Source organism: Amblyomma maculatum, chromosome 7 (genome assembly GCF_055883805.1).
Source record: "Amblyomma maculatum isolate TAMU_Amacu chromosome 7, ASM5588380v1, whole genome shotgun sequence".
Lineage (NCBI taxonomy): Eukaryota > Metazoa > Arthropoda > Arachnida > Ixodida > Ixodidae > Amblyomma > Amblyomma maculatum.
The window spans coordinates 14170332-14242420 of NC_139350.1; the positions used below are offsets into that span (position 1 = coordinate 14170332).

General features: G+C 46.9%; 1 protein-coding gene across 1 annotated transcript; it reads right to left on the minus strand.

Annotated features, from left to right (window-relative positions):
- Positions 1–13721: 13721 nt before the first annotated feature.
- Positions 13722–43701, minus strand: Gasp (Chitin binding Peritrophin-A domain-containing protein Gasp). Its single transcript, XM_084608910.1, has 4 exons — positions 43516–43701; positions 21519–21728; positions 20346–20733; positions 13722–14778 (listed from the first exon to the last, which is right to left on the minus strand). Exons 1-4 carry the CDS (start codon positions 43568–43570, stop codon positions 14664–14666), a joined length of 768 nt encoding a protein of 255 aa, XP_084465036.1. The 5' UTR covers positions 43571–43701; the 3' UTR covers positions 13722–14663.
- Positions 43702–72089: the final 28388 nt, after the last annotated feature.

Here is a 72089-nt window from a genome sequence, read left to right on the forward strand (position 1 = left end):
TTACTGGATGCTACAGGCTCCTCGTTCCTCATCTATTCGCCACGCGTTCTAAGAACCTTCCATGGGGACCCATTTGAAGATGTTGAAGTCTGGCTCGACCACTACGATCGTGTCGCCGCCTATAACGGCTGCAACGACCATCGTAAGTTGTGGAACGTCTACTTTGCTCTTGAGGACTCCGCCAAGACCTCGTTCGAGAATCATGAGTCGACCCGCACGACTTGGAACAAGTTTCGTAGTCAGCTTCTTCGTAACTTTGGAAGCTACGAACGGAAAGAAAGGGCTGAACAAATTCTACAGTGTGGAATCCAAAGGACGAACAAAAGCGTCATGATGTTCGTTGAAGACCTGATCCGACTTTTCGGCGTGCTGAACCGAACATGGGCGAATCCAAATAGGTGAGTTTATTATTGCACGGTGTAAAGCAGCAGCTGTTTGGTGGTATAGCTCGTAGCGCCCCGACAGCCGTGGATGACTTTATCCGCGAAGCTACCAGCATAGAACGAGCACTGCAGCAACGTGCCGTCCACTATGACCGCGCTCTCTAATTGACCAAAGATGCCAACTCGGGCTTCAATTTTCAAATGACTGGTGAGATGTTCACCTTTGGGCGATAAGCAAGACACGCAAGTCTTCAGCCATGCCAGCATATACGCATGCCTTTGTTAAAGCGGACCTCCATAAATGCCTATATCTTTCACAGAATGAAGTAGCTTACGACTGCAACATAAGAAATAATATATATATACCGGGTGTCCCAACTAACTTGAACCAAGGGATACAAAATAATTCATTTGAGGTAGGTCAGTGAAACCAATTGCATTCAACTGCCAGCCTCCTTGCGCACTACAGGCGATTTTTTGTTTCGCAATTACTTAATTAGCTAATTATGTTAATTTCTCTAATTTATTAAATATCGGCTTTAGACCAAACATGTGAATTGGAAACTTGTAGAGCACCTTCAGAAACCCCGTTCCATTAATTGCGATAACGAAAGTCTCACGTCTATCTTTTTTTCTGAGCTCAAAAGAAAGCCCGCGAAATACAAATAATACCACGTGACTAGTGAATTTGTGCGCCGCTATTGTGGTGCTCTCAGTCGTGGTTTGAGCGAACGAAATTAGCTGCGGCCGTGTCTCCTTTGCCCCGTTAAAGCGGCAGGCCGATATGCCTGCGATGGCTTCTTCGCCCGCGTCCGACAGCCGGCCCACGTGATGGTGCAAGTAGCACCGAGAGCGGCGAGCCGACACCACCGATATTCTAACAAGGCCTCCTTCTCTCCCATCAGCGAACGTCACGACAAACGGATGAGCGATAAGGTATCAGCCACTGAATCTGCGCATACATGCTTGGGTAAAGGGGCGAGATGACATCATGTGACTCAACTGAAATTAGTGCTGCCCCTTCATTTGCCGGTTCTTTATCGTCATCCGGCTGTCGGGATGTAGGCTGCTGCGGTGCACAGGCCTGGCCAATATCGCGGTGACGACGGGCGAGCTCGAGCTCGCTCCAGCCATCGCCAACATTTCTGCCTGCCGCTGCAACGGGACCATCGGGTCACGGCCTCAGCTGATTTCGTTCGCTCAAACCACGACTGAGAGCACCACGATCGCTGCGCTCAAAAGCGCTAGTCACGTGGTATTATTTGTATTTCGCGGGCTTTCTTTTGAGCCCAGAAGAAAAGATACACGTGAGACTTTCTTTATCGCAATTAATGGAATGGGGGTTTCTGAAGGTGCTCTACAACTTTCCAATTCACATTTTTGTTCTAAGGTGAATATTTATTAAATTAGAAAAATTAACATAATTAGCCAATTAACTAATTGCAAAACAAAAAATTGCCTGTAGTGCGCAAGGAGGCTGGCAGTTGAATGCAATTGGTTTCACTGACCTACCTCAAATGTATTATTTTGTATCCCTTGGTTCAAGTTAGTTGGGACACCCGGTATATATATATATATATATATATTTTTTTTTTTTCTTATGTTGCAGTCGTAAGCTACTTCATATATATATATATATATATATATATATATATATATATATATATATATATATATATATATATATATATATATGGCCATGGCATAAGATCCCGTGACGTGCCGCAATCGGCTGTTATGTTTCGTACAGTCGTGTGGGATTGCTGCCGGGCTGCAGTGGCCACGGGGTCGCGCAGAGCGGCAGATATACATATATATATATATATATATATATATATATATATATATATATATATATATATATATATATATATATATATATATATGAAATAATAGAGGCACAAATTAAAAGATTAAAGATTAGCAGCGCAGCAAAGTTGATATACGAGAGTGAGGACACACAAGAGGAGCGAAGAAGGAAGCCATTAACGATATCGCACGCCATACGCTGAAAGGATGAGATCAGGTTTCCCTGCATATTTTACTTATACTTTGTTCTTGATTTTAGCCTCTAATCAGATAATCGGATTTGGTAATTAATACGAAAGCATGCCTAACCCTGTTATGTGACAATCCGTCTGACCTTGTTGCTATTATCAACACTTGACAGTGCCCATAATTATGGCGGGGAGTGAAACGGTTGGTTGGTTGTTTCACAGGAAGGGAAAGGCGCAGTATCTGTCACACTTGCTCTTTGGACACCTGAACCGCGCCGTAAGGGAAGGGAGGAAGGTGGGAGTGAAAGTGGAAAGAGAGAAAGGGGAGCCGTAGTGGAGGGCTTCGGAGTAATTTCGACCACCTGGGGATCTTTAACGTGCGCTGACATCGCACAGCACAAGGACGCCACTTCGTTCCGCCTCCATCGAAACGCAGCCGCCGAGGTCGGGTTCGAACCCGGGAGCTCCGGCACAGTAGTCGGGCGTCTTACCACTGCGCCACCCCGGCGGGGCGAAGGAGTGAAACGGCAAGAAGGTAGATTTCCATAAATTAACTTCTTCATTTTAGGGATTCAAGCCCTGACCCTCTACGAGCCAGGCAGGCGCGCAGCACCGAGGGCACGAATGGCACCTCGTTCAAGCGTCTCAGAGGGGCACCTACAGAACGCATCGTGCTGCGCATAACTTCTTAACGTTTCTTTGGGATGCGTACTAAAATTACGCTACTGATAATCGTACAATGCAACCGGGGAGTGCGGTGGCTGCACCTACGTGGCGATTGATGATGACAGATCTCCTCCTATTGTTTCCTTCTTCTCTGCTTTATCTCTTACCAACATTGCGCAATATCCCATCTTAAAGTTGTCGCTTTGGATCGTGTTGACAATCTGCCGCTTTTTCTCTTTCCCTTTGTGAAGCCCTAATTTCTGACATATCGAGATTAGGTCTGTTATTTCAAGCTTTTGCCAGTCGATGGCTGCCCTATTTGCCAGCGCAGGTTTCTCAGGAGTACGCCGGTGCAAAGCAAGACACGGGATGAGGTTATCCGAATGCTCTCATCGTGTCCTGTGGTGAAAGGATGTCTAAAACGGTGAAGGCATCCGGGTCCTCCTCAGAACTCTGTTCTGGTCCAAAAGAAAGAAGGTTGGTGGTCATGCTGTACCTTCATGCCTTGGGGCTCGATACGGAGCAAGCTTGATTTTATCGGCTCCCAATAAACTGGGAAAATTAGGGGCTGCAGTACAGAGAAAACGCGTGGGGAAGGTCAGTAAAAAGCTTTGCAATATTGAGCATAGGGACAAGTATGCTACATCGGAGAAGAACGTGGTCTATCTTATCCCCTTGTCTTGCGGTCGTGTGTACATCGACCAGACCGACCGGTGCATCAATGTTCGCCTCATAGAACAAGCCAAGTTCATAAGGAGCAAGGAAAATAGAAATGTAGCACAAGACTGCCTTACGTGCGAGTGTTCACCGGTTTTTGTTGACACAGCAGTGGTGTTTGCGCATGATGGCCAGCGCACAAGAGAGATTGCTGAATCATTCCACATTATCAGAAAGGGATTGGGCTGTGTGAGCAAAGCCTCGAATAGCTTGTAGAGTAGGAAAATGAGTATGCTTCACCGTGGGTAGCGATATTGGAATAACAGCACATGTGCCGTGGGAAGGTGTTTAAACTTCTTTCTGTCTATCTTCTTTTTTTTTGTACAGCAAGTGAGTGGTTGCAGTGTATCCGTATTTGACACGCTGTCTTCTCGCTCGTGTTTGTATGTGTATGAATTGACTGCTTACTTTCGTATAAAATTCAGCTGTAAGTTAAGCGCCTTCTGTTTGGCCTAGTCCTCTGTCTGTGTCGCAAGCGCTGGTTTTTGAACTATGAATCACCACCAACTCGCCCAATCTCCAGTTCTTTCATAGTGCAAAGCAACGTTCAAATTCGACCAGACTTCTACAACCATTTTTTTACCAAGAATAACACCTTAGGTTAAGACTGGCTAAAGTGGAGGATAGGAGGTGACGCAATCACCAAACCGGAGCGAAAATATTACGCAGAAAGGTCCAGTGCCGCCAACCAGCTGTCGCGGTTCGAGTACGGGTGCAAAGGCTCCATGTCCACGAGACAATCCGAACAAAAGGCGACGTACCGTACATATTGCCGCAATGTTATCGTACTGGCGCCGCCATGTGGCGAGCTCGGGAGACTGGCACGCGCTCGTCTTCTAGTGCGAAATAAACATTCTGCAATTTTCGCTCCTCGTCCCACGCATTAAACACAGCGACCCGGTCGTAGCTGGTCAGCCAGTCCTCAACGTCTTCGAACTTGTCGCCATGAAACGGCGTGGGCATACGTGGAGTATGGCAGATCCGCTGCTGGGCACTCACGGGAAACTGAGTGGTGGTCTGAATTGCCGCTGTAGTCATCGTGGTTCGCGGTGGGGAAACAAGAGGACCACACTCGGGTGCTAAGCCTCTCAAGCGACGGCTCGCCTTGTGCACAGGTGTCGTGTCCACGGTGTGTAGATGGGCGTAGGGGGCAGCCAGAGGCTCTTCGTACATGGGATCTACCCAGAAGCTCCACCAAAAATGTCACAGAAGCCAGTGAAACTGGTTCAGCAGGTTTACTTAGGATTAAGTAAAGGTACCGGCAAGATCAGGCACGGAACCGATTGGCGGGCGAGCACCGAGAGCGAAGAAGACGAGCGCGTGCCAGTCTCCCGAGCTCGCCACATGGCGGCGCCAGTACGATAACATTGCGGCAATATTATTTACAGTCATGGCACAAAACACAACAATATCGGCACAGGGGCCGAAAGCTGCTGGCCACACGCGACTTCCTTCTCACAGCGAAGGTTGGGGGGATTCCGTTACGTCTCCTTTGAGCAAGCAACACTCCACAAGACGGACGCTCACGATGGTTTCTCTCTCTAAGCGGCAGCGCTCCTTTTTTGTAGGCTAGGCAATTATTGGCACTCAAACTGTCCAATCCGCAGACAGCATTTGTTGGCGGCCCGAGAGGTCCAAGCAGCGATCGCACTGGTCACCTTCTTCGAATTAGCCGCGGCGCGAGGGGGGAGGAGGACGCTCCGTCGCCGGTGCACAGGCGCCTAAAGTCTAGGTCACGTCCTAACTTGGTCGCCGAGGCTTCCTTTCAGTGCTCCGCTATCATGCGGTGCAACACCGGGACTTGTAATGGGGCGATAGCCGGAAGTGGCGTCCGGCGCTCACCGCCACCCGCTCAGCTCCTGTCGTCGACCGCGGGAGGAGTCGTGCGAACCCCGGCTGTAACCCTCATCATAGCACCAGGGCTGACCTAGACGAGGTTTCATAGGCCAGCCCGTGGTGGCTGGATATTGCCCGACCACTGGAGCAGCGCATGCGTGGACGTCTTCCTAGTCCTTTAGTCGGCCAAGATAGTGTGAGCCTGCTCTGTCTTGCTGACCAAGCGGCGCACGCGCTGTCTAGGAATGTGCGAACTATATATATATATATATATATATATATATATATATATATATATATATATATATATATATCTTGATGTAGGGTTTTTTTAGCGCAAACAAAGACAAGGACAAGAAAGGCGAGACGTACACACGCAAGCGCTTCTTGTCCTTGTCTTAGCGCTAAAAAAAAACCTACATCAAGATGAACTACCAACTCGCCCAGCAGGAAGTTTCAATGAAGTGTATATATATATATATATATATATATATATATATATATATATAATATATTGGTACAATATGGAACACATAATTACTAGTCGAGCTGACAACCAGCATGTGTGAGAGATTCGCACTGGCAACCTTAGATCCCCGAACCGTATTTGGGGGCTAACTTCGGAGAGCCGTGGCGGCCGAACCAGTGGTTGCAAATGGACGCCCTTCATCGCTTCGGGCTGAACACGCTGGCACCCAAATTTGGAACCTATAAGAATGAAATTCTGATATAACGAATTAAGCCCACCATATATTACGCAGACGGTATTGCCAAAATAAGCTTATAACACTCGCGAGAGGTGGCGTTAAAGGGATAGCCGAGGCGTAAAACAGTTCTCCGGATCGAGCGCGCTCAAATACACGGCGATGGACGAGGAAGGGAGACCCAACCCGCGTAGGGCGACGGTGTACCACCGCCGCCGGGCAGCTTGCGACAATCTGGAGCAGCGGGGGGCCCGCGAATATGCTTTGCTCGTGGACTGAGAAGCCAAGCACACCGAACCATTGCTAACAGTCCTCAGTAGAACTAGAGTCTTCAATTGGGCTTGTTCTTGAGAATACATACTAATAGGTGCTAGCGCGAATAGACACTGACGTTCACACAACAAAAACACTCAGCGCCAGCCCTGTTGTTGTGTGTTCGTCTGTGTCTATTCGCACTGCCACTTTTCAGTAGAACACCTGCAAAGGTGGTGGTGGCATTTTTTTTCTCATAGCAGAAACCCTTGTAATGTTTATACATTATTATTCGACTGGGCAAATGAAGTCCAGCTTTCTAGGACCGACTTTAATTGTGAGGCGATTTGGTGATGTTAAGGATATTGTAATACACACGATAATGCCAGTGGTCTAACAATCCGACCCGCGGGAAAAAATATCCTTTAAAGTTTTTCTCCTGTTCGGATCGAGTAGTTAAATTTTCTTGGAAATCACTGAGAGGGTTTTTTTCTTTAATTGTTTTGAGGAATCTGTGCAATATTGCAAGATACTTTTTGAACGTGCAAATGGTCTTTTTCCAATGCCTAATAAAATTTTGGTTTTGAATTTTGTCCTGTGCTCACAGCGATTAACTATGCTGCCATAAAAAACCAATAGGTGCTATTCCGAAAATAAAGAGGAATAAAGTACCATGCTGCCGAGGGAGGGTCTGCGCGTATGTTGATTGTTATGGTAGATTTTGTTTTTATCATCCGTACAATTTACGTTCAAGAAATTACAAGAAATTATAGAATTGGTCATAACTTCCAGTGTAGTTACCTATTACTCTGATGCAGATTGCCGAAAAAAAAAAGATTATTTGGCGAATTCTCATCGCACAATTGATGCGCTTCTTTCGGAAATAAAAGGTTTTGATCTCGTGGGTGCATTCAGGAGTGAACCAAACTATTTTATTCTAGACCACTAAAAGTATATTCGTAGACTGATATAATCTATTTGAAGAATTCGACGAAATGCGTGAGCTGCGGGCGAGATATTCGAGGAAACAAGAGCAGGCTCAGCGGGGAGGTGGCGAGACTCTCACGTACTGCTGCGCCGGTTTCTCGAATCACTTGATACCGCGCAGTACATAACAATGCTCACTTAAACATAGCCCACCGAAAGCACCGGTGCTAGTACGATCGGCGTGTGTAAGCATGAACGGCGGAATGCGTGAGTATACGAAATATAAAAAGTTTGAATAATATGTCTCAGTTGGGGTGTGCTGGGAAGTAGAAGTACGGCACAAAGAGCGTCCAACACTTAATCTGTAATGAAAAAAAAAAAACACTCACAAAAATATTGCTGCGAAAAATTAAGGTCCTGGTACATATGAATTGTGCAGCATATTGTATTGCTTCTTGAATTCCCTCAGCATGCAACACAGTGCGCGAAAAATTATTTTTCCTAGATATCTTGTCTTAACATTATCCTGTTCCGCTTCACTTCGCAGGCACTTCGACTAAATAGTAGATCTTTCTTCGCTTGTGGATATATATGCCTAGTGATGATGTTCCTGCATTATTGAGGAAGTGTTTAGCAAAAAAACTTTAATTTGTTCGTTGCCTTTTTTATATATGGCAAAATAGCAGCGCTCCCTGGGCGCTGCCATATTTTCACTCGACAGTCTTGTTCACCGCCCGCAAGCTCTGTGGAAGCTGCACCAAAACCGATTTCCGACTGCCCAGAGAGAAGGAATTTCGACAACTCCCTCGCCTGATACAAAGGTCCATATGCTAACGAGCAATCAAATTTTCGAAATAAATACAGAAGGATCGAGCGCAAGCTGTGATCCGTTTGAAATGGAGTGGTCGCATTGACAACGTTGATTCAGATTTTTTTTTTTTGCGCAGACACTTTTGGAAAACCATTCTTGACACACATGGCCGCCGTTCGGCGGCATGTTGTTTTTCTGATTGGTTGTCAGAAAAGTCACGTGTTTCAAATTTGTGGCGCAAAATTGCGGTCTTTCGAAACGGCATTTTGCGGTGACGTAAAAATTACGTGAACGTAAAAACTGATTTTTAGTGCGGTATTCATGATGTCTGGATGGTAGTTATAAGTAATTTTGCAACAAAAACCGAGGTATATATGATAGAAAGGGAAGCACTTACGCTTGTATTACGAATGGGCTGAAGTGAACTGCCCACTGTCAAGAGCCGGCTCCTGAAATCTGATTGGGTGACGTTGTGTAGTGCGAAATACGCCATACATAAACATTTATTGATGACGTCAAAATAACGTTTCATTACACAAAGGATGTTCTGTCATTGCTGTAAATGACAAAAATTAGGCGCCGCATTTCGAACCACTTGAGGCGGCCGCATAAAAAACATCGCCAAATCGACGTGCAGTGTAGGTGGCCGTTAGCTCACCGCAGATTGGTAGACAGTTTGGTGGCTGGTGAAGTAAGCTGACACATCTTTTTGTAATTGTAGAAAGCACTGAAATGACGTCATAAGGAAACTTTTCAGCGGCGTCATCTTTTAGAGGATTAATAATGAAGACGCAGATTCACAGCCACACGAGGGTCGTAGCTAACCTCCGTTGCAAATGCTTTGCTCTCATAGAGAAACCATCGATTCGCGCCGTCGTTGCCAAGCGCAGAAATGCGGCCCGCTAATTGAAGCGGTTGATCTGCACGAGACGAGGCATTTCAGAGAGCAACAGAAGGGGAAGTTGTGCGAGTTGGTAGATTGTTCGTGATGGATTCGTGGGTGCTCTTTAACAGAGAGACAAAGAAGAGAAATAAAGGCGCCAGTCCTTTGTTTTCTTCTCTTTCTGTCTGTGGTAAACAGCGCCCATCAAACAATCATGAATTTCAGAGAGCACCGCGATGCTTTCTAAATATCTGTCTGATGGGTTCGTGAGTACAACTAGAAGGGTAATATGATTCGATGGCTGTGCAAAACCTTCGCCCGACAGGCATCGAGGGATCACCAAACACTTTCTTAAACGTCAGTCCTATAAACACTGCCTTTTATATCTTGCATTATGCACTCACTGCAAGGTTAATGAATTGAACAGCCTTTGCAATGCGAAAAAAGCAATCAGATATACTCACTGCTTCTATTTTAATAAAGGAGTGTGTTCAATGTACATGGCACAGGTTTGCATGCCACATGGGATGTGTTTCATATATAAAGTTTTATTTAATTATGCATGCGGGCTTACCATTTGCTTATTTTTTAGAAAAAATATGTACTCCAAAGCACGTTATGACGGTGCACTATAATCATGATGTAGTTGAGTGACATTTTGTGTTGATTGCTTTTTTAATACAGCCGGGCAATAATTTGCCTTTATTGATTTGTATTTTACAGTTTCGACAGTAAGTAATATGCGCGCGCGTTACCGCCTTAGCTTCATACCACGATTTTCTCAGTCATCTTTCGCTCTCTTTCCTTATTCTTCGTTTATTGCCCTCTGCACGTGTACGGTAGCCTGAGAATCGCCTAATTAACCTTCCCTCTATTCTGTTCTTCTGTTTCTTTCTCTTTCTCGGACATCTTTTGCGTTTCGCAAGAACTTTTCGCCCGCCAGCGCATGAAAATTTAACCGACTAGGTGTAAGGCTCAGCGTATGCCTTCCACTTCGCGCGCGCGCGTGTGTGTGTGTGTGTGTGTGTGTGTGTGTGTGTGTGTGTGTGTGTGTGTGTGTGTGTGTGTGTGTGTGTGTGTGTGTGTGTGTGTGCGTGTGTGTGTGTGTGTGTGTGTGTGTGTGTGTGTGTGTGTGTGTGTGTGTGTGTGTGTGTGTGTGTGTGTGTGTGTGTGTGTGTGTGTGTGTGTGTGTGTGTGTGTGTGTGTGTGTGTGTGTGTGTGTGTGTGAGAGAGAGACTCTCTCCCTCCCTCCATCTCACTCTCTGCACTGCTTTCCGCGCTCTACACAACTCAAGCCGACACAATATGTTAGAAACTTAAGCAGACTTGGTGACTTGATGGTAGATAGTCATAACGTGGCTTTTCAAAAAAGGTGTGTAACACAGCCAGTACCTAACAGTTTTTGATACTTTGAGACTGCGACCGTTGTCCTCAGACATTCAATTAGGCTGAATTTACACTACCTTACATGCCATACGTGACTTCATACGCAAAATAAAATAAAAGGACATTCCGTGCTGCACTCCAGACAAAGTTAGCAAGCTTTTTTTATTTATTTTGCATTGAAACTGTACGCTAGCAGTGCTGTCGCCTATACAAATAAATGAGAAAGAGAACACTATCCGATCGCGTTCAACCAGCTCAGACTGGTATAGAGAATGATCGAGGCCTAAAGAGACAAACCCGTAGAGCGAGCTGTTGATTCTCTTTACGAATGGGCGACATAATTGAAATCGGAATTCCAGTCACGTCCGCTTAACATTTAGCGCGCCAGCAGCAGTATGCCGAAGTTTAATGGCTCCAACATCATCCACTACCGAACGTTTAGTGCCTTTATTATATCGAACGTGACACAACCAGAAGACCTCGTCGGGAAGCGCGTATAGAGTGCAAATTTCGTGCGACGGTAAAAGTTGGACTTGGTGGCTATTTTAACGCTGATCACATTGGCGAGGCTTCCGATGGGAAGGCGTATACGCTGCCGATGCAACTTGTGAAGCCAGTTCCGAATTGCGCAAGGTGAAGGTTTCATCGGAGTCCTGCACTTGGTATCCCTTTAGAGTGGTCAGCATCGTTCTCTTTTTTGCAAAGTTGCATGTGCACTCTTTCCTAAAGGGGGCGTGAAATACGACCACCCGGCAGGCAAAACGAGACGGCCAGGGTGTTCTTATTTGCTTAGCTCTAGGGTGCTGGTATCCACAGGCGACAGCCGTGCGGATAGCGAGCACGCCGCATTGATTTATACTCTTGGCAGCCTTGACTGTGCACACGAGTTTATTGGTTCTGTGGTTGCCTAGGGGCCGATATCGACATTTTAGGTGCTTTACCACCATGGGCAAGACCGATTTGCGATAGGGTAGGGGTTAAGATTGCATTAGCGTGACAGTAGACGTAACAAAATTATGTCAGCGTGCCGAAAACTTGCCCCAGAGTTCAATTGCAGCGTTCCAAAAACGTTAAAGACGATCCAATTTACACGGGGGTGACATGTCTTCAACATTATAGCTGTCGCAGCTGCTGCGGCAGATATCATGCATCAGAGCCTGTTACAACCTTGTTATAGATTACATAGTAACAATTATTTCGAAGAGTGAATTGCCGGAGTAATACGTCAAGGATTAAAGGTACATGCTATATATAAGTGACTTGTACCGCCTAATTATACCGCAACGCTTATTATCATGGTAAAAAAGCTTGAGGAATACTAAGGGTTTAACATCCAAAAGCGACTCATGCTATGAGAGACGCCGTAGTGGTGGGCTCCGACAATTTGGACCACCTGGGGTTCTTTAACGTGCACTGACAGCGCACAGCACACGGACGCCACTCCGTTTCGCCTTAATCGAAATGCAGCCACCGGCGGTCGGAATCGAACCCGGGAGCTCCGAAACAGTAGTCGGGAATCTGAACCACTGTACCACCGCGTGGCGGGATGCGTCAGCAATTAAATATACGCCGCGTAAAATGCGTGAACACTGCGCCACTCCCTGGGTAACGAAATGGTTAGTACACAAACCATTTGATATGGTCTACTTTTGCACTACACTACGCGCACTCGAAATAATATTTGGAATTTATGAAAGGTTATTGCGTTAACTTACCGAATTGTAAAAGCATGGCGACAAACCTTCGCAGCGGTGTGAGCAGTTGCAAACGTTTGCAGCGCGATTGGAGGCCGTATTTGGCCTGGGCGTTCCAAAATATCTGATACGCACGAAGAACGATTCCAAGTTAGTGCTGGCATTTTGTTGCTGAAGCAAGAACAGTCTTAGCAAAAGGGAACGACTTGTAATTGAGAGAGTGAGAGGTTCTTGTTCTGAAGTACGTAGCTATGTTTTGTCGCCAAGTTCGCAAAATGCCGAAAACCAAACTTCCCAAAGCTTCGTGGAGACGCTAACGCTATCTGCTTCTCAGCGTCCTTCGTATGCGCATTCTAGGTCCAACCTTCCGCCTAACACACAATCAAGTAAGGCCTGTGGTACTAAAGCTCTCCAGCATCGCTCCCTATCAAGAACAAGGCAGCACCGCAACGCAATCTGCACGTACAAAACGCCAAATTGAAATAAAATATGTGTCATTACCTCCCAGACTGGTTGTTCACAGAGAGGTGTAGACCGGTATGTCGCACCCTACCTGAAACCGGCTGCTTCTTGAAGAAATCTTGCAATTGAAACTCTCTGCACTCGCAGTTGATCAAACGCTTGATAAAGCTAGATGTCTTGAACAAATCAGCCGAACAATGTCAGAGAATTACGAGCATGCAGATGCTTAATTTCTCAAATGGAACTGCAAATGGTGTAGTTACATTTAGCCCAAAACTAATCGCCTACGAAATCACAGCCCGCGTGCTTGCTCATTCCTCGCCGCACCAACCGCTCGCAAACTTTATCGATGCTAACAGGCGTCATCAAGAAAAGTCCTTTTTTTTTACGTAAAGAGCACTATCCCCTATCGTAAGATGGGGAAGGAGGGGGGGGGGGGTGCTGGGGAGCGGACGATGCGACATGCACCACAGCATCCGATCTCTTTTTCTTTCCAAAGTTGGTCATAATAAAGCCACTCAAAGCCAACCTTGGCCGCACAAACTCCTTAGTTGCTACCGAAGAACAAACGTTACTCACGGCTCTGCTTCGCGAATATCATTTCATGGCTCTAATTTTTGTGCGTATAATGATAGCTGAAAGCGTGCAAAAAGCAATCGCCGGTTTGCGCCTGCTTTTAAATTGATCTGTATGCATGCACCGTGGGAATGCATACCCACAGTGCTACTGTGGTGACCTACCTGACCTTACCAGCTCGTATTTGATAGAACTCGCGCTCATGTACAAGCCCACCGTTTGTTGCCCTGCCACGGTTCAGCCACTTATTAGACAGGCATTACAGACCTCACCTGCTTGGCGATGGGAGACTGCCGATGGTAGTGTCTTTTACGATCGCTACTCTGGGTTTAAGAGTGACGCTCGCAATTTATGTTGTGGTACTGCAGGAGCAGCTCTCACCATTCATGTGAATCGCAAAAGCAGAACAATAAAAACACTCAGGCGCTTGTGTGAATGTGTTTTTTTTTTATTTTGGAAAGAAGAAAGGTAGCGAAATGTAGCCGAAAGTGAGCGACATTTTGCGCTCAGTATTGCGATGTTTCGGCTAGTTAACGTGATGCCCCGACGGCGCGTTTGCTTTATTATTTTTTTTTTATTTTCAATAGGGCATGGCCTGTGAATGCAGTCCGGGACAGAGGGCATGCTAGAAGCTCCTCTCCCACAGGTCTCAAGGCTTAACAACGGATGCGTGACACCCCGACAACGCATAGATGACTCGTCGCGTAATGTTTTGTTCCCGAGTCCAAAAGCAATTAAACTTGGCGTGCGATGCCGCCCAGGAAAAGAATACAAATGCTGGCGTTGCTGAGAGGTTTCCCGCGTTCATGAACACTTGGCACGCAATCTCGAAGCCTTAAAGTGAGGTTTTAGACGCGAGTTACTGCTGTCTTTTTCTCGGTCTGCACTTAAATGGAGCAAAGTTGATTCCTTGAAGGTAGTGGGCGTCCAAATAAATCTCAATGCGCCTTCAATGGCGGCACAAGGGCGGCATAAAACACGTCTCCTTGGTCCCAAATGCTTATTCTGATGGCGTGGTATCCAGGCTGCCATTCAGCTGTGAATGACAGCGCGCGTCTTCTCTTTGTGTTCACTGGCCAATATGACAAGACCGAAAAACCTCAAGACAACGAAGCACCTGCCCTGTAGGAACACATGCATGAGTGTGAGTGGTGCTCGGGTGTCCTGTGGACGTTCCTATGCGGCCGCACAAGCTTTGTTGCGCCTATCTAGGATATGTTTGGGCCCTTTTAAAATCCAGCCGCAACTGCCCATGGGAGCCGGTGGGAGCAGGAGCACGCCTTCTATCCCAGAATGCGGACGGGGTGGGCGCATTGTATACACGGAGGAGGAGGAGGCAACAGCAGCACACTTGACGTGATGTGGTTCACTACGAAGAGGAGGTCGCCTCGTCAGACGACGACGACGACGACTGCCGGCCGCCCTTCTTGTGCGTCTGGGCCTTCTTGAGAGTCTTCACGTCCAGGTCGCCGTAGTAGTTTTCACTGCACAAGCAAAGGAAGCGCATCGTTGGCAGCGCCACCGCAATAGCGGCTCAAAAATCAAGCAAGGTCAAAACAGAATAGTAGCACGTACTCAAGGTATCATCGCGTTTTAGGGAAAACTGCACCGGATTTAGTTTTCAATCAGTTTCGAGAGGTCGAATGATTATAGCTTGCGGTTTAAGCATGTGCAATATTGTGGCGCTAGCATTTGAAACTGAGGCGGATATAGCAACTAAACTCGCAGCGATTATCAGGCTTCTCTGCAGTGCGCAGTGACGCGTGGCGGGCGCATAATGACGTCAATGACAGTACCAGCATATTTCTCACATAGAAACGCTTGGTTTGCAGAACCTAAAACAACGCTACTAGAAACGGAGCCTTAAAATATTGTTTCGCGGCATCAGAAAAGGCACCGCAGGGTGCGGGCAAAGGCACCGAAAACAAGAAATATTACCGCTCGTGATGTTATCACCGAGCTTCTCCGTATTCCTTCAATGCTGTGAGGAGAAGCTCGAGTTTTAATAGTTGATTACGTTATGGATTTGAATGCTAACGTACATACGCTTTGCTTGAATTATAACTACAGCCTATATAGATCTGAATTTCTGAACAACACAAATCTCTCAAAAAGTAATGCAGTTACCTTTTCAATAGCATATCACAAGGAAAGCAGAGGTCATCAAATGCATCACGTAATAAATTCGGTTTCAAAAAGGGACCAGTTTTAATGGGTATGTTTTTTTTATACTCGCCGCTGGTATCGCCATTTGGATTCGGCCAATAGCAGCATTGTCTAGCTTCTTTATTATCTCCTGAAAAGCGCTTTCCTTCTCCTTTTTCATTATCTTTCAAGCTATTGATACCGCAGATGCAGCATATATCAGCTCTTGACACTGCATCTTCTAAACTGATGTTTTTGCCAGGTGACCGCTCCTTTGTCACCAGTTTCAAAGTTTGCTACTTTTGCACAGTTTGATGACTGAAGCTGTCGCCACTTTCCATTAACATAAAATTTTAGTAAACTTAGGCTATAGTATTTTTATATGTGGGCTCTAGGGGAAGTTTTACGACTGATAATGTCGCAGAGCTCTTACTGCAAGCAGCCTGTATGTATTCCTTTGCTTGTCCCTACCGAGAGATTTTCATAGCCGTGAGCTGGCGATGTTTATAATGCGGCTAACTGTCGACGTTGCATCTCACAGCTTGTTCATCCGTCGCTCCTTTACGCCTGGCAGAATCCCTTTTGGTTTCTTCTATTATGCATTTTTTTTTCTTTTTTTAAGTGTGTGTGCGTCCGCTTTGTCAGTACCAAATATATTTTTATGGTCGAAGTTTTCTCTACTAAAATCTTCTGTATTCTACCTCTGCTGCTCAGAAGATAACTGTTCCACAGCATATAATAATTACAATGAATAAATAAAACTTAGGCCTCAAATTGTTAGAAAAAATTAAAAGCTGATATTGTACTCCTCGGACCCTTGAAACTGAAATCTGGACTAAATGGGAAGCTTCATTTAACGGCTGATCCCTGAGTCTAGACTGCGCGGACGTTGCCTTTCGAAACATTGATCGCAGAGTCGATCAGTGCTTCTGGCGTCAATATTTTGAAGAAATGAGAAAGGTCCAAACAAATTTCAGTTTTTATTTTAAGCCCGACTTTCGCGTCCCAAGAGCGTGATGTGGGGACAGAAAGCCAAAAACTGTAAGGAATAAAAATTAGATTGAGTGGCCCTTAATGACTCCACTCCCGACCCCATGAAACTAGGGCAGCTCCATTGCACTGCATGGGCAGTTACGGCCTTTTCCTTCCCGAAATAGGCCTACCTCGTAAAAAGAGGTGTAAAAAAGAGCGAAACAAATATGAATCCCTCCACGATATTGCCCAAGATTGATTCGAAGCGCCATGCCTTCATCAGACAATAAAGTAGTACAAATGCGTTACTCCGTTGCCAATCTGCCGTATAATATGCTATGCCGCCAAAGTGCTGCAATTGCCAGAGAGACGGCCACGTTTAGAGCGAAATCACTACTTCATGGAGGGAAGTATGTCAGAAGCCTCCACCTTTCATCTTCCCAGATAGAAAAACTCGTCGGAGCTCATTCAAACCCCGGAAGATAGTATGGAACCTCAGTGCTACTGCTGCAGTTGGTCGCCAAGAGAGTTTAACTGCCATTCTCTGGCGCTGGGTGTTGCATGTCGTGGTCTGCATTAACTTCGATCCGTGATCAATAAATCCAAACGCTATCGCGCTGGCCTCTTTAGGTGCGTTAAGCGATCCGAAAACTATGCATTTTAAAAGAACATAATGGACGCGGAAAAGGACGCAAGTGGATATACACGGCTCCGTGTGCGTCCTCTTGTGCCTTTGTCTGCTTCATTTGAGCTGTTTTACAGAGCCGTCGTGAACAAATTATGGTGTAATGCTTGATAAACGATGGCTTATTCCACATTAAGTACTATCAACTTACAGCATGAAATAGGCTCATAATAGAGAGAGGTCAGGGAGATGGGTTTCTGGCACGGCACAATGCAAAATGAACAAGAGTTGAGGCAGCCTCAGTGTACTGATGAACGTTTCTACAAGAGCACTTGTCTTTGTCAAGGCCAGACAAAGCCAAGTCCTTACGTCGAAACGTTGGCTAACGCGCTGAGGGTTCCCTGAACCCTTGTTCACTATGTAATAGACGCAATTGCAGATCTTTCACTGACTAATTCGCGCTCAAGCATATCGCATCCCGACAGGTACCGAGCAGGGTGCGTTACAGAACTTGCAGTCATTCACACAAGCTAAGAAATCCAAGACAAAACCAAGAGGACAACGCCGCGATGGAAAAGTATTTTAGCATAAAGAGCTCCAGGCTGTGAGCATACGCGGCAGTTCTGCGACTCGCTTTTTTGTGGAATATCTTGATATTTAAAGCTCTGTAATTGTGAGAATAAATGCGGCTGGTTCACTTTTTTAGTCTGTAATTTCGGTCTAGGTGTACCTATTTGCAAGCTAAGTTTACTCATTGCGACGTATAACAATTCGTTTGTTAATCTGCTTCATTCTTATTTCGGCAGTTATGCAGACTAATGTGCATACGAAGAGCCAGGGCAAACACAACTGCGAGCAGAAGGCGCTCTATTTCTAGCAAAAATGTAGCCATCAATCATTTAACTTTCACCATCCACTGAATTACCGGCCCCAGTTGTTTCTTGAGTCGGAGAAGTCAAGTTGCATTAGTACTTAGGCTGCGGAGTACGAACCGCTTCAACTTCTCCAGCCATGAACTGAGGCGGGCGCAAAAATGAGGGCACACATCTGCAAAGCGACCCTCCTGGAAGGAGACCTGACCGGCATCGCAAATGAGAGCCGGCTCCCACTTTCGCGTCTCTTACGGAATCGACATGGCCGAGAAAAATGAAAGTAAAAGAGGGGCGGAGGAAAACAAGAAAAACTGGCCGGCGACAACCCGCCAGGCAAGTGCCGTTTGTTCCTCGTATACCGTGCGGTGTCTATCGTGTGACGTAACGGCGTAACGGGTTCGAAGAAGGTCTCCCGTTGTCGCCGCCGGCTCTTGGCACGGGACCAGGCAGACAGGGCAAGAGAAGCCTGGAACACGCCCAAGAAATGTCTTCGCCTTGTTGCAGCGCGTGCCACAGATTACGCGTCCGATCAGAGTGCGCCCTGCCTTCCGCCAAGACTTGGTCCCCCTCATTGCTGCTCCTCAAGTCGGCTCAGCGACCGTTGCGCAACCGATGGGCTCTATCGACAAGGCCGCGCCGACATCGTCATCATCCTCCTCGGCGATATCGCGGAATGCAGATGTCTCGGGACAAGCACCGCACGCCAAACGGCTCTCATCCGACTCGTCTTGGAACGCGAAGGTGAAATCCCGGCTGCCGAAGGCTTCAAGGAACGCGTTCGGCTGCTAAACTGGTTGGTCACGTCCGATTCCCGGACCGAAAGAATTCGGCTCATGTTGAGGACGATGCAATACCGCGACTTGAGCTGCTCGCGTTTTGGCAGCCAGACGCACATTCTCCACGTTCATTGACTCACTTCGATCACCCAGACGTTTAGGCCAAGGTCCGCATGGAAGCATTGCAGTGACTGCGAAATCAACGCTGCCTCTCTTTCGGGATATGCTTTCTTCACGAGGCATGGCAAAAAAGGCAGGTTACAGCTGCACATCTTACAGAGACAGACGGCGAATAGAGACAGTATCTGCATTTTCTGGATTCGGTATGCTTTTCTGTTTGCCTGCCTTCACAGTGGGATAGACATTTGGCGACTGGAAACAATCAAGTGGAAACAATCAAGCAATCAATCAATCAATGAACGTTACTTCATCAGCGGAGTAAAATTAGTGAAAAAGAGTGGAGCGAAAAGGCTGCTTCTATATAGTTCGACAAGAGACCCGTCCACTCGTTGAGAATTGAGTAGGCTATGTGACTTAAATATGTGGCGAAAGAAGAAACTGCAAGCTTATAAATGAGCAAAGGTGTCATCGACAAGCACAGTGCTTCAAAAAGAAAGATACCACTCCAAAATTTCATTTATGGTTGGAGAAAATACGGACAGAAAAGACTGTCTGCTAGAAGTTAAAATAATGAGGGAGGGTAACTTTTTTGTGGTGCATAGAAAACGTTTCTTACACAAAGTTGATATGGCATTCGCGGACTCACGAATCACTGGATTTCTTTCTAGTAAATTTATACCTACGCTAGTAACCCACTCAGGTGTCAATCACGTCACATCAGTACATCGATACATTTTTGGTCAAAGTTGCTCATTTTGCCGCCGCTGCTGACCGTACTCAACGCGTGGAAATGTAATTTGACACGGGGATGGTGTTGATATGGATACAGCTTTTGAGCTTTCGTTAGAGATGCCATTTAAAAAAAAAAGATTTGTTTGCCGCGTATTACGTTTTTAAACAATCTAAATAAGTCTTGGTTATATGCGTCTTCAAGTTTATGTATTTAATGTGTAAGTTTTCAAAATTGATTTCGCGTATCGTTCACACTCCTTTCTTTCGAAAAACCTGAAAACGTTTGCGTCGAAGCGATCACAGTGTGGCTAGGTGGTCGGGTTTCATGTCCCACATCTTCATCATAGCGTAGAGCAGCTTTGCAGGATGACTCTGACTAAGGTTTTTCCTCTTCTCAAAAAAGGCGCCCTGAGTAAGCTGACAGCCCGTAGGGTAGCTCGCCATAAACCAAATGTGTATCTTACACCTGGAAGTGAGAATTTGTGTCCCCAAACGAATTTGCATGAATCTGCTACCATCGTTTTTCTCGTTCTTCCAGCTGTGAGAAGCTCTTCACAAATGGGGAAAGCTCGACACAGTGAAACCTGCCAACAGTTCAGATAAATTGTCCCGCTGAAAGGCATTCGCGAGCATGCGCGACTGTCGGTTTTCCCCTCAGACAATGACAGGGCAGGGCGTTAAAAGAGCGAGAGAAAGGTAGACCAGATAACGCAGACGATGAAGCCGGCGCATCTTGCTTTTTTTTTTTTTTTGCTCAAAAATTAGCGTAAGCATCCCTTCGAAAGGCGAAAACGCGGACTTATACTCACCATCCCTGGACATTTTCGGGCTCGTCGCATTGGAGCGAGTCGACGTTGAAGACGGTGCCCAGGCTGCATCCGTACGGCCTGGCCTGCCCCTCGATACACACGTAGAACTTGCGGCAGTCGGTGGGGTGGGCGTGGCGCGTGAACACTCCTGGCTGATCCACTTCGGCGGGATCAGGGCAGACGAATCCCTCCGCGACCTCACGCTGGTCACAGCGGTCCACCATGTCGGCCCACACGCACACCCGCTGGTCGTTGTCGTAGGCCAGGCCCGGTGGGCACTCGTACCGCGAGCTCTCGCCGTTCCAGCACGAGAAAAACACGCGGCAGTTGTGGTTGTCGGGGAAAATTCCGTACAGCCGAGGGCAGTTAGGCGTGCTGATGGGCGGCTCTGCGCATCAAAAAGAAAGCGACATGAGCAGCTGTAGCTTTAGGGATCGAAGGCAGCTTTTGCTATATGCTCTTAGCTAACAGCATGCGCTGACACCTTACGGATGTAGGTATTTAATATGACGGTATGGTCAAAGTGTTTCCTCCTAGAGTGTGTGAACTGCTCGTTCTTCGGCAGTGCATGTTGAAACAAAAATTTCTTGACCCCGTACCCCCCGTATAACTTCAAAGCGTTTTTTTTTTTTTTTCTGGTCTGAATTTCTGGCTTCGGCAAATAGTTTACAAGCCTATCTTGTACTAAGTCCTGTTTCCTTCAATTCAGTGCAGCGTCTTGTCAGCCGGTGTCAGACTGACGCAGAGCACTCCAGCAATGGACTGCAGAAAATAAAACAAATACTAAAAACGCAACATCATAATGAAGCTTATGGTTTGCAAATAACAGTACTACGCCTTAATCCTCTCAAACGTATGCGCCTCTACTTTTCCCCGAGCATTGACTCTAGTACCCTGAAGTAGTAACGAAATGTCGCATTTTTTTTTTTTTTCCGAAGCAATATAAACCAACATAGCCCTGGCTCTATATACGAACCTTCCACCGACTATGCAGATGGCGGCATTAGGAAAGGAGACACATTATATTATTTCACATTTTTTTCACCTCGGTGGAGTGAGATCTATAAGACATTTTCAAATTAACAGCGGCAAGAACAACACATTCGTTATTGTCTGCAAACTTTCTATACCCTTCATGCTGCAGCTACTTATACCTTCATTGGGCCCTCTTACCAAGGTCCGTGCGGTCACCGCAGCTGACCGAGAATGGGTAGGCGCAGTTCTCTCTTAGCGGGTCGACGTCATCGAATACGAGTCCGTTGCCGCATGTCTTGAGGGAAGCCGTCCCATTACTGCAGGCGTAGTACTTGTCGCAACTTTTGTGGTGAGGGTAGAAGCCGAACTGGTCCGGACACTGGAAGTCATCGGCCTTCTGCCCAGCCGCTGCAGAAGCAAAAAAAGGAAAAAAAAAACAATAATGCTATAAGTGCTCATGCGGTCAGTGAAATGCGCTAGCCGCGAATTTATGTATATAGACTAGGTACAGTGAAGAAAGAATAAATACTCTTCACACATTTTAACTCCATTCCCCGCCGCTCCATTAGAGTACTGTAAATTCTTTGCTTCTCGTTAGCAATGTTCCAGCCGATTCCCTATGGTAACCTTCAAGATCGGTTTTGCTCTCAACCCTTCCCAGTGTTACGTATACTAAGTACCACACATTTCGACCCTCACGAGTCTGCGATATTGTAAACTTTTATCGCGGATCGATAAAAATTTTTGCTGGACTGTGAATAAAATGATGTTGAACAGCTTTCGCAACCATTTAATTGTTTCTTTTTCTTTTCTCCAATGTATTAAGAAATGTTACGGGCTTGTTCGCCTGCAGTTTCCGTAAGACGAACAAGTCTGAGAAATCTGATAACCTTCTCAGCGCGCGTGACCACGTCATATATGCTGCTAGGACTTCAAGACACCACAACGATTTGACTAAAACTTTGTTTACTTCACTCACAAGTAGAGTGTATTTATAAAATGTAATGTTTTGAAAACAAGGAGGCAAAACAATTTTCTTTCTTGATGGAACAGCGCAAAACATCGGGACAAGAGACAAGCGCTGACTTACAACTGGTTTTTATTTCGAAGAAACATAGCTTCTTATACCTTCATCACCCTCTCAAAAAACACATGCGTCGCAACCATATCGTTCAAGCGTCCACAAAAAAGCATAAGACACATAATCGCAGATATTTATAATCACATTTTTAACATGTCAAATTCTTTCTTTGTCAAAGCAACGGACGGTGTGCTGACACAATCGTCGCGCAGACTCGCTATCGAAGCTGCCTCGATTATTTCCCGGACTAGCTGGTCTTTGTGATTAGCCAAAGCTTTGCATTTTTGGAAAACCGGTGCAAAAACAAAAATGCAAAGCTTTGGCTAATCACAAAGACCAGCTAGTCCGGGAAATAATCGAGGCAGCTTCGATAGCGAGTCTGCGCGACGATTGTGTCAGCACACCGTCCGTTGCTTTGACAAAGAAAGAATTTGACATGTTAAAAATGTGATTATAAATATCTGCGATTATGTGTCTTATGCTTTTTTGTGGACGCTTGAACGATATGGTTGCGACGCATGTGTTTTTTGAGAGGGTGATGAAGGTATAAGAAGCAATGTTTCTTCGAAATAAAAACCAGTTGTAAGTCAGCGCTTGTCTCTTGTCCCGATGTTTTGCGCTGTTCCATCAAGAATGAATAACCAACATGCTCAAGCTGCTGTCCTGGCGGAAAACAATTTTGCAGCGTGGTACATACGCTGGCGAGGCTAGGTAGTTTCTGAGTTGCGCACTACGAGCAATCACTGCCTGCCCCATCCACACAAAAATTATACGTAGCCATTCATGTGAACTGTGCAAACTCCCTGCTCCAGAGGCACATTTTCCCCAAACCTTTCGTTTTGTTTTGAAGATAACTATTCGAATAGAAAGTCATGCGGGTTCCTTTAGACCACAGCATGTGGTTGAGGAAGATGAGATTGTAATTCTGTCTCTTAAGACACCTTTCCTGCCTTATATGACTATCTGGCGCTTATAACTCCACATTCTAGTTCATCTCTCATGATAACGCAATCAGATTAAGCGCGAACGTTATTACACAGAAACGAAGGTTGATTTTTGGCCGCGCGAAAAATCTGGCATTTTTTCCCTGTTTGCTATCATTCAAACAGACCCCTTAAAGTGTTGAAAACAATGAGTATTCAGCTATGAAGGGTTGGTGGACACTGCCTTCTGCGTAAAGAGCTTTCCTCCTGGCTTTCATCGTTGTTGCGTGAGTGTGTCTGCAGCAAAAAAAAAAAAAAAAGACTGCATGATGGCAGTGACTTTGTTGTTTCGAAGACGTCATGAACATGTTTTTTTTTTTTTTCTCCATCCCGAGCAAAAAGCAAAGAAAACTAGCTCACTTGCCACGATTTACCCCCTCCTGCTCTTTTACTCTAGACACCTACAGGAACAAAATTCCCTCGAAAGACATTACAAGTCTTCCAGAGTAAGTATGCTTTTTATGATCAGGATTCCGCTCTGCTCGGCCTCCGTGTTTCAAAATAAACACGTGAACGTCAGCGTACGCGGTGCTTTGGGCCAGATGTAAGCGCGAGCCGCTAGAGTGCGCAGAGTGCACAAAAGCCCAGTAAGCCAGCCTAGCGTTGAGAGAGGCAAAAGAAAATTGAAGCCAAATGGCGTAGTGCGCAAACGATCCGGAACGCGTGCTGATTTTTCTGTATGTTTTAGCAGCGTTTTGGAACGTTTTAGTCGAAGGCGTATTTTTAGCCTCCATGACGAGAATACACGTTGTTTTGCGGGTACCGTTGCTAGAGAGGTTTCACAACGCTACAGGCTTCGGCTTAGATACGCAACATTTCTTTGTCGCCTCTAAATGGCGTTCAATATGTGTGAGAATGGGAATTAGGCTGTTATTGAAAGCTTAGCATGTCTAACGCCGCATTGTGAAAACCAATTCGGCAGCCGACCCGAACGGCTAGCATGACTCGGTGCAACGCGGGCTTTACGGGCTCTAGGCTTCAGGTAGAGCCAAGCAGGCAAAGGAGGGTACAAACTCTTTTCGTGAAAAAAGAGACCACCCTCAACCGCAGCATCCTAGCAGGCCAAGGACGCCTACGCGCTGCGAGCAGACGCATCCGACCACCCACACCTAAGACTCTCCTCCGTGCCTACAGAGCTTGAAAGCCACCGGCAAACGTGCTGTTAAACCACAGTCAGATAAATGCGACTCCTGATTAGTCGAACGGGCTCGGCTTCATTTGCGCAAGACACTCCCGACGAGGGCAAGCACTACTGATTTTTTTTTTTTTGCCCAAGGCCACCGAACATCCAAAAATATCCATAATGATAACTGCGTGAATGCGGGACTAGGAGAGAAAGGAAACCGCGCCACAGATGGTCGCTATCATGTACAGTTACAAACAGCTTGGCTCATTCGCTGTCCGGGTGAACGTGATAATGATAATGAAAGTGGGGATGCGTTCGGCTGCAGCGCTAAACTTGGCTGGTTCCAACGGCGGGGTTGAATGAAAAAAAAAAAAAAATACATAGAATGTGCGTGTACTAAAACTCTATGCATTCGGATCCCTTCACCGGTTGAAAATTGATTCCGTCCTACCGTAAAGAAAAGATGCGCATAAAATAGACGCATTCCTTAAATGAATACACTCGGAAGTAAAAGGAGAAACCTCTCCCGCACACGTAGGCATATCGCTAGGGACATCCGGACCCAGATTTGGCACAGTGTTACAACGGTATAGCATAAATCGCTCTCAATGAAAGTACAATTTACTCGGACAGTCAGCAGCGGCCAGGTACTCAGCAGCGTATACGCCCCGTACCGCGCCGTGCACATCGTCTGGCGGCCGCCAGGGCGTGGGAGAAGTACGGTTCCCTGGCGAGTTTCTTTTCGCGGCGTCCTTCGGAGAATGCGAAACTCGTCGCGGCTCGCGAGAGCGGAGACGAGGCCATTTCCGGGGGGCACCGGCGCTGCCCCTCAGCGACGTCGCTTCGCGGCCCAAATGGGACGGCGCGTACCTCGGCGCTGCAGTTGCCACGCTCGCGTATGCATGATCTGCGCAGCTCAGCCTCAATCAGCGTGTGGTTTACAGCCCCGCTTTTCTTTTTGATCATAGCGCAACTGCCCCCTTCCCGCTATTTCTTCGCGTTGGTGCTAGTTTTTTCATTCATTTCTTTTTTTTTTTTTGTCGTGTTATAAGCGAGAGAATTACCGCACCGGTTAGTGCGGGCGCGCCTTCTAAGACCCTTCTCGTACTCCTGAAAGAGTGCGGCTACCTTGGTTCTGCTTTCTCTTAGTTATGCTCACTTGAGAGCATTTAATGGCCCCGATTTTTATATGCCTTTTATTTTCTTGCTTCTTGACCGTCCCAGGTACGGTCAAGTGGCGGCTACAACATTGTGCTTGCTCCATATAAGCTTATAAGACACGTCTTTTTGATCTTATCGGGCATTTTCAATAGTGTTTTTTCTTTTATCAGCCTTGTTTTAGAGATAAACTTTTCGATCCAGTGATCATAACGGCGCCCTGCCAAGCCACCCTAAATATTTTCATGCCGATGAGTCCTTTTCTTTACATATTCCCGAATGCTGGGACTTTCTCACCCGATTATTATCTCGTAATCGCGTACCGTAAGGAAAATGAGTCGGCTGTATAGTGAATATCGTGCGATACTATCACCTGATCACAATCAATAATGCTAGTTTAATTCCATGCCATCCTGTTAGAACAATCCTGAACGCCCTCCTCCCTTATCGCGTGCAACGAAGCCAGCCAACGAAGAATTTCATATGAAAACCGCGAGGAAACTTTAAAACTAATGGCAGGAGGGAAGCGAATGCTAAACAAAATTGAAAAACAGAAGAGAAAACTTGTAACCTGTTCGGCTTTCTTCTGTTTAAACGATCGCAAATGTGTGAAAGTTGCCAACTATTAACAGAGTAAGCAATTCTCCTTCAATTAAATAAATCAATCGTTAATATGCCGTAGGCAATCGGGTAAGTAGAGAACGAAGACACGGTAGCACTCGAGCTGAGAGCAGAGGACAGCTGGATCCTGCTTTTACGTCGACACTGCGCATGTAGACTGCAGCGCAATATACCCTATTCCTCATTACCAGCAAAATAAAGTAGTCAGTCCCTAAAATTTGTAAAGGAAGCCTGCTGCGTGTAAGTGTGAATCCACGACGATTTATCATACGCATCAGTAAACAAAGCGTACCAATGCAAAAGCGATCACCTAGACGCAAGGGATAGCAGGCGAGGACAGAACAGGCGCGAGACCCCTTGGTTTGCGTCACTGACACATGCACTGAGGTAGACCGTAGACAGCAAGCTTATCACAACAAGATCACGCCTGACCTCCAGGTTCGTGCGCGGATGCCCTCGTCTTGCGCTTCGATGCAGCGTTTCAGCGCGTCGTAGCGGGTTTGCACTGGACAGGCGCGCAGAGCAGCGCATCGATTAGTGGGCTAACCGACGTCCGTCCCCGATTAGCGCAGCCACGGCGAGCGCGTGTATCGTTTCCCGTTCCACTTGGACGCCAGCTTCCGCTGCTTCCTGTTCGCGTGGCACGAGCTGACGCGTGCCGCTGTCCTGAATAATTCATCGCCCGCAAGGAGGGAATGTCGGCCACACGAGACGAGCGCACCCGTCGTGTGACCCGCTGCGACATGCTTCTTCCGCCGCTGCTACCGAGCAGCGGGAAGGAGAAGAAATGCGCTGCAGACACAAATACGCGGCCCATTTGGCTTTGAACGGGACCCATATTTTACGCAGCCTTCGCTCTGCTCCCTTTGGGCGCGCTGCATGGGCCCCCGGAATTCTCGGAGCGAACCGGGACAGGCATCTGAGAACCGGCCCCTCGGACGGGCAGCCGCCGCGGGACTGCGCGCGACGGCCATGCAAGGTGGTGACCTCCTGCGCAGCTACCGAGCAGACAGTCTTGTGGAATTACATCTGTACTGCTGATTCCCGGGGGACATGTGTCGCCGTAGACTGCAGCCACACGCGGGCTCTCGAATGCGACCTGGAATACTCATCTCTTGAGTCTTCCGGCTCGGTAGATCTGTAAGATATGTGCTACCAAGTCCATGTAATCTACTGAACAGGCGTAGTGTGATTCTGGCGCACGGGAGGTAATGTATTTGGTACTGACGCATGCGTTGTAAAAATAAACGCAACAAGTGAAGGCAGGGAGGTATTGGAGCTGCGGCGTAGCGTCGTCGCATGGTCGGGAGCACCGACATGGGCTACCCCTGATTTCTCCATGGGCGGCAATATCTGCTATGACAGTTAAGCTATGAAATTAGTTGTTAGCTTTGATGCTTCGTGTTTTCAGATTGTGCGAACTACCCTGAACACAAATGGCATCAAAAGGCATCAATTTGTAAGCTGCGCGGAATTTAACTATTGGCCGTCTTGTGCGAAAGGCGTCTCCATGCGACCCTGTCCCGTGCCCTCTCTCTTACGTTTTATCATGGCAAATTCCACACACTTGAACCGTAACATCAAAAAGAGTGTAGTGCAGAAACGAGCAGGGCTTAGCGGTGACTAAGTACCTTGCTAATGTTGCCACATGAAAACTGGTCTTGACCAAGCAAAGACTAATGAAGCTGGCCAGTTGGCTAATCCTCCTGAAATATGCGTGCTACTCCAGCACGCGAGGACAGAAAGGTAACAAAGAATGCGCGCTTTTTCCGTCCGTCCTTAATGAATGCCAAGCTTAGATCTGGGTGATCAGTGCCGGCTGGTGGAAAGTACAAGGCAGACTTCTTTGTATTACAGCAGATAGGCGTTTCCTATCATCGGCAAAAAAGCACATTTTTGTCCAAATTTTTGCTCTGCTACATAAGCACGGCAACCTACGCTTCATATTGAGCTCTGGAGTATGGTACCGCAATTGCTATATTTCATTTCTCGAATGTCATCTGTAGCCGGATTTCATCTCGCTATTTCAATATTTCGGAGCTAGCAGTCTCAGCAACTACAAAGCCAATGGGAGGAAAAACTAAGTTCCGTTAGAAAATAGTTCTGCAGTACCCCCCGCCCCTCCTTAGAGCCTCTCTGTGCGGTGACAGAGCGTTCGCTTGTGCAGTCGGCTCTAAAATACTCCCAACCATTATAGCGTGCACAATGTTTCAACAGCGATGTGCCGTGGACCACGTGCTGAGCACGAGTATCTTCAGTCATCCCCTGCGCACGCCTTGGTGACTTGGGCGAGCTCAGAAAAACTACACCGCTTTGAGTACAAGAGGAAGAAATATGCCACAATATGCAGCTAATCCCGACTCAACTATAGTCGACAGTTTGGGTGGGGATTCATGCAATAATCGAGACGCTCTGCTCGTCAACGTAGAGTCTCAACCGTCACTACGTTTATATGCTACGATGAGGAATGTATGGGCCACTTTATGCTATCTGCAAATCATTACCTCTTGCACTTGGACCACTGCTTAATACCAGGCAATCGCGGACGTTGCCCCAAAATAAGCACTTTTACTCAAAAGACGAACCTGCAATGTTATGCGCTAAAGAGGAAACTGCAGCAGGAAAAAAAAATGTTTCCTTTGGCTGCTAAGAGCAACCTTTCACCTCTTCGTTCGCGTCTGCAAAGTGAGGCAGTCGAGAGTCGAAGTTCCCGCTTTAGAACCCACCATGAGGCATTATTGAGGCTGCTGCCGCGTCCGCTGTCGCAGCGACGTGCCTCGATTTCCAAAGGTCGCACGAGTTTCCATGGCCTCAGGGTTCGTCCAGACGCAGTTCTCTTCCTCCACTTACACCGCTTCCTGGCTTGAATGGACGCTGTTCCGGGGTCTCAGAACGGGCTCGCTATTTGTCTTTCGAGTGAATAGGCACCTCCAGCAAACTGCCGTCGCGCTGTCACTTTGTCCGAATAAAGTGCTCGAACGTGAACCGTTTGCGACCTACTTGAGGCGCCTCTTTCAACTCGATGAAAGCAACTTTTCTGCCCCTTCCTTACTGCACATGGGATATACTGTGGTGGTTAGAACAGAGAAAGTCCAATTCTGGTCGCGACTTTTTGACGCAGCGTTCTAAGTACCAAATAAACACTAGAAACGAAAGTTTGCCTTGCACTAACAAAACATCTTCGTCTATATCTCTTCTCTTCCTAATCACTGAGCGCATTCCTGGTCGCCAGATTCTGTGAATAAACTGCGGTTGGCGTGAAATATGGACACCTTCGTGTCTGCTTCTACCTATCGGTAAAACATTCGCTATTTTCATGCAGAGTGTCCACATGTATTGGAACTGACGTCAGCTTTAATGGTGTAAGCAGCGCATGCACTTCACGCAAAGTACAAGCTTCGCCCACTTCCCGCAACTGTGTTCGAGTGTTCGGGAACTTTGGCTGAGTATTTTTTTTTTTTTTTTTTGTAGACTCGTTGCTATGTCGGCATTGTGATTTTTCGAGTCCCGGGTTCTCAGCTTGCTTTACTGCTTCGACTGCGGGCAACGCCCTTTGCGAAGCCGCCTCTAGACCTCGAGCCACGCCCCTCGAAGAGCGCGCACCCGGGCACCGTCGACGGCACTGTACGGCGCAGAGCGGTCCTTCGTGCTGACGCCCTTGACTGCGCCTCGAAATGGGCGCTCCAGGAAAAGAAACAGCCCCAGGAAAAGTCCTCCGAATGCGATAACAACGTGCTCCCGTTGTTTTCGCGGAAAAGTAATCGAACAGGTTCCTTTTTTCTGGTTATCGCCTATTGCGCCGAAGCGGCGGTGCAGGCGCTTACCGCCGTAGCCGGAAATGGAACCGTAACAATCGGCGCCCGGTTGCGCGCGATTGAATGGCACCTTTCGCTTGAAGCCGAAGTATCGGGCTCAGCGCCCAGTACGGCGTGCATTATATGTATTTACTCCAAGAAAATGAAGATTAGTACGAAAAGTTGTGTATGTAAGTAGGTCGGCCAATTCGTTTTTTTACGCGCCGAGCCGAAGAGCTGCGAGACAAAAGCACTCCTTCCGTACGAACTGCAAGGAAAGAAGACTGGCGGGCGGATCACGGACAGTTCAACCTTCTACCTCAAAAGGCACAATGTTGTTCTTCGAGAACTGGACGGCGCCAGCTGAAGCGTTCTAAACAGTGTCACTGAAGCGGCCAGCACTTTTCTTAACACAGTCATTAACAAAAGCGCCGGAAAAACGCGACGTTAGGGCATTCGAATGCCGCTGCGGCAAATATATGTGCAATTTAGTATGAGGAGGCGAGACTGCGCTCACTGTATACGCCAGCAATGTCATTGCTGGCGTGTCCGAACTCCAATTTTTCTTTGTTTTGATCTCTAAGGTCCTTATCGCGGCAAAAACATAAGATGGATGAAATGACGAATATACGACTCCCCCATTTCAAATCACTAGAGATTTAGGGATTTACGTGTTGATTGCGCAGTGAGGGAAAGGTAGCAGACCAACGTGCGCGCAAAAGAAGAGCATCGACGCGCATCCCATGACATCCAAATGAGAGTCTCCTCGTATTAGCAGTGAGTTCACGCAGCTAGTGGACAGCCGAGTGGACGTGCAAAAGAGGAGAGAGATGTCGCGTCGCCGAGCCTTCTTTCGGTGGTCCCGTTCCCACGCGCCAGATCGAAGCGAACAGCAGAGTTAGCAAGAAAAGCAAGTCGTATCGCTTGACACGCCTCGCTTTCTATAGGCGTGTTTATGTCGATTATATATTGCTCTGGAGACCCTCGGAGCGCCAGGGAGAAAGGACGCACGGCTAGACGACACGCTGTATGTAGGTCCGTAGAAAGCGCTGCCTTTTCTGATTATGCCCTCGTTACCTCTATTCAAATTTTACCCGATGACTCTTAGTGATCTCCTAACTACGCTGTTAGTCGATCAATGTATCGCAGTTAATACCTCAAAGAGTATCGTGAATGATACAAGGCAAGGTGTTGTCATGTTCTGTATGTCCCAGGCATAGCCGAAACCGTGTACTCAGCTCAAGGTACTATCATCGAAACCGTCTTCAGTTAAGTGCGCCTTGCCCGCCATGCACACTTGTTCTCGCAGTACCCAACGTTCGCAAAAAAGCTATTGTTTCTGTTTCGACTGCTCAAAAAGAATGGGCAACGTACACGCAAGCTCCAGTGTCCTATGTTGGAAAACATGAAAACATTTGGGATGACTTCAATGCAATCTAACGGCTGTGCTGTTCAACCCCTGCAGCATTCAGAAGGTTCGCTCGAAAGAGCCGTCGGCCATCGGCCGGCACATTGACTGTTGTAATCTGAGCTTCCACTAATGCAGAGGTCACGTGCGCGAGGAACAGTTGTTGCTACTTTGCCAACGTTTTGCGTCAGATTTCCTGACTAATGCTGAAATTGTAAAACGACTAAAGCGGTGAATATAGAAAGGAGTAGAAAGGAATGGTTTATTTTTTAAACACTAAGACAGCTGGCACGTTCAACCTATTCGACAGAGCAAAAACGCTATCATCCTCTCCGATTATCGTCAAGAAAAGAATGGCCGCTTTCGTGGAGTGCGGGACGCGCCTTGGAATGGCAGGACAATGAAGAATGTTTCGGAAAAAGAAGCAAACGAGGAAGCAAGCCTCCCAAGAAGGTTTCACTGCCACGGCCATTGCGCCCGAGCTGGGCTATTACACTCAGTGGGTGTGCTGCACAGGCGCCTCCCCCTCTCCGTTTCTGGGCGATGGAGGCCATCGGTTGCCGGTGACGAAGGCCAGAAGAAACAGAACCCGTCGTTAGGAAGGTTGCCGCCGTTTCGTCTTGCCGTTGCCCCAAACGACGTATGCGCCGTTCGTCTTTGCAAAAATGGGTGCTTCGACTTGAGCGGGCCACAATACAAAGAAAGCTGTGAGCTGGTTTTCATTTCCAATGCTTCATTCTTTTACGACAACCAGACCTGGAAAGAACTTCAACAATAGCGAGTACACTGCTCCATAAATGTGCGGCGCTAAAGGGCTAGAAGAAATCTGGAGCAATGCGCTGCTAGCGCTACACGACACACATTTGAGGTGTTTACAGATGACACACAAGATGAGAAACGGTTCAACGGCTCAAATTATTTCCGAAAACAATTCAACAGCGCTAACGAGACTCTCCGCTGCAGCCGCGCACATAAATATACCCATTTGGAATAATCAAGTGATTGATCAATGATCATAGGTCACGCGCACTTGTTGCAAGAGCGCTCTATGTGCCGACAAACAAAGCTTTACAATATTCAACGCAGAAACAGAGCACCTAATTAGATTAACACACTCCACTCAAACGTAGTGCTCTCTACTACAGAAAGACAGCTATGAAAACTGGGTGTCATCTGAATCTTTTTATCGTTACCATGCGTGAGGACAGGACTCAAGAACAATGGAGAACCCTACAACGTGAGGTGCCCATTTCTGCACAATGCCATGCTAAAGAGTTCAAGTGGCCGAGCTGACTTCGCTGACGATAAAAATGAAAGCGTCTGCTATCCGCGTCACCTTTTGCAGCGGGCAGCTAGACTATACAGAGACACGATGGTGTCAAACCCTTGACCATAACTGAACCGTGCGATCAGCGACGACGTATGGCGAAAATCTGTGGCCGAGATCGAATGTTAATGACGCTGAATATTCTCGCAGGCGCGTCGACGAAGGCGGCCGTTGCGCCAGGCAAGGCCGGTCTCGCCCAGAACAAAGCGCGGCGGCTTTCCCCACCTGGCTGCGCCTGGCAATAAATCGCCGAGCAATCCGCGCAAACGATTCGGCGAGCCACTGCCGCTGGGCACGCCATAAATAGACGCCGCCGCCGTCGCGGTGGCAGACGCACGGGGGTCACACGGAGGGGTCGGGGCAGCCGCAAGCGATAAGTGGGCCAGCTACGACGCCGTCCAGGGGCTCGCGCCAGCCAGTTACGTGCAGCCCTTCGTAGGCTGTGCATGCGCTCCAGCCGCCCTATGAGCACTCAAACACTGTGGCGCACTCGCCTCGATCGAGCCGTGCGTTACCGCAGTGCAAGACTAGCATGCTTCCGGATGCTCTCAATGCGGTGAGAGTTTGAGGGCATCCCTGGCTGTGTCAATCACCGGTACAAATCCGCGCACTCATCCCCGCTGCACGGTGTCGACGCTATAATAGGACGGAGAGTGCATACCTTGAAAACGAAACCGGTCTCGCAGGCGGGGTTAAGAGCCGCGATTTCTATCCGCGCACGCTTCGTGGCGACGCTGGTTAGCCGACTCGGCGCTGACCGCGGAGGCCCGCGACGGCGCCATGACAAACGGCTGGATGCGAGGGCGCTCATTCATTTCGTGCGCTGTGTGAAGTGGTCGCAGTGTTCCTTCGCTAAACTGTTCGTGCGGACTCTGCGTTCAGCGTGGATGTGGGATAGTGCGTCCAACGGAGGTCACTAGTGTGTGACAAACGATGCTTCGTTAATCGGATCATGTGTATCCCCACCGTAGCAAGGAATCTGAGTGGCGCTGCGGTCCCGCGGAGTGTCAAATCGAACATTTATCATTGTGCTGTCCCTCGGGGATGGCGGGGATTCAGACTTGGAAAGTCGAGAACGACTCGCACAAAAGAAAGATCCATTTTACTCCAGTACGGTCGTACATTTTAACGGATGGCTTGCTTCGAGATAAAGCGACAACAAAGAACTTAGCAAAAAAAAAAAATCAAGGCACCTACTCCCCCTTCGCTTTGAGGACTGCTTCTCCCCTATTTTTTTTTTCTTTTCTTTTCTTTTGAAGGTACTGGAGAGGCGCTGAAAGCGAAAGGCAATCCATTCGCATTCTCTGCATTTTACGAACTTCTGATGGCATCCAGCATGAAAGCTGAGTCTGCTTTGAGCGTGAAGCTCATCAAGCGGGAGATGTAGACAGCTGCAATGAAGACATGAATTCGGACATAGTACTGCCACTAATGCTGTGAACTAGCCCGGCCGAGCCAGATTTGCGTATCTGCTTCTCCTATTTCCCCATCACACCCCCGCGCTAGCCTCCTATTTTGTTTTTTCTCCTTTAACAATGTTCACGGTTCTTGCTAACTTTACTTGATTCTGTTAGCGACACCACTCGCCCTCTCGTAGATTAGATGGATTACAAACAAACTAGTCAAAAAATGGATGATTAACTGCGCACGTAAGATGGCCGATCCCAAAAAAAGATGCGATTATGAATGTGCAATGCAGGCATCAGTATCTTGTGAGCGCCTCTCTCAAGGCGCCCAAAAACCTCGCGCTTGAACCTAAAGCGCCACATTAGCATCTGCAGCAATACCTTGAAGTGACAGTTGGAAAAAAAAAAGATAGTACATCCGACTCGGCCAGCAAGACACAGTTTTTAATCTGAGACGGGCAAGCAGACGCCTACAGCTTAATCCATGAGCCAGAAATCAAGGGCAAGCTAAAGACTCTGGAAAGTCGTCTCACGCGATCGCCTTCCATTTATGAATACAATATAATTTGCTGCAATATTCATATCTAATATATTAAGAAGTCTTCTTTTCTGAAAGTACGTGTAAACGTAGAATTTGTGGACGCTCCTGCTTGCGCATCGCCTTCCACCACTGGTGTGCACCAGGAGCTCGTCCCCTTAGCTGCTGCCTTTCTGAAAGTGGACCAATGCTCTTTTTCTTTTATATTGCCTGGCAGCATGCATTCTGCTACGAAAGTTGGATTTTCAACTTATGATTGAATTATTGTGGTTATGGTTAACAGGAATATTGAATTATGATTATGGCGAGTCATGCGTACTTTTATGATTGCTTTGTCTCCGACATAGACTCCGATAAGCGTCACAAATGTGGCCCGTACTCGCAAAGCCCTGTTCGAGAGTGAATTTGCCGCTGACCTATACCAGGGCGCGTCAGCATCGCCCGAGTATCTTCTGTCACAAGCGTTCGCGATAGAAAACAAACAAAGCGGTGCCTAGGTGCTCCGTTGCTGGGATGTCTTCATCGCGCTAGCACCTCGGTGGCAACAAAAACGCGCTTCAGTCGTCAACGGTTAATCATGGACGAATCACGGGTGTTTTGTTGCCGCCCAGGTACGAGAACGGCGACAAGAAATTCGAAGAGCGGTGCGCGTAGGCACCGCTTTGTTCGCGTTTTTTTTATTGCCCCTGCACTTGCTCGCTCGTGACCCAGCTTCTAAGGGCTGCAACTCAGCCGTGCTAACCGTGCGAGCTGGCTGCCCTCATAGCGGAAACGTGGCGCTGACGAGTTCGACGCTGACCCCGACGGAGAAAGCTGTCGGCGAGGTCTCGTTCCCCTTCTGACGAAGCTGACAAGGGGCCACGAAACGAGACCCCGCAATCGGCGCCCGCTCTGCGGCGGCTACCGGTCGCCGGGGAGTTGAGGGGCTAAAAAGGGGGCCGCCAACAAATTTGCCGTTTCTGTTCCCAGCGGGCGGCCGGCTACTCAGCCCGTTTCAGCGTGGCGTGCGTGCATTGCTTAGAGCGACCGCACTTGCACCTTCCAATGAACAGCCACTCGGCACAAATTGGCGAAGAAGGCACAGACGCTGATTCCAGTTGTATCAAACTGTTCTGAGCAAAGAGTTAAAATAAGAGAGAGCTCGAGACAAACTGAGAAATGGTGAAGAAATGAGGCCATCGTTTGGACGTCGTCACTGTCACTTCAGCTCACAGCGGAGCGCACTCATAGGGAAACAGATAGCTGCAGCTGTATAGGCAGTAGGCGCTGGAGAAGCGCATAAAGAGAAATTTTGAAAATAAGAAGACCGAGAACTTTTGTATGACTATGGAGGACGAGCCTGAGTGTAAAAACGGAAATATCGCGCTTCCCAAAAAGACTGCATTCTTCGACATTGCACGAATGCAGATGGGAAAGCACACTGTCACCTTGAAGGTCTTCTGAAATCTGTTCCAATGCCGACACTCATCACGCCCTGTTTGATTGCCTTAGTCACTGGGCATTTCAGAAGAGAGTCACTCATAAGCAGGTCCAAGGTTTAACGACGCCTGGAGAAAAATACTGCCGTGCTTTGATTCCTATAAGCGACTTTCTCCAAACATAACCTGCATCGCGGTTTCAACCGACATCGTTCATCATACATAAGAATAAGAGTTTCGAAGCCGCCAGCACTTCTTAGATGGGCTCTCTGCTGGCCCACAAAGCCCGACTAGCCAAAACCGATCTTGCGGGTAATGCTGGAGGGAGCAACTATTGGGCCCCAAGAGCAAGAGGCCTCCAATTCAGTAGCATAACCTAATATCTATTAAATAATGTTTTCCCTTCTCCTTCTCCTAATTCGGATGCTGATGCTTCCGACCGACTGCAACTGCGAATGAGTACTTTAGACTACCATGCGTCCGACCCGCCTTCTATTCTCGGTCTCTATATCCCTCTCTCCTTTATGATTGCCCATGGCGCCCTTTCAATTCACCCTCTCCCTTACTGCCACGCTCAGCCTCTCGCCTCTTCACGTCTCTCACTGCGCCTTTCCACCTTTTCATTGCTTGCCACGTGTGGATTCACCAACGACGTCAGATAAGGCACTTCGTTCATATACGGGGGTCCTAAAGGTATGCATTAAAACATAATCGGAAAGACCATATCTCCTTGGGGTCACAAGCATTCACATTGGCGGCACGAACTTCGGCAAAGCGAAGCGCCTCTTACCAATGGGAAGGGGCACACCGGCCCACTTTCCGGTACGAACCTTAGGTAACGGAGGAACGGTAGATCAGGATGTGTGGCTGAAATCGCCGGCAGTCTCTCCTATTCCCGGCTCTCTGACCAGAAGGGACGGCGCAACCGAAGTTCTTTGTTACTGTCATTATAAAATATTGAGAGTTGACAGCGCACTGCTAATGAGGAAAACCGTCATGTGCTTCGTTACAGGGTCACAATTTGCAGATCAACTGTGATGCCGTAGCGAGTAAAAAAAGGGACTGTCACACAGCTGGAACACACCTCCAAAGATCCCAATCAACTCCATTGTGAGTTATTTGGTGATCCCAATCAAAGCGCATAAGCGGATATCCGATGCCATAAAAAGCACATTGCACGCAGCGCTGCATAAACGGCTTCCAATAGAAAAGATATCACGTGACCGCTCATTGCTTTCCTCTGCGGTGTCAAGCATCGTTGTCCCAGCGCTGTAGATACTGTGTGAATCTACCCTGGGGCGGACTGAGGCTCCTCCTGAACCCTTGTTAAATGTGTTTTGAGATGTGCGATGGAGATGCTTTGAAGCTAGTACTTGTAAGCAACGTCTTTCCGGCATTTTGCATGCTCATATCTTAGGTGGGAGGAAGCCAAAGGAAAAAGTAAACATAAAATTGCGTGCTTTAACAGCCTATGACACAACGGGCTCAAATCATGTTAACGTAATGAGGCAAAAAATAATTAAGTATGACCTACAACCGAAGAAACAAGCAGTTACACCTCAAAAGCCCGCTGACTAAGAAGCATGCCTTCCTTCCGCATGCCAGCACGGTCATGTAATGAACTAAAGTACCATGTAAACACGGGATCATCCGCTCTCAACAGCCGTTACAAATCCCGTTAGTGGTAAAGAATGGCGTTGTCGAAACAATAACTTACATCAATGATTTTTGCGTTTAACGCTTCGGGATGATCTGTAAATGGTGCAATATTCAAGTGGTGAATTTTGCGCAAACCAACGATCATGCAAAGAGCGCGCTATAGCAGCGGGAACAGTGCAGCGACCTTCCACCACGACACCATGAAAAACCGGGTCCGCGGCGCGCATTGCGGACGCATTCGCGCAGTTCGCAGGCATGGCGCGCCGTTGACGCCCCGCCCACGCCGCTCAGGGCAGACGACGCCTCGTGGGTAGAAGAAACGGGACCCATCTTTCTTCCACACACGCCCGCTCAAGCCAGTACAGCTTCGGGAGCTATGATCGCTCAAGGCAAACCAGTTTGGTTCGGGAGAACCACGTGGCAGGGGCGGCCCTAACTTGTCGCGCCCGCACGCGGAGACAGGTGCGAATATTCGAAACTTTCGAATCTCGAATTGAGTGATTGTTGCACTCGACTCGAAACATGGGAGGCCAGACGCGCCAGGAATGTTGAAGAATTTCGAATAGCGCACCGCCCGGATATGAGCCTCGCAGCGCGATGCTGGGCAGCGTCGAGTCAAGGTGAAGCGATCGATGTCTTTATATAGGTACTGGTCGTGCTCGCTGCGTCGTGTGTATTCTCCGCGTTGCAGCCAGCTTAACGTGACTGCAAAGAAGAAACCACAATTTCAACGAGCGCGAATGCGACGGCTGCCAATGAAACGCGGCACTGCGAGCAAGTGTAATCGGATTCAAGAGAACATCTGTCAATATCCAAGATTTGGTGGAAACCATGTCAGTTGATGTTGCTGAGAAGAAGACATCGTAGAGGACGTCAAAAGCACATCCTCCCGCGCTTAAACAAACGTTAGCCTGTCGTTCCTAATATCAAACACTCTGTCTAATTGCCCCTGCTGCTTCTCTAATAAATCTAATTTAAGCGTCGGTTCCCTGAATTACACCACCTCTGATTGATATAAGCTAGGAAATATTCATTCCCATCTTTCACTACAAAGGAATGCTGCTTTCACATGTTTCACATGCTACCGTTATAATTTCTTGTGTATAGCTCGTTGTGCTCTCCTCTGCTTCATTTAGGCTTACAAGCATTGATAAAAACATAAGCCTGGCAGGTGATTTTTTTTACCTGTGTTAATTTTTAGCAGGCGCTTTAATGGGCTTGTCTCGTGGTTTAGTTTTAGGCGCTGTATGTGCTGTCATCCTTGAGTGAGCAGCGCCCAGTTGGAACTAAGATGGAACGAAGATTGGAATTTTAATAGCTTATAGTACAGCAAAAGCGAAAAAAAAAAAAAACAGCTGCCCTTAACACTGCCATTACATATACTCACACCAAAAGCAACCGCCTAGAAGTGATACAGGTGAGCGGGTTGTTGTCATGACGTCTTAGGGTTCATTCGAAGGCATGTACTTTAGCTGAATGTTTTATTTGTGTGCCTTTTGGTCTCAAGTTGAGTGCCTTTTACAGCGCCCTCCGAAAAAGCTGCTATCTTAAAACCAGATTTTAAAGCGAAGCGTTTCTGCTCCTAGCTGCGAAAGGAGGTTGTTTATATCCTGGCCTTAACTATATGGCGAAGTACCTCCTCGACACTCAGGAGCCGTTTGTTGGTGTCACAAAAAAAAAAAAAACTCCCTCCCACGTAGATAAAAACCTTGCTTGCCGAGAACACATGACCTGCCCCTGCTATAATAAAACTGTTAACAAGGAAATCCTCCAGAAGGTGTTTTACCCCAGGTATTACCAAACCCACTTTGCAGTATTTCGCATAATGAAGATTTATATAGAAAGAGCACTGCTTGGAGCGAACGGTAAGAGAAGCCAAGTCGCCCACCTCTCTCAATCCTTCCGGAGAATTGCCGCTCCCAGGGCGAGATCTGACAGCCGCTTCAGTGGAGGCCGCGACAAGCAGCACTTAGCCTCACAGTCCACTGATTATCGGGCACACCGCGGACGTTAAATAATGAAGCCAACGGCCGCTCGCACGGTGCGCGCCTTGTTGCCAGTGCCGGTCCCGGAAGGCAGGCAGTGCGCACCCGTGGGACGTGTGTGCGCAGCTCCAACAGTATCGGACGACGGCAGCGAAAGGACACGGGCGCCGCAGCCACCGCTCAAAGGTGCGCTGCCGGGAGGGCGCGTAGCGCCTCGAAGGTGGCTGTTCCTTTCCTCAAGCGACTCCTGCTGCGAGCTGATGGCTGCGCAAAGAATCAATCGCTGCACCTGCCCTGCTGTCTAGCCTAGGCGTGTACGCAGTCGGATTAAAAAGGCAGCCTTGGAAAAAAGAGTAAAGGAATTCAGTTGGACTCCCCGCTCAACGGTGCACTCGAAGACCACAGCTGTGGCGGTAGAGCGCAGAGACAACTCTAATGGAACAATGTAATGCTATATTGCAATGGCGCTCCCTCCACACTCTCGTAGACCGCGTTGGGATGTCCTGGTTGGTGTTGTTGCATGTCTTTGACAGCCAACGTCTCTCTCGCGAGCCAGTACGCCCCACGCACTTAACGGATGATCACGAGATTCTCATCGCAGAGACGCTGTTTTTGAGCCTCGGTTTCTGCGCGCCACAACGCAATGCTACTGGCAATACTAGAAACTGATCGGTGACTATCAGTAGTTTTAAGCAGCAACGCGCAGTAATTAAGATGCAGAACCAACTGGCCACTGTTTCACCAATGTTGCATTCCTGCAAATTTCCTAAGAGTGTGTTGCTCTGAAGGAAGAAATTAACCACTTTATATACATTCTGACGTTCGCTGAAGTAATGCATCTTTGTTTAATTCTTACCGAAGCCTTTTCTGCCGACGCAGGCATAGCCCACCATCCGCGCTACTTCGCGCTTTAATGGCAAACGTAAAATGAAGGCGAGGATAACCTGCACAAGGGGTGAGCTGTTAGCTTCCAACGCGCCTATGTATGCTTACGCAAGGATACAAACCTAGCTGCGGTATTTTATCAGCCGCTACTTGCGGGCCACATTTTTAACAACTCTTCGATTCGAAATACTGTTCCTTCACTATGAGCAGCTTCTATATCTAGCATCTGTCAAGACGCCAGTGCTATTCGCGGCTTTATCAAACCCACCGCCCATCTGTGGACACATAATTTATAAACAAGCAAACAGAAGATGTGGACCCAGAAGACGCTTCTTTTGACGTTTTGTAAAGTGGCTGGTGTTCGAAGAAACGAAGTTTTAGCACACGCAAATGCCAGTCCTGTCACAGCGCCGGGCGTAATTGCTGCTGAAGTGGCACGGAGGCTGATCAAATAGAAAACGGTAAATTTAGCCGCTAAGAAAGCACGTTCCGGGCAGTAATAACTTATTGTGGGAAAAACATCACTGTAAGTAAATAGTGCCTTAATTAACAGTTTATTACATCATTAAATTTTGTAGATGTTATGCCCACTAATGATTAACATTTTCACAAGTGCCTGTGGCTTTGGTGATTTGTTCACTGCCCCAAACACAGTAAGCAAATAAGTAGAGAAACACATTACATTATTTCAGTGCAAACACGGCCCAGGTTAAATGAAAAATTTGTAAGGTGAACAATGAGTAAGAAGCAGAAGGCAGCAGAAGTAGGCTAACCTGCTCAGTATGTGTGTGTACTCATTCTAGCAAAGGGGACACTAGCGCCGTGACGTGCCGGCATATAATAGGGAATGTCCCAGCAGGTGATCCTTTCCTGGTTTCCATATTTTATGGCGAGGTGCATGCCGGAAAGCGACATTGTGCAGGAAGAGATGGCGTTCACAACAATTTGTGAATTCTCTCATCTAGAAGGTAAAGCTATTCAGAATGGAGTCAACATGAACCTGGCAGGCGCACTTCAAGAACCGCTTCGCGCCTCAGTTCACCTAAAAAGAACAGTGAGAGCAGGGCATGCGAACGAGCACTCTTCCCACTTTCTAAGCTCAGAAAACCTCGTCAGCGACTCGTAAGCGAGAACGACAATGACATCGCGAACATTCTAATGTCACATTTTCCGTAACGTTAGCAGCTCGAAATCAGGTGTAATGAATGCTTGCTTCAAGGTAGCATGAGTAGAAAAAACAGTGTCAAGGCAAAGTAAAGGACGAAATCACTTGCGAAAACCACAATGCAATTAACTTCACTTAGCATGCCATGCAACCATATTAAATTCATGTCACACGCAAGCAGTGTGCCACGGTAAGTGCCGAGCATACTGTGAGCTCCTAGGCACCGGTCGCGTCTGCGGTGCTGGACGATAGGCGCGGGCAAAAATTCAGACAAAAAGAAAAAACAAATTAGTGTTCGGCTTGTCCGCACAGCGCTATTGGATAATGTTGCAGTCAGTAATGGCCAGTACGTTGTTGGAATAAATGTAAAACTATCCGATTGTATTTGCGATAATAAAACTTGCATATGATGCAGTGATCAATGTCTCGATTACACGAGTATTAGACAACCTGTTTACTCGAACGCACATCACAGCGCTTGATAACGGCCCTTCCACGCTCTCAAGGCTAAGCAGATCGCTCTGAAGATGTCTGGTACGGAGTGCGGGAGTTCAAAAGCGACCTCTTCAAATCAGACTTTCAATCTCCAGAGACGTAGGACGTTAGACTGCAAGGTTTCGGGGTGTTCCTGAGTGCTTTCCAATAGCTTACATAAAAGGAAAACAAGCGCGATGTCTACAGACAAAAAGACAGAGGCGTGCAGTTCAGTTTGACATGCGCTGCGGCCTGCCACAGATTCAACCCACGGCACAGCTTGGCTGTAATATCAAGTATACATCAAGAGCTTTGTTTCCAGTACTGAAGGTTGTACAATAATTACCGGCCTGGAGTACGTTGTATACGCAAATCCAGCTAGAAAATGCGTTGAACGTATAAATAAAATGGCCAAGAACGTTCGCGAATCCGATCATGTCGCATTATAAAGACTCCAGCCAGCTCTACCGAGCTGTGGAGCTCTGGTTGCCTTTAGATTGCCCTACGAGTTTCTGACGCATCACCAGCTAGGTGGCATATGGTGACACCTGTTTGTATCAGCTCGCTGCATGATTGGAGAAGCCTTGAAAGCCGACTTCGTCTCATATCCTGGGTCCTTGTCTGCCAGACGCATCCTCGGTACCAAGCACAGCATCAAGAGCGAAGAAGACATCCAACCACACAACCTTGCATAAGGCGGGCTACCAGGCGTCTCCTGGCGGTATCCCTTCCCTCTCAGAGACGCCTGGCTTGCCATCGAACATTTGCCACAACCTTCAGAGAGCGGAACCTCTGGACGTCACCAGAACCTTACACGGCCTGGAAGATAGTTTTCCCGGCATGATTCCGCGCAGTATTTCAAACCACAGTAAGAGCTCGGCATGAAGCACGCCACCCCCTCCCCCCCCTCCCAGTGTATGGGCAAAGGAGCTGTATGTTTAGGCCCAGTTTTTCTTTTTCTGTACCTTGACCATTGAAAAATCACACCAACCTAAGCATCACGGTAGTCAAAGACTGCGAGAACGACTGAAAGAACGGAAGCACTCCATGCTTTTGGCAGCGCATGGCACCTTTTCAATGCACACACTCCCGCTGCTGACCACGCACTGCCGCGCTGAGGTCCCCAAAGAAGCCACGAGTGCCACGGCGCCATTGGTGGCGACTCACCGTACGAGGCGGCCGCAAGGAGAGCGCAGAGGAGCGAGAGCAGCGGCATCCCCATGGCAGCAGGTCGAGTCGTCTGAGCGTAAGTGCACTGGGCGCCGCGGCGTTGGCCGCCTTTTCATACCGGTTCACTTTCCGACTTAGCCTCAAAACCAGGACAGCGCCGCCTCGAGGGGCCGGTCACGTTCGCCCCCACACGCTCGTTTTTCCCGCTCCCCAGGAATGCCAACCAAAGCAACAGCAGCCAGCGTTGTCGCAGCAACGTGCCGGCAGAGGCAGCGATCAGGTCCCGCGATAGCGCGTCGGCGGACGCCTACGGCCTTTGGCCAACGGAACACGCATTCGCCCTCGTCAAATGCCACCACCTTGGAGACACGTGCTGGCGCGGATGCGCGGAAACAACGGCGCGTGGGGCGTGAGCGGTGAAAGCGCCGCGACGATGACGCATAGCCTGGCGAGCTCTGCGCCGAGATTTTCGCTGTGGCGTCTCCTGCCACGGAAGCGTCGTTTCTGCCAAAGGAAGGTACACACTTTGGTTGGACCGTTGTCACGGGACTAGTCATGACTGTGTGTGATTGCATCGGCTCACTTCGTGCCACCTGAGAAGTGCCCCAGTGGGTTGTGGAATCAACTTACGCTCATTGGCTCGCTTATTCGTTAAACCTCCAGGCAAGCGCGCCACGCAGCCTTCGAGTAAGAGCACGCAACTCCTTGGTGTTAGAGCTCGCGCCCTACCTAGGGAATGCGTCGGAACACGGACATATACCGAGAGGGTTGTGGCACTACTGCTTCATAGCTGCCTCATGAAGGCAGTGTAACGGCAAACAGGATTTTTACCGGTCAGTTTCCTCTGCGTCCTTAGCGAACGCTGCCAGATCGTGGAAGTATGCGCGCACTTAGTGTGAGTCATCTTGCGCGTTGTGTGCTGCTCAGGGCATTCTCGGAGCTGCTGTCAGGAAGGAAATTAGCTCTCGAGAAATGATGGCTGTCGAGAGCGCGACGTGAATTAATAAAAGATAACACAGCTGGTTGTAAGGTTACTGAAATGTGGGTTTGCTTCATTGAGCTCTTATTCAGTAGGCAATAACTGAATGGTTTTTGTTTTCTTTTAGCTCTGTCGGACTGCGGTTACCGGCGATATGACGGCAAGACCAGGCCTTTTTCAGTTAGGGATGTTCAGTAATGGACTCTTTAATGTCATTTGCGTACTGTGCACAAACACTACCTCTTTCCAGTTTCACGAGTGACGAAGGGTACTCTATGCTTACAGACGGAGCAACGATGTTTTTGGCACAGGCTTTTGTCCTTCACGGGGTCCGCTCCTCATCTCTCGCCTTCCGGAGATTCTTCAAGAGACTTCGCGCAGCATACCGCACGTACGGATTATCGTGTTTCACAGACCGACGGCTAAATGCCGGAGCGTCAGCCAGGCACTCGGGCAGCTTCCGTGTGGCTGTAGGGATCGCGTATCACGCGCGAGTGCCGATTATTGCAGCTGCTTTTCCAACGTAGCACTCTGGAGGCCGCAACAGAAGTTGGAGAAGGCGGCCGGAAAGGGAAATGCAGTGAAGAGCGCACTAGTTTCTTTTGCGAGTTCTTTTGATGAGCGGCCCCGGCCGGACGTTCACGACTGCCTCTTTGGAAATAGTCAATTGCGAACATCTACTGCGTCGGGCTGGTCATGGGAAGTTGCCGCCTCTTCTCATTGCTCGATGGCTTTATCTGGCCGCCCGCGGAATTCATAAGGCCATTCTTGGCTGTAATCATAAGCGAGATGACAGGTCGGTGATGCTCGGTACGACGCAAGTACGCACACGCATGGAGATCTGGGGTTCCACTTGTTTGTCGGCAGCGCTAGAGAGTAAGATCGTCTGCATCTGCCAGGTCACATGTTGTTCTTTCAATTGTAACGCGAATTGAGTTCTGCTCGGGAGTATGACGTCATATATCTTCTAGTAGAATGACCTTTCGTTGTCCTTCTGTTTGAGCCACTGCTCGAATGCACGAGAATAATGTGGTCAGTGTCATCAAGAACAACCATAACTACGCCATAAGACAAGACTCTACTCCTCTTACGAGGAATCAGTGCCAATAAGCAATGCCATATCAATTCTTGGGTGTATATCAAGTTAAAGGAACCAGAGCGCCTAGACATAGAAATTTTATGGGCGCTTAGACATTGGAATTAGTATTTTACGTTGTCGAACCTCAAGGCGGTGAAAACGTTTCCGTGTAAACGGTGGCCTTGTATATGCAGGGCCCATGATGCAGATTTCTACGTTGATTTTAGTCAAGTGTATTTTTATACTCATGTCATGTGTCCTTCGGTATAATAATATAGTCTACAAAGGTATGCTAATAGTATATGCAAGAGAGTAAAGGCCCAGTCAAGAAGATATTGAAAAAGTACGTTTCCAAAAACATGTACACGACCGAGGATTCGGTGGAGAAGCCGACAAACAGGATTCACTCCTGCTGCAGCGTCATACACTTAAATGTGTAGTTTGTGTCCCTACAAGCATTTTAAGGTAGTCACCCTTCTGCGCTTGTTAACACCGTGCTGTGGCTGCACATTAATCGGCGCTCGTCGTAACTCCAGCATATTGTTTCTATAGTAGCCAGGTGCCTCGTTCATCCCGTGTGGTAGTCGCCTTTCGGCTGTGCATGCCCTCATCCTCGACAGCTACTATGCCAACCTTTCTCTCTCACACTATCTCGTTTTCTTCTAAATGGGAAGAGGGGATTTTCGACTCCCACCTGCTAGCCGCCACATGCGGCCGATGGCACTCTGCGCTGCTAGAAAATACCGCGTATCTTAGGCGCTGGTAATACCACAAATATTGACCCGAGGCCAAGCGGAATCTTACGCCACAGGGTGGGCCTTTGCCACTGACTGTAGGGTAGCCACCCAGGGAATCTTCCTCAGTGTGCACTTAAGCTTCGCCTTTAGGTGCAGGGCATGATATTTTTAAGGTGACCCTAAGGATCCCCAAGCTGCCATTCACCAGAATCTCCGAGACATCTGTGTTCCGGATGACCATTGCGGGTTGCAGGTGGCCGAGCAGAATGTTGAGCCAGTGGTTACCCATTGCAAATTGTGATAAAGAAAAGTCCCCGGTGCACCCTACAGTTGCCAACCGTTACGCCGACTGCAACGCCGCTCAAGCCAAGAACGCATGCGTAAAAACTGAGGTCTAAAAGAAGTTGAATATTAGAAAACACTGGAACGTTTTCAATTATGGAGAGCCTTTTTTCTGGATTCTGTGTTACTTATTCTAATTAGAAAATCTCGTCTCACCACGAACTAATTAGCTGGAATAAGACTTTCACGGGAATATTGCGTTATATAATAAAGGTGAGATATTAGGTGGCAATAAAAACTGTCGAAATATGTTTATGATACTTCTGCTTTATTGATTATGCGAAAGCATTTGACTGCGTAGATCACAGCAGATTGTGGCAAGCTCTCCAAGAGATGGGAGTTCCAATTCACCTCATCTGTCTCCTCAAGAACCTGTATGAAGGACGAGAGGCCACAGTCAGAACTGGGCATGGTCTTACTGATTGGTTTCCGATTGAGAAAGGAGTGAGGCAAGGCTGCATACTGTCGCCCTGCCTATTTAACCTATATGCAGAGTGCATCATGAGGAAGGCCGGTTTGGACTTGTCTTCAGCTGGAGTGAAGATTGCTGGAAAACGTATCAACAACCTTAGATATGCGGATGATACCACTTTAATGGCAGAAAGTGAAGGGGAACTCAAGAGACTTCTGATGCGCGTACAAGAAGAGAGTGAGAAGTTTGGGCTTAAACTGAACATTAAAAAGACAAAGATCATGGCGTCTTGCCCTATAAAGTCCTGGAGCATCAATGGACAAGAAGTAGAAGCTGTGACAGATTTTCTGTTCTTGGGCTCCAAGATTACCTCGGAAAGAGACTGCAGCCATGAAATTAGGAGACGCCTGCTTCTGGGAAATAGAGCAATGGTTAGCCTTGACCGCCTAGTAATGGGGAGAGACATTAGTCTGCCAACCAAGATCCGTATAACTCGTGCTATGGTCTTTCCTGTTGTGATGTATGGATGCGAGAGTTGGACTGTGAAAAAGGCTGACCGCCGAAGAATTGACGCGTTTGAATTGTGGTGCTGGCGAAGACTCTTGAGGGTTCCTTGGATTGCCAGAAGATCAAATCAGTCGATATTGTCGACCATAAACCCTGGCTGCTCATCATCATCATCATCATCAGCCTGATTATACCGACTGCAGGGCGAAGGCCTCTCCCATATTTCTCCACTTAACCCGGTTCTGTGCTAGCTGCATCCACTTGACCCCTGCGAACTTCTTAATTTCATCCGCCCACCTAACTTTCTGCCGCCCCCTGCTACGCTTTCCTTCCCTTGGAATCCAGTTTGTTACCCTCAGCGACCATCGGTTATCCTCTCTTCGCACTACATGTCCTGCCCATGTCCATTTCTTCTTCTTAATTTCTACTAGAATGTCGGTAACTTGAGTTATTTCTCTGACCCACTCTGCACGCTTTCTATCTCTTAATGTTACCCCTACCATTTTTCGTTCCATAGCCTTCTGGGTTGTCCTCAACTTAAGTAGAACTCTCTTGGTTAGCCTCCACGTTTCAGCCCCATAGGTGAGTACAGGCAAGATGCAACTGTTGTATACTTTCCTCTTGAGCGATACCGGTAAGCTGCTAGTCATAATCTGCGAGTGCTTGCCAAATGCGCTCCATCCCAATCGTATTCTTCTTGTTATTTCCTTTTCGTGGTCCGGGTCTGCGGTTACTACTTGTCCTAAGTAGACATATTCGCCTACTACTTCCAGTATTTCGCTACCTAATGTAAACTGCTGTTCCTTCCCGAGGCTGTTGAACATTACCTTAGTCTTCTGCATATTGATTTTCAAGCCTACCTTTCTACTTTTCCTGTCTAGGTCATCAATCATTATTTGCAGTTCATCCCCCGAGTTGCTTAGCAAGGCAATGTCATCAGCAAATCGCAGATTACTGAGGTATTCTCCATCTACCCTTATCCCTAACTGCTCCCATTCCAAGTCTCTGAATACTTCCTCTAAACAAGCTGTGAATAGTGCTGGGGAGATTGTGTCTCCTTGCCTAACACCTCTCTTTATGGGAATTTTGTCACTTTCTTTATGCAGAACTATGGTTGCTGTGCAGCCGCTATATATATCTTCCAGCACTTTCACGTATGGCTCGTCTACCCCCTGATTTCGCAATGCCTGCATCACCGCCGAGGTTTCAACTGAGTCAAATGCTTTTTCGTAATCAATGAATGCTATGTATAAGGGCTGGTTATATTCCGAGCATTTTTCTATCACCTGATTGATGGTATGGATATGATCGATAGTAGAGTACCGTTTCCGAAACCCTGCTTGATCCTTTGCTTGATTGCAGTCTAAGGTTGTCCTGATTCTATTAGCGATTACCTTAGTAAATACCTTATACGTAACAGACAGTAAGCTGATTGGTCTGTAATTTTTAAGGTCCTTAGAGTCCCCTTTCTTGTGAATGAGGATAATGTTTGCATTCTTCCATGGTTCCGGTACGGTCGATGACACCAGGCACTGCGTATACAGGGTGGCCAGGTTTTCTAGCACGATATCCCCCCCGTCCTTCAGCAAATCTGTAGTTATCTGATCCTCTCCAGCTGATTTCCCCCTTTTCATAGTTTTTAGTGCTTTATTGACCTCGTCCTTCGTCACTGGTGGAACGTCTGACTGTTTTTCCCTACCGCCAATCTCATTACGGTCCTGACTACTTTGGCTACTGTAGAGATCTGTATAGAACTCCTCGGCTACTTTGACTATCTTTTCCATATTAGTGATGACGTTGCCCGCCTTGTCCCTTATCGCATACATCTGGTTTTTGCCTGTGCCCAATTTCTTTTTTACCGCTTTAAGGCTTCCCCCGTTCTTTACAGCATGCTCAATTTTCTCCATGTTATACTTCCTAATATCGGCCACCTTGCGCTTATTGATTAGCTTCGATATCTCGGCCAATTCGATCTGGTCTGTTGGATTGGAAGCTTTCATACTCTGGCGTTTCTTAATCAAATCTTTCGTCTCCTTAGACAGCTTACCGGTATCCTCTCTAACTATCCTACCGCCTACTTCTACCGCGCACTCAGTAATGATATCTCTGAAATTATTGTTCCTTGCCTCTAGGGTAATGTCGCCATCCTCAGTTAGAGCTGAAAACCTATTCTGTAGCGAGATCCTGAACTCTTCTGCCCTCCCCCTCACCGCTAATTCGTTGATGGGTTTCTTTCTTACTAATCTGTTGCGTTCCTTCTTCAGATTTAGGCTAATTCGGGACCTCACCATCCTGTGGTCACTGCATCGCACTTTCCCGATTACCTCAACATCTTGCATAATGGCGGGGGTTGAACACATTATGAAGTCGATTTCATTTTAGTCTCTCCGTTAGGACTTTTCCATGTCCATTTCCGGTTCTTCCGTTTGCTGAAGAAGGTATTCATGATTCGTAAGTTATGATTCGTGGCTGCTCATTGGAAGGTCAAATTCTAAAGTTAAAGCCCAGCTACTTTGGTTATCTGATGAGAAGAGAGGAGTCGCTGGAGAACGATTTGATGTTGGGAAAGGTTGAGGGTCGTCGGAGAAGGGGCAGGCAGCAAACGCGATGGTTAGATGGCATCCTCGAGGCACTGCAGATGAAGTTATGTGATGTTAGGAAGATAGTGAGAGACCAGAAAGCGTGGCGTGACATGGTCTATAGGGTCACGAAGAGTCGTACACGACTGAACGACTGAACTGGTTGTTGATTGTAATACCTCAATATTTTATTGATTCTTTCTCCTCCAAGGCTGCTCTAATAATTAAAATATTGAGGCTAGAAGTGTTAACAAACTTATTTCTGTGACGAAATAAAACAAATTTTGTTCTTGATTTAATTACGGTGAGTTCATTGCAGTTAAACCATTCATTTATTCGACATGCCTCGGAAATTATTACTGCTTCCAATTCTAACAGTGCCTGAAAATATTACTGCTGTGTCATCAGTGTATAGAACCACCTTGGATAAAGATAAAATTTGTGGGAAATCATTGATATATAAAGAGAACAAAATGGGGCCTAGGACGGAACCTTGGGGAACGCCTGTTTCAACAGTTTGAAGGGGGGAGGAAAAACCATCAAGATAAACGTATTGCTTCCTGTTTGAAAGACAACTAGCAAGAAAGTCAAGTGTAGACCCGAGGAATCCGTAGTGTCCAAGCTTTTTAAACAGAATAGAGTAACTAACAGTATGGAAAGCTTTTTTTTTAAATCATGAAACAGTACTATCAGAATTTCATTATTGTGTACAGATGTGTATATAGACTGTGTAAGTTCGAAAAACGCTGTGGATGTAGATCTGTTAGATCGGAAGCCACGCTGACATTGAGATACAATATTATTTTCTTCCAAATAATGGCGTACTTTTAATGATATAGCTTTTTCAATATAATGTTTATTACACTAAAAACCGATATCGGACGATAGCTGCCTGGATCATTATCATCCTTTTTATATGATGACGATACGAGCATATAAACATCATGCGACCAGAATATGCCCATTGTGAGTTGGTGAGTTCTTCGCGCACACTCGGCCTCACCTTGAGTTTAGTGAATTGTATTTTACTTAATATTTGGCCCACTTATCCTCTTGACACGGAGAGCACTGTACATGGAAGTGGTGGTGGTGGTTACAAAGTGCAGAGGCATTCGCACGTACCAAAATTAGTAGGCAGGCACATGTGCCCAAAAAGGACATAATGCCAAACTATGGCAAAGTGGAGTGAAGAAACTCAAGAAACAAACATAAAGAAAAACATTCCTCAATACAGGATCAATGCAGAATCATTTTAGGGGACATTGAAGAACAAGAACTTCAAAATGGGGTGACACTTATGACTTGCCTTTGAGAGCATGGTGCGACATTGTGCCTCGTGTCTCTCGTTCCCTTTGCGCATCATCATTCGCCTACATGAACCTTCTTGCGCGCTCACGCACTAATCCCTCAATTTATGCCCGTGGAATCGCGCACTCCTTCACATATACATTCGTCAGCTACCACATCATGGGAGAGACGGCTCGACATAGATGAAACCCCATTTGGCCAAGCCGTAAAATATCTCGTCCTAATAGTTCAGCTTCCTGCTGTTGCCTTGCTGTTGAAATGATTGTTGAAGGACGCATCTACAGCTGACGCCTATCATCCGCATAAGCGGCGGGTACGAATAATTTAAGATATGCATTAGGCTGAGCTTACTCTTCGTTGAGAGCGTGTCTTAAAATTTTTTTTATGTTGGTTCCATAGCCTAGTGAAACGCAAAGTACACGAGCAGTTTATAAATAAAAAATACTTTTACGACGGTGTCATAGAAAAGTACCATTGCATCTAGTTGGCAGCACAAACAATGGGCCTAATATTGGCACAGCATTTTGAAAGTCAAGCCCTACATATGGCCAGTGCATTGCTAACATACTCAATGTTGGGCCATGCAGCATGCCAGCATGGTTGAGGGAATGTAAATTACGTTCCAAGTAACGCTCGATGCGAGAATAACGCTGAGGTAATGCTGGGATTTTACCCACTATGGCGCCATTATTAATATGAGAGAATATAAAATTGCGTGGCATGAAAAGTGATATTCATTGAATTTATTCAAGTCTCGTGCTAAACATCATATTAATAACGAGCATAAATAAGAAATCGTAGCAAGATAACCTTTACCCACTGTAACACCTTTAGTTTGTACGGTTGTGTAGACAATACAATTGGGAATAAAAAGTCTGAATGAGGATGTAAGGTTGTTAGGCAAGTCATTGATAAGAGTGAAAAAAATAAAGTGAAAATGAAGACTGGTTCGTTGCGGTTCACATGAGATTGCGGGAACGTATGAGTACCGGAAACCTTGCATCGCGCGCACGATCTGAAAGTGAATAGTTATCCCTTTTCGATTCGCCTACCGCGCTTATGCAAATCGTTCAGTTCAAACGATGGAGCAGCCACATATTGAGTGATTGGGGATACTTCTCCAAAAGCAGCACTATACTGTGTGCTACATAATCGCTGTATATGAATTCCGCAGTCTATTGTTTGTCATTCGTATGGGGGACAATTTTTAAATGTAACAAAACACCTTTCAACATGGAACGAAGGTGGCAAGCCCAGCGCCTGAGGTGGCGTCCCAGGATTGCACTCGCCCAGCTGCACACTATTCCCGCGTGGTCGCAGCCTATGCGCAAAAATTTGTACATGACTCGGACAACTTTGTGCGAATTGATGACGCTGTTAGTTCAGGGAAAAATGACTGCTCTGCTCAGGCCGGCCTATCGACAGGTACTTGTCTGTAACTTTACTTTTCGCCGTGTCCGAGCAGATGCGTCTGTTTTAGGGGCTCTACTAAGGGGTCGGGCATGTTGGCAACTATTCTTTGCCCCGAGGAGAGTAGCGCACACAATTTTCTGAGACGCTGCGAGGTAGTCTTAAAACTAAACAGGGTAGAAGCCCAAAACACTGCGCGCGAGGAATTGGATTATTATTAGCCTTTCTTTTTTTTTTTTTTTGCTGACCGCGAAGGACGTGCTCATCACCACCGCCTAAAAAAAAAGAAAAAAACAACCAACAACACAGATTGATTGCCGAGTTCGTATGTCATCATAAAGATGATGGAGCTACACGCTTATTATCCACTGGTGAAAAAGCGCTATTATAAAGGCTTCAGAGGTTGTGATTATGAAGCTCAGTTGTCAGTCCAGCGTTGTCCTATGTACCTCTCTTGTCTGCGTCCTTCCGATGGTTTCAATCTTTACCAATATGTACCAACTGGCGCAGCTCTCCAATATGCTAAATTATGAAGCTTAGTACGCGTTATAATGATATTTAAAAAAAAAAAAGAACATGTGTATATCGCGTCGTCGTGCGTTCTCTTGCTATTCAGTTTTTTTTTGTGCGAAGGAGCAAATTTACTTGCCTTATGTTACCCTGGATGTTATCCAGATTTTCTTTACGGTTTTTTCAGTGGCGCCCGCGTTTGCTCAAACGCTAGCGCTCTGATTATATTCGTCAACACCTGTTGCTTCGTCTCTGTGTTGGTGCGCCGCTATACCATTATGAATATCCGATAATGGATGAAAAAAAAAGTTAAATGTTTGGGTGAACAAATATTTGTGAATGCGATTTTGAAAGCCTCTGTTCCTTCGCATTAAGAAAACAGTTAAAAAGAGGCTTTGAGTTTTTGCTTACAAGTTCTTAAGTCTTCCTTGAGTCATTTTCGAGGAAAAGTGTTTTTAAGTTAAATAAACAGAAATTAAAAATAAATAATAATTGACAACGAAATTCTGTTTCAGTGGCAAGTGTAGAGTTATTGATATTTATCTATAGCATAGGCTCCGGGTGGTGGCGCTTGCCATCTTTCGGTCTCGCTTCGCTCTCAATTGATTGTTCCAGTGAGCCGGTGGCAGCCGGTTTTATTTCCCCACCTTGAATACGGTGCTGGGCGCGCCGACGTGCTTCTTTACGCTTGCAGTGTTTCCCGATTTAACACGATCAAGCCGTCGCAAGTTTCATCCGTCTAGTTAACCATAGAAGCCCGCTGTAGGAGCTGCTCAGCGAGTGTACGCAAATCAGCAGCCTTTCTTCATGCGTGTTTCCTATCAACTGTCAAAGTCAGGTAATATTTCGCATCAAAAATATGTGATTGTACTTATCGAAAGTTTTCTTTGTATCATTGAATTAAAATCTTCTTGATTCTTGAACTAGTCCTTACTGCTACTTCAAAGGTGTAGTAGCTTTTTAGGCGCGCACTACCTTTTTTTTTTTAGCTCCCAAAAACGTTGCTGTTTTGACGTCGAAGTAAGAGAAACATTTGTGAGTTTATACATTGTGCGTGCTTGTTATCCTGTATGCGTGGATATTGACCCAATTTTGTCCTGATAATTGGCCGATTGCTGAGGTGCCATTACACAGTTTTTTTTTTATGGCAACCGTGGCCATCCCAAGCGGTAAGTGCCACGCAAGTTCAAGAACACGTTTTATATCTTTTAACTATGACGACTCACCGCATCATAGGTTAACTCGTGGCTACTGTAACAAAACGAGGCGTTTTCTTCTTGATGGATGTACATTTACACTCCGCATGGATTAGAAGGACATAATATTGTTTTTGCTGTTTCTCGGACGCGTTTAAGGAAAAATGGCGGTTGCACCCGTAGTGCATGAGAGGTCGAAGCTGAATTAAATTTGTCATTCTTTTTCTTTGTTCTGCGTCACTTGTTTGCTTTCTCCGCTTAAGCGCTAGAACAGTTTTCTAGTTTCAGGACATCAAGGTCAGCAGCGCAGCATGAAAGAGAAACGCCGACCGTTTTACGTTTCTCGGAAGAGCGCGTGCTAACAGGCACCTCTTCCCGCCCGCTGGGTGTTTCTCTTCTTCGTTCATGCACTTGCGGCACGCATCGATTGCCCGGATTGCCGGATCTCCATACGTGCATACGTGCTTCTGCTTGAGCATGTGAAGCGTATTTTGGACTAGTTTTGGTGCAGTGGTGTGCGCGTTTACGAGTTAGTATATATATATATATATATATATATATATATATATATATATATATATATATATATATATATATTCAGATTGGTTTTATGGGCACAAAAAGACAAGGGAGACACGACGGAGCGCTCCGTCCTGTCTCCCTTGTTTTTTTGTGTCGTCTTTTTGTGCGCATAAAACCAATCTGAGTATGAACCAACTAGCCCCACCACGCATATTAGTGGAATACCTTTCTTCGACAGTGGGCCCTTTTTTGAGGTGCTCCGTTATGTCTCCCTTGTCTTTTTGTGTCGTCTTTTTGTGAGCATAAAACCGATCTGAGTATGAACCAACTAGCCCCACAACGCATATTACTGGAATACCTTTCTTCGACAGTGGGACCTTTTTTGAGGCGCTCCGTCCTGTCTCCCTTGTCTTTTTGTGTCGTCTTTTTGTGCGCATAAGACCAATCTGAGTATGAACCAACTAGCCCCACAACGCATATTACTGGAATACCTTTCTTCGACAGTGAGCCCTTTTTTGAGGCGCTCCGTTCTGTCTCCCTTGTCTTTTTGTGTCGTCTTTTTGTGAGCATAAAACCAATCTGAGTATGAACCAACTAGCCCCACAACGCATATTACTGGAATACCTTTCTTCGACAGTGGGCCCTTTTTTGAGGCGCTCCGTTCTGTCTCCCTTGTCTTTTTGTGTCGTCTTTTTGTGAGCATAAAACCAATCTCAGTATGAACCAACTAGCCCCACAACGCATATTACTGGAATACCTTTCTTCGACAGTGGGCCCTTTTTTGAGGCGCTCCGTTCTGTCTCCCTTGTCTTTTTGTGTCGTCTTTTTGTGCGCATAAAACCAATCTGAGAATGAACCAACTAGTCCCACAACGCATATTACTGGAATACCTTTCTTCGACAGTGGGCCCTTTTTTGAGGCGCTCCGTTCTGTCTCCCTTGTCTTTTTGTGTCGTCTTTTTGTGAGCATAAAACCAATCTGAGTATGAATCAACTAGCCCCACAACGCATATTACTGGAATACCTTTCTTCGACAGTGGGCCCTTTTTTGCGGCGCTCCGTTCTGTCTCCCTTGTCTTTTTGTGTCGTCTTTTTGTGAGCATAAAACCAATCTGAGTATGAATCAACTAGCCCCACAACGCATATTACTGGAATACCATTCTTCGACAGTGGGCCCTTTTTTGAGGCGCTCCGTTCTGTCTCCCTTGTCTTGTTGTGACGTCTTTTTGTGAGCATAAAACCAATCTGAGTGTGAACCAACTAGCCCCACAATGCATATTACTGGAATACCTTTCTTCGGCAGTGGGCCCTTTTTTGAGGCGCTCCGTTCTGTCTCCCTTGTCTTTTTGTGTCGTCTTTTTGTGCGCATAAAACCAATCTGAGAATGAACCAACTAGTCCCACAACGCATATTACTGGAACACCTTTCTTCGACAGTGGGCCCTTTTTTGAGGCGCTCCGTTCTGTCTCCCTTGTCTTTTTGTGTCGTCTTTTTGTGAGCATAAAACCAATCTGAGTATGAACCAACTAGCCCCACAAAGCATATTACTGGAATACCTTTCTTCGACAGTGGGCCCTTTTTTGAGGCGCTCCGTTCTGTCTCCCTTGTCTTTTTGTGTCGTCTTTTTGTGAGCATAAAACCAATCTGAGTATGAACCAACTAGCCCCACAACGCATATTACTGGAATACCTTTCTTCGACAGTGGGCCCTTTTTTGAGGCGCTCCGTTCTGTCTCCCTTGTCTTTTTGTGTCGTCTTTTTGTGCGCATAAAACCAATCTGAGTATGAACCAACTAGCCCCACAACGCATATTACTGGAATACCTTTCTTCGACAGTGGGCCCTTTTTTGAGGCGCTCCGTTCTGTCTCCGTTGTCTTTTTGTGTCGTCTTTTTGTGAGCATAAAACCAATCTGAGTATGAACTAACTAGCCCCACAACGCATATTACTGGAATACCTTTCTTCGACAGTGGGCCCTTTTTTGAGGCGCTCCGTTCTGTCTCCCTTGTCTTTTTGTGAGCATAAAACCAATCTGAGTATGAACCAACTAGCCCCACAACGCATATTACTGGAATATATATATATATATATATATATATATATATATATATATATATATATATATATATATATATATGCTTGCGAAAAAGGCGTTCTTGGCTGCAGAAGACATAAATAGCGAAGATCATTAACACTTCATTTATTCTTCGTGGACATTTCGACCGGGGTGCGGTCTGTCGAAACGTCCACGAAGAATAAATGAAATGTTAATGATCTTCGCTATTTATATATATATATATATATATATATATATATATATATATATATATATATATATTGGGTGCCGCTTCTCAGGGCGCGGAGCGGCGCCCTGAGAAGCGGCACCAGTGTCAACCAAAGCATCCGTTTTAACATTGTCTATACGCACTGACACTTTGTTCTTTAGCATGACGATAGGTAGAGGTATGCGTGAAATTGACCGTCCGGCGACCTTACCTCCATCGTTCGCACCACCTAGTTTCCCAGCGGTGGAGAAACAAAGCGGCGACGTGGGGATGGCGAGCGGGGTTGTCGCTGCGGTGGGGTAGTGATGCTGCGATCGGACACAGGGGAGTCATTCCGTGCATGGTGTTGAGGGGAAGAGAGCCGATAGAAGGTAGCGGATGGCTGCTGCTCCCACTGGGCACCATTCTTGAAGCGCGGTGCTCGTTGGACAGGGGTCGGGTAAATTGACGACGTGGGCAAAAGCTGAAGATATGTCCGCTGCCCTCACAGCCGTAAAATACGGGTGGCTGGCGGCTCTGGTAGTTCACCTCAGGATCTCTTGGAGGCCGAGATGGGGGGACAGAAGGGCGACGAAGAGCACCACGAGGCACTTCATCCGGATGGGCTGGACGCTGCTGCAAATAAGGGTGCGATGTTGGTTGCAGGGTCCGCTCCACGCCGTTGTTGTAAGATGGTTGGCCGTTATTTTGTGCAGCCCATGGCGTGCGCTGTTCCCATACGGACCTCGATGTCGGGTGGTAGGGTACATCGAAATTTGTACGTTGCCGCTGAATATCCAGCTCCTCGCGTATAATACTCCTGATCATAGAAGCGATGTCTTCAGCCTCCGGAATGTCGATACCGGCAACAGTTGTCACATTTGAAAGACGGCCAAATTTGGGCGCTATGCGATGTGCCTTTAACGTCTGAAATGCCCGGCACTGCTTGATGACATCTGCAACTGTGGCAAGGGTGTCCCGCGAAATAAGGAAGTTGTACACATCCTCAGCAATCCCCTTGTGAAGGTGCCCTACCTTGTCTTCTTCTGACATCTGCCGGTTTACAATGCGACAAAGTTTTAATATTTCTTCGATATAACGTGTGCATGTCTCACCGGGCAGCTGGGCTCTCTGGGAAAGCTGATGCTCAGCTCGTTCTTTCTTCGCAAGAGTATCCCCAAAGGACTTCGTAATTTCTTTAACAAATCGGTTCCAGGTCGTCAGGATTTCTTCGTGGTTATCAAACCACGTCAGGGCCGTGCCAGCGAGGAAGAAAACAACATTGTACAGACGTGCGATCCAATTCCAGCGGTTGTACTTGCTGCATCTTTCGTAATGTCGGAGCCATTCCTCAACGTCATCTTCGGGCTCACCGTGGAACGTACGCGGCTCTCGCTGGTGGGGAAAGGCCGTCGTCTCTTCATGTCGCTGTTCATGAGTCTGCTTTGTTTGGGTGGTAGCCATTGAAATGTACTGTTGAGGAGATAAAGGTGGCAAACCTGCTACACGACGGCTGCGACGAGGTACTGGGGGATTCAGAACGTTTTTACCGAGCGCCTAGCACCAAATGTAACGGATGAAATGGTTTTAATACAGGTGAACTTTGTATGAAGGACGGTCGCACACGGCTCAGAAGAACCCGGAACAGTCTGCGCGCGTCTCGCTTCCTCCGCTTCTTCTTCTGCTGCTCCTGCCGCTTCTCAGTGCGCCGCTACGCGGCGTAACAATACACCTATATAGCGGGTGCCCCAGCTAAGTTGAACTAAGGGTTAAAAAATAAAATATTTGAGATAGGTCAGGAAAACCACTTTCATATCACTGCCCGCCGCCTTGCGCACCACAGGCAATTTCTTGTTTTTAAATTACTTAATTAGCTAATTATGTTAATTTTTCTAATTTTCTAAATATTGACTTTAGACCATAAATATGAATTGGAAAGTTAGAGAGCACCTACAGAAAACCCCATTCCATTCATTGAGATCAAGAAAGTCCCACGTGTATTCTTTTTCTAGGCTCAAGAGGAATCCCGCGAAATGCAAATAAAATCACGTACTAGAGCATTTGAGCGCCATGATTGTGGTGCTCTCAGTCGTGATTTGAGCGAAAGAAATCAACTGCGGCCGTCACACGGCGGTCCCGTTGCAGCGGCAGGCTGACATATGTTGGCGGCGGGTAGAGCGAGCTCGCCGCGCTCGCTGCTACTTACACCGTCGCGTGCGCCGGCTGGGTGAAGCGGGCCGTCACCAACAAGATTCTGACAAGGGCTTTGCATCACCTTCTCTCCGATCAGTGAACGTCACGACAAGCGGATGAGCGATAAAGGATCACCCACTGAATCTATGCGTACAGGCTTGGGTAAAGGAGCGAGACATCATGTGACTCGCCTCAGATTCGCGCTCGCACCTTTATTTCCCGGCACTTTATCGTCATCCGCCTGTCGTGACGTAGACTGCTGGGGTGCGCAGGCCTAGATCTCGGTGGTGACGCAATGTCTTCCTCTATGGGTAACGTTCGGGCACGCGGGTGAAGGAACTATAGCAAGCATATCAGCCTGCCGCGGCAACTGTGCCGAAGAGATACGGCCGCAGTTGATTTCGTTCAATCAAGCCACCACTGAGAGCACCACAATCGTTGCGCGCTAATGCTATAGGCACGTGATTTTATTTGTATTTCACGGGCTTTAATTTGAGTCTGAAAATAAAGATGCACGTGACGCTTTCTTCGTCGCAGTTAATGGAAGGAAGGTTTCTGAAGGTGCTCTCCAACTTTCCAATTCCCACGTTTGGTCTTAAGTCATCGTTTAGCAAATTAGAAAAATTAACATAATTAGCTAAATAAGTAATTTCATAACAAAAAATTGCCTTTGGTGCGCAAAGTGGCTGGCAGTTGTATGCAAATGGTTTCCCTGGCCGACCTCACGTATAGTATTATTTAACCCTTGGTTCAAGTTAGCTGGGACACCCGGTATATATATATATATATACCCGGTGTCCCAGCTAACTTGAACCAAGGGTTAATATATATATATATATATATATATATATATATATATATATATATATATATATATATATATATATATATATATATATATATATACATATATATGCGCAACGAGAAGAAACAGACGATCCATAACGGTGGCCCTCGATATCGCGAAAACGCCAGCGTTATCATGTTCTTGTTCGTGTCAGTGTTCAGACAAACATGAAAGCTCATTTCTCTGCCCTCAAAAAGTAAAAAAAAAAAAGATAGTATTTTGCTAATACGTCAACTCGCTCTAGGCTTGCGTCAGCGACACGATGTCTTCTCTATCTTATTTTCGTCTCGTGCGTTTATCCCAATTCGGCGCACTTAAAATCAAGCTTCCTGCTAATATCAATTGTCGCCTGTCAAGGTACGTGACGAAGGCTGCGCCTAAAAACGAAATCACTGCACCACAATTGCGCCGGCGCTTACAGGTACGAAGCGTTCGAAGTCATACCGTTGCGTTTCGCGCGTCCATTGGAGAGTATCGTTAATTCCAAGAAGTGCAAGTGCCAGGATTGTAAGCGCATCTAAGCCAACGTGGCTGGCGTCGAGCGCTTTATAAGACAGCCTGACTGAAGTACCTCTTTCCTTTAAAAAATGGTTACTCAGGGTGCGTGGCCAGGAATAGTTGTGCGCGTGTCCTCACCCCACTTGACGGCATGGGATGAGGACCACAGAAGTCAACATCATGGCAAATGAGCCCTTTGTGGACGACTCTTTTGGTTGCTAAGCCATAAGCCGTGAGTTGCAGTTGTTACTTCGAGGCTGAGGCGCTAGAAGGCGTAAAGCCGTACTCACCTGAAACGAAATGACGACAGGCTTCTCATCTTCCGACAATAAGGAACCGACACAGAGGCTAATCCAAAACCCTTGTGTCACATTAACACTTTCCACTAGATGATACCGCAGGGCTGGGCAAGATACTTCAAAACGTGTCTTCGATACCGATACTCGATACCTAGAAAAATTGGTTGGCTTGTGGGGTTTAACGTCCCAAAGCGACTCAAGCTATGAGGGACGCCGTAGTGGAGGACTCCGGAATTTTCGACCAGCTGGGGTTCTTTAGCTTGCACTGACATTGCACAGCACACGGGCGCCTGGCTTTTCGCCTGCATCGAAAGCTGCCGCCGAGGCCGGGATCCGATCCCGTGTCCTTGGGAACAGCAGTCGAGCGCCGTAACCACTGCGCAACCCCAGCGGGGTGATACCTTGAAAAATAGTATTTTCAATGCCGATACAAGATACAGAATCGCAATCGAGTTTCGATTCAGATACTCAGTACTGTGTCTTCGATACTTGGATACATCACTGAATTCCTAACATAATAAAGGGGACAATACGATTAGCGACATCAGGAAGTTGTACTGTTCTGTCTGGAATCTTTAGTGGAATCATATAGCGTAGTTTTTCTAAAAAGGCTTAAATGAATACGCCAGCATGGAGCTATTGAAGCTCCTCTGTGTGGGCAGCTGTCCTTGTCAGAACTTCACTGCCATTAGTGCGATAGCAAACTTTTGAAGCCCTACATATTGTTAAAAGCCCGAAGGAAAATAAGAAAAATAAGATGGCTGAACCTTTTTTAGTCCGGAAAGAGCGCGATGTGGGCGTGCTAAAAGTGACGCAAAAGCGAAAAGCCTACCTACATACGCACACGAGCACAGCGCAGTGTTGTATTAGATCAAGATGTCTTTTATCAGCGGGTAAGAGTTAACCACTGACGCGTTGACTCAATCATCCTGAGGTAGTTAGGAAACTTGAGGTTCACTTGCATCGCTGGAGAACTACGGCTGGTTGTGGATAAAATATAGAAGTCCTTTTTTTTAGAAAAAGTGGTAATATGGTCCCAATTAATTCGCATATTTCGAAAAGGTAATTTTTTGAGTCAGAGATATACAAGTTTTATTCAAGGTTTGCTGAAATAAATTTCGCAAAATAAAATATTTGACAACGTATAACTTGTTATTCGATCTGTGCTGGAAAATTGCATTCATAACTTTCATGTCGTGCATTTCAAAAACATTTCGACGTAATATTTTTTCCAAAAAAAAAGTATAGCGGAAGCCTCTTCCCTTTGCAATTACAAAGAATAGATTTGCTTACAGTCAAACGCAGTAACTTCAAGAACAGCGGTTAGCCGACTGCGTTGTGGCGGACTGAGGCCTTAGAAGCTTGTGTTCTTGCTGCCAAGCAGAGGCAGGACCGTGCATAAGTTACTGCGTCCGACAGCCCACTAAGGACGCTGCTTGACGAGAAGCAGATGTCGCAGAGACGGACGAATTGGGGGGGGGGGGGGGGGTGATTGCAAAGGGTGCGAAGAGCACCTAGGGTTACAGCAGTGTGCGTAACCACTACTGTGTGTTCGCCTTGTGTTTACGCTTTGTTCATATCTTAATGTGTGTGTGTGTTAACGGCTTAGCAGCTTCGTGGTACGCAGTCGGTGCTCAAAAGTAAAGCACCTCGTGAGCACGTGCTTACCATTGCCCCCTGCAGTTTTAAATAAAGGGAATCTGGAAATGCGGTTAACGTTGAGGGGGGGGGGGGGCATTTGTAGGGAACTCGGGCAGTACTACAAGCCGAGCTGTCTCAGGACCTATACTAGCATCTGAGCGAGCGCCGTCAACCCAAAATTTCACTGCGGTTTCAACATTCGAAGTTTTCTTTAGCATCGAGTGTCTTCAAAATACACGCTACTTTAAAAATGTATTTTCGATACCGATACTTTCATTTTCAGCACATGATACCTAATACCGGTGCGCAAACTGTACCTAAAGATAGTATCGAAGATACAAGTATCTTCGATACTGCCCAAGACTGGATGAACGGCTGGATATATCCTCCGAATGGAGGTAGTGCTCTAAGATGAGACAGCATAGAGAAAATTATAAAAATATTTAGTTTTCGATGCAGACCTAGTATAACTGCCTCCCAGTATGTAATGTATGTATTGAGCGCTTAGTCTAGATATCACTATATGAATTAAACCGCCCATGCAGAGTTCTTTCCTCGAAGCCCTGCCCTACGCAGTAACGAACCGGTGAAGCTGGGAAAGGCTTTCTATAGACCGGCATGCGAGAAGCAAGGGTATAGTAGGCACCACTGAAAATCTTGGTGAGAGTGACTGGATCCACTGTGTACAGGATCCTTAACTGAACACACTCTTTTTCCCATTTTGGGGATTTGTCCAGAATACTGTATCTTAGAAAGAAGCACATTCAAGCCACTTCCATTTAACTCGCGTGCTGCAACGCGCCGAAGTTTTAGCCTTGAGTCGTTGGAGCTTAGCGTGAATAATCCAGAAACAGTTGTATTGCGGAAGATAGAACAGTTCATTTTTATGCCGCAAACGGAGTATTTTAAGTTACGAAACAGCATATACCTATAATTCCGAGTCAGTGACACTGCCCGAAATTGCCGACAACTAAAACAGTAAACTTTCGCTGATTACATTTATTGACATCCCGAAGTTGCGCGTGGGCTGTGAGAGACGACGAAGTAGAAGCCGGCTTGCGCATTGAAAGGCTCTTGGTCTTTGACGTGCACTGACATGACACAAGCGAGATATTAATTTTGGAGGCCAATGAAAGCGATGACCGACTACGCCTAATAGCGTTAACGTTAAGAGCAGGATATAACACAAGAAGAAGATTACTGATAGTTTCTCACTGTTGCAGAGTCGATTCCAAGAGAGGACAAGCATAGCAACAGCGACAGAGTTCTTGTGGGCTGGTGGGATTAGGAAGCTTGCTTTCCTCTTAACTTGGGCCGTGAGGCCGCGAGTTACCAGGAAAGACACTTGGATAATTTTGGCGCCACGTCATTGTTTTGAGTGTAGCCGCTCCTGTCCGCCGCATTGCTTCATTGATATTCTTGAAGCTTTCCGAAGTGGCATGGGCTGCAGCTGCCGTGTGCGGCGGTGGCTCCGCCCACTGTCTTTAATGAGGGACTTAGTACGTCGCCAATGTTCCGTTAACACTACGGGATGCAACAAAACATAGTTGAGAATTCAGGGAGGGGGATATTTGGCCGCTGTCCTAACAACACGCCTTTGCCAAGTAGACACAAGTGGGAGGTGAAGGCCTCTTAATAACAGTGGATAATTCCTATGCCTCACAACTGCTCAGACCACGCGATATTGAGGTCACTCTTCACTCACGTTACTAACGACGCGCTGCGTGACGTTAAGTGCCCGGCTTCGCAAAAAGCAGGTAAAGTTAGAAAAAAACACACAGTTAAATCTTGGCAGTGGTTCTCCAATGCAAAAATTCTGAAATGTTTCAGTTGCGTTAGGGGACTGCAGCGTAGCCCGCTTTGTTTTAGCGTGTGCTTACAGCAATAGCTGGCCCAGAGTGAGCATGGGCAGAACGCTGACAAGGAAACATGCCGTTAGAATGCGTACGCAGTTTTTAGCACTCAACGTTGTGGCTCTTCTGAAATCCGCGTTAAGATGTAGGATCATACATCGAGACGAAAGCAGCCCGTTTTGGCCGATTAATCATTCGCAGAGCTCTATAAATGTTTACTACAGTACCTGCAGGTAATATTGTTTTGAACTGTGCCTGGCCTTGTTTCGGCGACAATTTTTCAGCTGTTATTTAACTAGATGTTCTGAGGAGTAGTCTCGCCTCAGGCCCAGCTTCTGTGACTCTGTGGTTAGGACGCTCGACTATTGAGCCAAATACACGGGGTAAAATCCCGGCCTCGGCGGCCGCTTTTCGATGGAGGCGAAAAGCAAGGCGTCCGCGTGCTCTGAGATGTCCGTGCAGGTTGAAGAAACTAAAGGTCAAAATTTCCGGAGTCCTCCACTACGGCGTCACTCGTAGCCTGAGTGGTTTTGGGACGTTAAACTCCACAAACCAAACCATGTGGACGCTTGCGTACGCGGGCCCAAGTAAGCCTCCAGCTGCGCTGCAACCATCTAGAACTACTGAGATCGCCGCAGATATACGTTTTGAGCTATCGCACGGTGTTTTATTTATTGCACTGATATAGCACCGCAATTATCAACAAATCAGCTAAAGTTTTTCGTGCATTTGATGTCGTGTTGGAATGCATTCCTGAACTAGGCGTTGGTGGTTACCATTTCCGTTATTAGATGTCGCCACGGTGTTTACCTATTTTATTAGCTAAGACACTATCACTACTTTCAAAACAACAGTACATCCGACCCGGCCACGCAACAAAGCAAGCAGCAGCCCATTAAAAGCACCATCTCCGGATCCCTCTGCGCTTGTATTGCTTTGCTTTGACGTGCGCCTGCGTCGGACGAAATGTTGCTTCGTAAGCAGTGATCGTGTTATAGTTAGAAGTAGATGACCCTGTACCTATAACCGGCGAGGCATTTCTTCAGGATTTTACGAGCTGAAGTCAACGTTACTGTATTTTCACCACTGTAACTCTCTTTGAAGTAATTTGCTTGTGGCATGCTAACGTGATTTTCATTACGTCTGCAAACACGCTAACGATATGCATGCTTTCGAACAAAGGTGCGAGGCTGCTTTTTTGCAGTAACTCTACGGTCAAGTTAGAAAGGCCCTATGTGTCTGCATATACTCCTGTCGTGTTTCTGCGCACAAGCTACAGGCTCACAACTAATATGTTGCTGTGATTTTTCACGTTCTGATATCCTAGCATTTCACTATTACTTTTTCTTACGTTGCAGAGACTAAAAAAGTGTTTTGTGTCTCTATAGTTATGTTGCTATTGCCTAATTAATATCACTAAATTATGGTAATTACTAAACATATAAATGAAATAAAGCTGTGCACAGTTGACCAACCACATATAACACATCAATGAGAAACTTCGAGGCATTTCGTTTACTGCCGATAAAGGAATTCGTCCTTTGAGATTTTAGGATGCTTCCCATCCTGAAATTGCTTTTTATAACTATGCCACCTTTTTCCAATGGCATCATATATTACACTACAGTATATTTTTATTCTAGTCTTCTTTTCGAGTTTGTTGCAGTTTCCGGGTCTCATCAATGCTGTCATCTGTGCATGGTCTTTGCGGGCGAACTTATGGTACGGCGCTTGGTTAAGGCTTTGACTACAGAAAAAATTAGAAGAGTTCAACGCTGCTGAACCGATTATGGAGCGAAAGCATTAGCTGCGCATGACCGAGCGTTCTTCTTCTTGCTTGATTCTTATCTTCTGCTTCTTTTCCTTCTTCTTTTTCTTCTTCTTTTCATTCTCCTTTTCCTTTTTCTTCTTTTCCCTTTTCATTTTCTTCTTTTCCTTTTTCTTCTCTTTCTTCTTCTTCTGTTAGGCGCAGCGCCGGCTCGGGAAACGCGGACACTGACGCGGCACGCAGCGACGGCCGGTTAGACCTGGCGTAGTATTTCTGTGACAGTAAAGCAAACATGCACTGCCTTCTCCCGCAGCCTTGGTATGAGGCTGAATATTTTCATTTATTTGCTCCAATTTTTCTTTTTTCTACTCTAAATGAAGTAGAAGAAAAACAAATTTTAAACAATGAGAATTGCAGCTGTTTACTGTCTGTTTTTTTTTTTTGCGCGATAGACATGCTGGCCTTTTGGGACTGGCCATGTTTGATTGCTTTTTAAGCGCTATCTGGAAGGAGTGGGTTCAAAAGGGACGAGACTCTCGTAGAAATGTAATCAAGAAACTCTTCAACTTCGAAACAGAGATTTGACTGTAGGATTAATCGGATGCGCTAGAGATGCAATTGCTACGCTATCCGAGAGAAAGAATGCCACTGTATAGTAAGCATTTTTTCATATTTGCGTGTTTTATACTGTGATTTTCAGTTCATACTTTCATAATTCTAATTAATAAACAGTTTGAAGAAGAAAAATATTAGAGGAGCGTTGAACCTTGTCTTTAAAGTACGTGACAGCGTTAATGGTTCCAATCGGCGGTTCCCTCCGAGGATCATCATTTGAACATATGCACTTTGCTAATTTTTCACCAACCATTTCTTGATTTTTGCTTTTATTATCCCATGCAGGCTGATTAAGAGAGGCTTACGCTCCCGTTACATAAAATCCACCCGCGATAGATATAACCGAGACGTACAAACATGCCTCTATGGCCTAGGAGAAACGACTCAATTTTGAAAAGGACACCACATCAATCGATGTATATATATATGCACACACACACACGCATGTACGTACGCAAAACTACTAGAAAGTATCAAAGTACTCACTTTCGGCCTCGCTGTTATCAGGCTAAATTGTGTCAGCGCACGAAAGCACACTACCTATCGAGAAAAAAAAGCTTCTAGGACTGAGTCTCATGTCTGCCCACGCGCAAAATAATAAGAATAAAAGACAAAATAAATGCGAATTTAGCTACTTATAACATATGAACGTATGTTTAATGCGACAAAAAGCTATAACCTTAATGTTTATGAACTCTTAAGGTCGCAATCAAATGCGACTTAGATGGAGGAAGTCCACCAAAAGTCACATACTTGAGTACAATTGCTAGTTCGCAGCTCATGTTGACATTGGAATTTTTTTTTTCTCACACGTCGTCCAGAATTATTTGAACTATTCGTTTTCTGTTAGCCCAACATTGACTCTATGAATATTCTTTCTTTCAACTGCGACAGTGTCTTGATCGAAAAACATACCGTGACACCTCGAAACAAGACACGCGGAACGTAAAACACTACGAAAATCTATTGTGCAAGGCACACAATACACAATAAATTTTTAAGAGAAATATTCGTACAAATTCGCCGCACTGGATCAATTAGAGGGGAAGGAAAGGAAATGCTACACAGTGCCGCTTCAACAGAGTACGTACAACGTTGTACATTGCCCTCTCAGAGCTCGGCGAGAGCGGGTGCGTGCGGCGCTTGCTCCGGCGAGCTCGTGCGTTCCCGCTCTCGCCGCGCTCTCGTCAGCCTTGACCGTCCCTCACGTATTCGTGCGTCCTGCTGCGCCCCCTTCGGGGGTTCAATCCTCCCTGCCCCAGCCCACTGGTGCATATTCCCTGGGCCATCGTCCCCATCTCGCTGGCTTCTGCCAACCTTCCTGCTGTCGTGGTGCCCCGGACCCGTGACTTCCTTCGCGCACCTCGTAGCTGCTGCGTGCGAGGTGCGACCCAGTGCTGCAACCGACTCCAGGATCGCCGGACCCTCACAGTGCGCCCCTTCCGCCCTCGAGGCGTCGACCCAGTGCTGTGCCGGTGGCCTGGATTTCCCCGCGGCACACCCCTCGTCGCCTTCACGTTTGCGGCGCGCCCCTGCGTTGGACCGGGCTCATGGCTACTGTGGCGGCCCACTGCAGCTCCTCCGTGGGCGCAGCCCTGCTGGCCACTGCCAGTCTCCCGCGGACTTCCCGTTCCGCGGGCCCTGACGCACCCGCGTCCCCTGCCGCTCCTGCGGTCCCCCCGCTGCTTCGCCAGCATTCCCGTGTTCCTTGTGCTCACGGCCCTCGACGCGCCGCCTTGCCAGCGGCTTCTTCAGCGTCATTCGCCGCATCTCTGCCACGGCAGAAGTAAATCAGCGGTCCCCCCTGCTGCCGCCCGGATTCTCCAGCGACACAGCTTTCCGTGGGCTCCCTGGTCGCGGGCCTCGGCGCGCTGTCCACGGACGGTCCCCTCAGCGCCACCCGCCGCGCTGCTGCCTTGGCAGCAGTCTATCGCGGTCCCCTACTGCGGCGGCGGTTGCCCCAATCGCCGTGGCGTCCTGCTGTCACCAGCAGTCCTTCCTGTGCCTCGCAGAGGCGCAGTACCAGGCTTCGCCTGGAACACCCATAAGCGCTGCTGCACCGGAGGCTGCACACCGGACTACCGACCTGCCGACGTTCACCGGGCTGTTTGCTTGGTGAGGGCCAAGACGATCTCTCCCCCACCCCTCCCCACGTCCCACTTCCCCATCCCCCGGACACCAAGAGTGCCGCCGCGACATTAGGCCGGCATAACCCGTGTCCGGTCCCCCCCCCCCCCATGAATATGCCAAAGTTCCCAACCAACCCAACCAACAACGTTGCAGATATATTATACCGTCCCACCGGTTAATTAATTTCTGTACTAAAAAGCCTAAGGGACTATTAATCCTCTCATGCATACGAGCCTCATTTGAGAGCACATATTTATCTTGCTATAAAAGTTTTTCACTTACTGAGAGCGTCCAGCTCCATCTTTTAATGGGGAGTAGGCTAGTCTGAGGTTATCGGATTTTCCTAAAAAATAAAAAAAGCGTTGATTGAGCGGTAGTGGCTCTGTCCGAGTATACAAATATATGCGCAAAGTACAACCCCTATTTCATTTTAGCCAGTCTTCCTGTTTTTGTTTTCTTGGCTATGGCCTGTATAGATGGAAACACATGTGTCCTCAAATGGGGACATCATAAATGATAAGCGTAGCCTCATTTATAGCGCCACGTAAGAAAAACTCACTTGCAGAATTGCAGGGTTGGTTTCAAAGTGCCTGTGTTTTTCATGCGCGGTGCAGGCTGTTTTGACGTGAATTTTGTTGTGTGTAAGTGTCGCATTTCTACTGACCGTTGAAAAAAACGGTACTTTTCCAAAAGGTCTTCAAAGCGAGGACTGTCAAAAGAGGAAATCGATGCTCCTTTGGATCTCTAATTTGATCTAGATGAAGAAGCGGATGATTGGGAGAGGTACCTTGGCACTTCAAGCAGCTCAGGAGGGGAGGTGAATGACGGCGAGCCTCTACATTCGAACGGCACTTCAGTAAATTATGGCCTAAGTGCTGCCTCAAGGACACCACTACTACGAGAAAGTACAGCACATTGTGGATCTCCAGTACAGACGAATATGCAGGGATGGCTGCTGGATTTATTGGTGAGGACAGGGTCTGCACGCCCGATTACATATCGACTGACTACCTCCTTGCTGTTATTTGTGTCTTTAAAACATTTCTTTCCAAACAACTTTGTATGCAGTTTAAAAAAACAACAAGAAAAAGAGCAGTGTAATAGTTGTCCCCAGTCTGCACTCCGTAGAGGTTTACAACAAACGTATGGGGGTGTCGACATCATCGATTCCTTGATTGCGAAGTACAGAAATAATGTCCGGAGCAAGAGGGGTTAAATGAGAATGACCTTCCACCTACTAAATGCGGCAGTTGCGCACGTCTCGACGGTATGGAAGTGCAACAAAGGCAACATGCTTCAAGAACCAACTTGATTTCCGAGTTCGCGTTGCCAAGGGGCTTATAAACTGAGTTGAACCAGCACAGAGCGCGACGCGACGAGTATGATCACTCAATAAGCCTGCGCCGTCTTTCATATAGAAAACAGTGCTTCACCATGCGTCTCTGGCAAAAATATACCACGTCGGGTAGCATTTTCTAAACAAGAGTAACCAGAAGTAAGATAACTGCTGTCGAAGTCCTGCACGTTATAGCAAGATGGGTACCTTTGCAGTCGCTGAAATTGTCCGTCTCTGTACCGAGGGCTCCGAGTCCTTCCACAGCGCATGAGCGGAGTGTGCAAAACCCATCATCAACCTTTCACTTTAAACTTTTTTTTTGTTATGCTGTTATGGCAAGGACGTCCTTTTTTTTTTTTTGGAGCATTACTATTTTATTTTGTACTTATACAAATTACCTGGACCAGCTTCCGGCATGATGTCCTCATATGGGGACACAATGAAAATATAATAAGGAGGTTGATGATTACTGTAAATTAGTCTTTTTTCGACATCTTTGTGGCCTAGAGAGATATTTATGGGCGAGAAAATTTTTTCAATCCACTGCGTTTATTTCATGCATGTGAGGGTTAAGTACCACAAATATTTTATTCGTTAGCATTGTCGCGGGGAGGATATAGAATGTTACTGCGCAATAGTCTTGATTGTTTTCTAATTAGTAGCCTTAATAAGCAGGTGATACTTTTACAAACCGTAAGCAGGCCTAATTTTTATTGAGACTTAGTAGTTCTTAGTAGAGACAAAGTTGTAATGCTATAAAGAGGACTGCTCTGGAGTGGAAATTAGTGTCCAAATTTTAACTAAATGTTGCTGGAATGCAATGTAAGGCTCCTGTGTATCTGCAGACGCAGCAGACTCAAAACTTGCTGCTGATTTAGCTACGGTTAAACCTAGTGTGCAGCTCTAGCTTAATGCTCTCCACTACGGTACCACTTTTTCTCTATTTTCACTCCCACCTTCCTCCTTTTCCTTACGACTCGGTTAAGATGCCCGCGGATAATTGTGACAGATACTGTGCATTTTCTTTCCTGTAAACTAATCTGAAATGCCGCTGATGCCTGCTGCACTGAACCTGCTTCTATATGCTATGTGGCGCTGCATTCGAGAAAGCGCCAAATGAATGGCGCTGCACGGACGCCTGGATCAAACACCCGTAGTGGTTAACTTCGCAGGGTGACTTCATCACTAGTAGTGACGTCATGGCCGGATGTAATGTTATTATGACGTCACTTCTATTTATGAGACATGACCGGATATCACGTCACCATGTGATGACGTCATAGCCAGTCATAGCATTAAATAAGACTTTTTAGTCAGGACTAATGAATATTTAGTACTAGTTAGTGACTAGTTAGTCCCAATTCAATCCAAACCAGTTAAATGTAATCTATTCCAACTCAGTCCTGTCCATTGCTGAGTACACGCTCGCCTAAAATGCAGCGCTGAGTAGACTATCATCACTACTGTCATCTGCACGCTAGAGAAGGAGAATATAGATGCGTAGCTCACGATCTTGGGCATGGAGAAAGCCGAAGACGCTATTCGAAGCG

Coding starts and splice junctions, on each gene's coding strand:
- Gasp (XM_084608910.1), bottom strand. CDS start 43,570: ATGGGGATGCCGCTGCTCTCGCTCCTCTGCGCTCTCCTTGCGGCCGCC. Junction 21,729..43,515: donor CCTTGCGGCCGCCTCGTACG/GTGAGTCGCCAC, acceptor TTGCTTCTGCAG/CGGCTGGGCAGAAGGCCGAT. Junction 20,734..21,518: donor CGGTGACCGCACGGACCTTG/GTAAGAGGGCCC, acceptor TTTGATGCGCAG/AGCCGCCCATCAGCACGCCT.